General features: G+C 44.0%; 2 protein-coding genes across 2 annotated transcripts in view; both read right to left on the minus strand.

Annotated features, from left to right (window-relative positions):
• Positions 1–22,566: 22,566 nt before the first annotated feature.
• LOC121581431 (carboxyl-terminal PDZ ligand of neuronal nitric oxide synthase protein-like) lies at positions 22,567–54,751 on the minus strand. The gene is made up of 10 exons (XM_041896929.1): positions 54,302–54,751; positions 53,768–53,839; positions 41,082–41,174; positions 38,823–38,896; positions 37,813–37,921; positions 33,814–33,946; positions 33,557–33,681; positions 30,952–31,104; positions 28,392–28,560; positions 22,567–23,179 (listed from the first exon to the last, which is right to left on the minus strand). Exons 1-10 carry the CDS (start codon positions 54,404–54,406, stop codon positions 22,662–22,664), a joined length of 1,551 nt encoding a protein of 516 aa, XP_041752863.1. The 5' UTR covers positions 54,407–54,751; the 3' UTR covers positions 22,567–22,661.
• Positions 54,752–67,255: 12,504 nt separating this feature from the next.
• The window catches only part of LOC121581432 (regulator of G-protein signaling 5), a 5,129-nt gene continuing 295 nt past the window's right edge, over positions 67,256–72,089 (minus strand). The window contains exons 2-5 of the mRNA XM_041896930.1: positions 71,554–71,709; positions 69,332–69,393; positions 69,022–69,188; positions 67,256–68,023 (exon numbers count right to left, since the gene is read on the minus strand). Coding sequence (XP_041752864.1) covers positions 67,862–68,023; positions 69,022–69,188; positions 69,332–69,393; positions 71,554–71,709 — 547 coding nt within the window. The 3' untranslated portion in view covers positions 67,256–67,861. The remainder of the gene's footprint in view (positions 68,024–69,021; positions 69,189–69,331; positions 69,394–71,553; positions 71,710–72,089) is intronic.

Below are 72,089 nucleotides of genomic sequence, written 5' to 3' on the forward strand. Positions count from 1 at the left end.
GTCCTGCCAAAATAGATTCATTAAAGGAAGACGCTAAATAGCGGGAAAAATGAATGTAGACATGCAGAAAGCTCATAGCATGGGGTTTCTTGACCAATCACGTTCACGCTGTCATGCTGTGTCACGCAGTTGCTAAGCCGTTCGTCACGCGCTACCTTCTAGAAAGTCAGGCTATGAGTTGAGAAACTGCTTATTTTTAATGTCATGATAACACAGATAACAAGGTAATAATCTGTGTTTACCTGTTCAGTTGACCTGTTCAGTTGACCTGTTCAGTTTACCTGTTCAGCTTACCTGTTCAGTTTACCTGTTCAGTTTACCTGTTCAGTGAATGTAGCAGATGGGAAGCTGTGAAACTCACTCAGCCTGAATTGAAGGCCTTTGTCAATAGCGCAATGGGTAGGAATGCTTCAGTAGGAGTAGGGCAGTCACTTGTCTTTGCGAGGCAGAGATTCTGAGTTCGAGTCATGGTGTGAGCTGAATCAGGAGGAAGCGATACTCACTAAGCAAGCAGCGTGATGTCTTTTACAATGGTATTTGCTTTCTCTTGGAAATGCAATGTTTTAAATCAAATTTCCCCCACTCCAGTGTGGGCGGACTAATCTACCAGCTCATGTTTGTTGACTATGTTTCAGGCCTAGTGCTTATTTGACTAATTATGAACATTGCTTTAGGCCTATTTGAAAGGATTGGAGGGTTAGTTTAAGAGTTGGGGAGACAGGGCAGCCACAGGGCCATGAGATATGCAGTTTTTGGGAGTGGACACCTTTTTACCCCCAACGCCTGTTTTGAGGAGTGATACAGTTTGGTCATTGAGGTTTTTACCAAAAGCATTATGACACAGCCATTTATGATGCATGTACATGACATCACATGTAATGGCAGCAGATAGAATTATGGGTAACGTAGTCATTCTACAGTTTCCAAATTGTCCTACAAATGGCTACAGCATAAGTATTGTGACATCGTTGTTGCTCTGGGTTACCAAGATTCCAAAAACAAACAAAAAACTGGAAAATTAACAAAAATCCAAAGCACAGCGGAATATAAAATGGACAATGGCATGTTCCTGGACAACGCACTTCTCAACAAGATCACATCACACCCACTCATGGACTTATGCAATAGCCCACACTCTTGTTAATGTAAATGTATCATCTTTACTGTTATCCTTTATCATCAAAATTATAATCATTATTATTATCCTTCATCATGAGGATCCTTACTTCATGTTTATTTTTAATGTAGCTAGTACTTTTAATGTAGCTAGCAAATTCACTACATTAAACTATATTACAAATATATGTATATTTTATGAAAGACATGTATGAAACCGAAATGAAAACGTAATATCTAAAACTGTTTCTTTGCATTGACAAATTGTATAACCTAAAGCAACCTAGCCTTGTCCCAGATCTGTTTGGAATCTTGCGTACTCATATGCTGTCAGTAAAGACAAATGTTTGACATGACAATGAGTGAAGGAGTTGGAATGATAGCACAAACAGACTGGCACCCAGGCTATATGAGATGGCATGCTAGCACAAACAGACTGGCACTCAGGCTATAGGAGATGGCATGATAGCACAAACAGACTGGCACTCAGGCTATATGAGATGGCATGCTAGCACAAACAGACTGGCACCCAGGCTATATGAGATGGCATGCTAGCACAAACAGACTGGCACCCAGGCTATATGAGATGGCATGCTAGCACAAACAGACTGGCACTCAGGCTATATGAGATGGCATGATAGCACAAACAGACTGGCACCCAGGCTATATGAGATGGCATGCTAGCACAAACAGACTGGCACTCAGGCTATAGGAGATGGCATGATAGCACAAACAGACTGGCACTCAGGCTATATGAGATGGCATGATAACACGAACAGACTGGCACTCAGGCTATAGACTAGCACTCAGACTAAAAGCTACCAGCATGATTCACTTTTTTAAGTCAGGTTACTAAAGGTCGTACTCAGGCTGATTGTTGAAACCCTTGGCCTATTAAAAAGAAATAACTTGGCTATTAAAAGGAAAACTTGTGTAATGTTTATATTAAATGGGTAATCAATGAATCATACAATAACAAGGCGACACCCCGCCACTTTTTTGGTAAACAGCTGAGGGCTAGAGCTAGAGAAATGTAACCACTCAAATTCACAGAAAGACCTACGGATGCAAGGACTGAAAATCAATATGATAGTTCAACCATAATTTAAATCTATTCCGCATTTGTTTACAGGAGGAGGTGGGAACATTGATTGCAGTCTGCCAGTTTGGCTTTATACATAGCTTGGGCTTTGTCGAGTAAGGCTTAAACTATGTATTTAGATTGTAGTTAGGTATTATAGGTAGGCATCGTGGGCTGTATATTATTAAGTAGTATAGGTAGGCATCGTGGGCTGTTGTGGGTAGTTGTTGTGTAGTTATTGTAGGTTACTTTTGTATTCGGCGGTGCCGGGTGTAGCACGAAGCTAGCTAGCTAACTCACCTCCTGGATTAGCTGGCGAGTAGCTATTAGCAACGGTAGCAACTAAAAACAATATCCTTTTAGCCAGCTACATTCGTTGCGCAGCGACGCCGTTTTTCAAACAAAGTCAACACAGCAGCCATTGCTAGCTAGCCAACACTACCAGCTGGCTGTACTGTAGTAGCTAAATACAATATCTTTGTGCTAGCTACCCAACGTTTAATCATTGCTGCGTTATGAAAGGTAAGCTTGGCTTCTTATATGGTGTTGAGTAAAGCTTAAACCATGTATTTAGATTGTAGGTAGGTATTGTAGTTTGGTATTATAGGTAGCTTACTCAGGTAGTTATTGTAGGTTATTGTAGGTAAGTATTGTATTCGGCAGACCCAGGCGAAGCACGAGGCTAGCTTACCCACTACTTGGACCAACAAAGCTAGCTAGCTAGCTAGCGGGTAGCTACTGGTAACTTTTAGCAACTGTGGTTAGTTGTTTCCAATGTTATTTCATGCTTAAGAGTACCTGTGATTGAGCCAGCTAGCTGCCACCATTCAGCTGTTTTCCTAACCTCATTATCCGAGGCATTAACGTTAGGTGGTTGGTAGCTGCTGTACTCAATTACAGCTACTGATAACAGTCTGCTGTAGTTTACAACAATTCTAATTTCTAAAGTGGAAGTTGGGAGAGTTTTATTCGGGTGGTTCAGTGAAACAATTATAGTTTCTGAGGTGGAAGTTGGGAGAGTTATATATTTTTTTGGTGAGGGAGGCCTGCTCTCTCCTTTCCCAGATGTTTAGTTCATTTCATTCCGATCTCCTCTGCATTATTGTAGCCATCTGCTGCAGCCTGTCAACTATGCCTCTGCCTATCCCTGTTCTCTCCTCTCCGCACAGGCTACACAAACGCCTCACACCGCGTGGCTGCTGCCTCTCTAACCTGGTGGTCCCTGCACGCACCACACACCTGGAGTTCCAGGTCTCAGGCAGCCTCTGGAACTGCCGTTCTGCCGCCAACAAGGCTGACTTCATCCCAGCCTATGCTACCCTCCAGTCCCTCGACTTCCTGGCGCTGACGGAAACATGGATTACCACTGAAAACACTGCTACTCCTACTGCTCTCTCCTCGTCTGACCATGTGTTCTCGCATACCCCGAGAGCATCTGGTCAGAGGGGTGGTGGCACAGGAATCCTCATCTCTCCCAAGTGGTCATTCTCAATTTTTCCCCTAACCCATCTGTCTATCTCCTCATTTGAATTCCACGCTGTCACAGTCACTAGCCCATTTAAGCTTAATATCCTTGTCATCTATCGCCCTCCAGGTTCCCTTGGAGAGTTCATCAATGAGCTTGACGCCTTGATAAGTTCCTTTCCTGAGGATGGCTCACCCTTCACAGTTTTGGGGGATTTCAACCTCCCTACGTCTACATTTGACTCATTTCTCTCTGCCTCCTTCTTTCCACTCCTCTCCTCTTTTGACCTCACCCTCTCACCATCCCCCTACTCACAAGGCAGGCAATACGCTTGACTTCATCTTTACTAGATGTTGCTCTTCTACTAATCTCACTGCAACTCCCCTCCATGTCTCCGACCACTACTTTGTATCCTTTTCTCTCTCGCTCTCCTCCAACACTACTCACTCTGCCCCTACACAGATGGTAACGCGCCGCCGCAACCTTCGCTCTCTCTCTCCCACTACTCTCTCCTCTTCCATCCTATCATCTCTTCCCTCTGCTCAATCCTTCTCCCTCCAATCTCCTGATTCTGCCTCCTCAACCCTCCTCTCCTCCCTTTCTGCATCCTTTGACTCCCTGTGTCCCCTATCCTCCCGGCCGGCTCGGTCCTCCCCTCCAGCTCCGTGGCTTGATGACTCATTGCGAGCTCACAGAACAGAGCTCCGGGCAGCTGAGCGGAAATGGAAGAAAACTAAACTCCCTGCCGACCTGGCATCTTTTCACTCCCTCCTCTCTACATTTTCTTCATCTGTTTCTGCTGCTAAGGCCACTTTCTACCACTCTAAATTCCAAGCATCTGCCTCTAACCCTAGGAAACTCTTTGCCACATTCTCCTCACTGCTGAATCCCCCCCTCCTCCCTCTCTGTGGATGACTTCGTCAACCACTTTGAAAAGAAGGTTGACGACATCCGATCCTCGTTTGTTAAGTCTAATGACACTGCTGGTCCTGCTCACACTGCCCTACCCTATGCTTTGACTTCTTTCTCCCCTCTCTCTCCAGATAAAATCTTGCGACTAGTGACTGCAGGCCGCCCAACAACCTGCCCGCTTGACCCCATCCCCTCCTCTCTTCTCCAGACCATCTCCGGTGACCTTCTCCCCTACCTCACCTCGCTGATCAACTCATCCTTGACCGCTGGCCATGTCCCTTCCGTCTTCAAGAGAGCGAGAGTTGCACCCCTTCTCAAAAAACCAACACTCGATCCCACTGATGTCAACAACTACAGACCAGTATCCCTTCTTTCTTTTCTTTCCAAAACTATTGAGCGTGCCGTCTTTAGCCAACTCTCTTGCTATCTCTCTCAGAATGACCTTCTTGATCCAAACCAGTCAGGTTTCAGGACTGGTCATTCAACTGAGACTGCTCTTCTCTGTGTCACGGAGGCTCTCCGCACTGCTAAAGCTAACTCTCTCTCCTCTGCTCTTGTCCTTCTAGACCTGTCTGCTGCCTTTGATACTGTGAACCATCAGATCCTCCTCTCCACCCTCTCCGAGCTGGGCATCTCCGGCGCGGCTCACTCCTGGATTGCGTCCTACCTGACCGGTCGCTCCTACCAAGTGGCGTGGCGAGAAGCTGTCTCCGCACCACGTGCTCTCACCACTGGTGTCCCCCAGGGCTCAGTTCTAGGCCCTCTCCTTTTCTCCCTATACACCAAGTCACTTGGCTCTGTCATATCCTCACATGGCCTCTCCTATCATTGCTACGCTGACGATACACAACTAATCTTCTCCTTTCCCCCTTCTGATAACCAGGTGGCGAATCGCATCTCTGCATGTCTGGCCGACATATCAGTATGGATGACGGATCACCACCTCAAGCTGAACCCTGGCAAGACGGAGCTGCTCTTCCTCCCGGGGAAGGACTGCCCGTTCCATGATCTCGCCATCACGGTTGACAACTCCGTTGTGTCCTCCTCCCAGAGTGCGAAGAGCCTTGGCGTGACCCTGGACAACACCCTGTCGTTCTCCGCTAACATCAAGGCGGTGACCCGATCCTGCAGGTTCATGCTCTACAACATTCAGAGAGTACGACCCTGCCTTACACAGGAAGCGGCACAGGTCCTAATCCAGGCACCTGTCATCTCCCGTCTGGATTACTGCAACTCGCTGTTGGCTGGGCTCCCTGCCTGTGCCATTAAACCCCTACAACTCATCCAGAATGCCGCAGCCCGTCTGGTGTTCAACCTTCCCAAGTTCTCTCACGTCACCCCCCTCCTCCGCACACTCCACTGGCTTCCAGTTGAAGCTCGCATCCGTTACAAGACCATGGTGCTTGCCTATGGAGCAGTGAGGGGAACGGCACCTCCGTACCTTCAGGCTCTGATCAGTCCCTACACCCAAACGAGGGCATTGCGTTCATCCACCTCTGGCCTGCTGGCTCCCCTTCCTCTGCGGAAGCATAGTTCCCGCTCAGCCCAGTCAAAACTGTTCGCTGCTCTGGCTCCCCAATGGTGGAACAAGCTCCCTCACGACGCCAGGACAGCGGAGTCACTCACCACCTTCCGGAGACATTTGAAACCCCACCTCTTTAAGGAACACCTGGGATAGGATAAAGTAATCCTTCTACCCCCCAAAAAAAAAAAAAATAATTATAAAAAAAAAAAAAATTATAATAATAATAATAATTGTAAAGTGGTTATCCCACTGGCTATAGGGTGAATGCACCAATTTGTAAGTCGCTCTGTATAAGAGCGTCTGCTAAATGACGTAAATGTGCCCTTGAGCAAGGCACTTAACCCTAATTGCTCCTGTAAGTCGCTCTGGATAAGAGCGTCTGCTAAATGACTAAAATGTAAATGTAAAATGTAGCAAATGAGGTGGCAGATTTGCATGTGAACAACAGGCACAACTCAGATATAACGTTTATTGTATTTTATGTAAGATTGTGCCTTCATTCGTAGCAACAACCTAAGCATTAGGAAACTTTTATTATAGGCCTCCCACAGGCCCGGCTCCAGGATGACATGTCTGGCAGGCCCAACAACGCTACATTGGCAGAACCGGGCATTGTAATTCATATACCATTTTGTTATGTTTATGGGGAAACAAAACTGGGGGGGGGCACAAATTCTATCTGGGAGGTCCATGCCCGGCTTCGCCACCCCTTAGAGCTCTGTAGACCTCACGTAGCAAATTAGCAATACGTTTGTATGCTGACCAAATTCTCCCATTGCCCTCCATAAAAAAAGGCTAAATAAACGTACACTGCTTCACGCTTTAGTCAGACCCCTCTGATTTGACCATGAGAGGGCAGTAAAAGTCCATGATGATCTCATATTGGCTTGTCTTGTGCAGAATGACACCATTATGGGTGTATCTCAATAGTCTTCAGTGGCTCCCTCTCTTGTCGCCACTCATTCAGCTTCACTAATAAAAACAAAGAACAAAAATTATGGACAGGTGAAAGCAATATGGTGGATCCTTTCACATGCCCAATTTCTTTCCCATCAGTGCAGATGAAGGTAATTACAGGAGAGGAAACCACTTTATACTGCTATAAAGAACATACAATATGACTCATTATGCCAACATACCTCACAGGTTCAGTTATGAGGCAGAGGTCAAAAGATTTCAGCTGCAATTTAGAGAAAGACAGCACAATAGATTGTTTAATCACTATGTGCACAGGTCTCCTATCTCAGTATAACACATGTTGCTCTGTATGAAAGATTCCATGTCTCAAACACCATATTATCATTGAAGGAAAATATGTGACGCTTGTATGTACGTCAGGGGTGTCTGTCTGCGAGTTTTTGGTTTTTCCTTTCAATTAAGACCTAGACAACCAGGTGTGGGGAGTTCCTTACTAATTAGTGACCTTAATTCATCAATCAAGTACAAGGGTGGAGCGAAAACCTGCAGACACTCGGCCCTCCGTGGAATGAGTTTGACACGTGATGTATGTGAAGTACAACAAGTTGTAATAAAATTTACATTTTTATCTGATATAAAATTAATGAATACATAATATGGGTAACAATAACAAATCAGACATGGAATATCTCTTTAAGCATGGTCAAGTTAAAACAGCTACAGAGTTCAATGGCTGTGATGGGAGAAAACTGAGGATGGATCAACAACATTGTAGTGACTCCACAATAATTACCTAAATGACAGAGTGAAAAGAAGAATGCAAATATACAGAATAAAAAAGTAATACTGCAAAAAAAAAAAAAAAAAAAAGGAATTTTTTTTGGCCTAAATGCGAAGCCTTTTGTTTGGGGCAAATCCAACACAACACATTGCTGAGTAACTGCCTCCTTATTTTCAAGCATGGTGGTGGCTGCATCATGGTATGGTTATGCTTGACATCGGCAAAGACTGGGGAGTTTTTCAGGATAAAAAGAAACAAGATGGAGCTAAGCACAGGAAAAATCGTAGAGGAAAACCTGCTTCAGTCTGCTTTACACCAGACACCGGGAGAGAAATTCACCTTTCAGCAGGACAATAACCTACAACAGAAGGCCAAGTCTCCTTTGGAGACATTATCCAGAATGAGATTCTGATGTAATATGAGTTGGTTTGGAGTGTTTTGGAGCGTTTTGATAATGCATTGTAGTCTATGGCAAGTGATGACTCAGCAAAATGTGACAGCCAATTTTCTCTGTAACGAAACAAATTATTTTAAAAAATGTTTGGGGGATCAACTACAAGCACAGGAAGACTGAAAATAAGGCCACATGTAAAAACGTCCCCTTAACTTGACCATGCTTAAAGAGATATTCAATGTCTGATTTGTTATTGTTACCCATCTGCCAATCACTGCCCTTCTTTATGAAGCTTTCGAAAAGCTCCCTGGTCTTTGTAGTTGAATCTGTGCTTGAAATTCAATTCTTCACAGAGGGACCTTACAGATGTTGTATGTACAGTACCGGTCAAAAGTGCCTTGATGACAGTTTTGCACACTCTTGGTATTCTCTCAACAAGCTTCATGAGGTAGCCGCCTGGAATGCATTTCAATTAACAGGTGTGCCTTCTTAAAAGTTAATTTGTGGATTTCCTTTCCTTCTTAATGTGTTTGAGTCAATCAGTTGTGTTGTGACAAGGTGTGTGGGGTGGGTGGGGGGGGGGTATACAGAAGATAGCCCTATTTGGTAAAAGACCAAGTCCATATTATGGGAAGAACATCTCAAATAAGCAAAGAGAAACGACAGTCCATCATTACTTTAAGACATGAAGGTCAGTCAATACGGAAAATGTGAAGAACTTTGAACGTTTCTTCAAGTGCAGTCGCAAAAATGGGCGGCAGGTAGCTTAGTGGGTAAGAGCGTTGTGCCAGTAACCGAAAGGTCGCTGGTTCTAATCCCCGAGCCGACTAGGTGAAAAATCTGTCGATGTGCCCTTGAGCAAGGCACTTAACCCTAATTGCTCCTGTAAGTCGCTCTGGATAAGAGCGTCTGCTAAATGACTAAAATGTAATGTAAATGTAAAAATCATGAAGCGCTATGATGAAACTGACTCTCATGAGGACCGCCACAGGAATGGAAGACCCAGAGTTATCTCTGCTGCAGAGGATAAGTTCATTAGAGTTACCAGCCTCAGAAATTGCAGCCCAAATAAATGCTTCACAGAGTTCAAGTAACAGACACATCTCAACATCAATTGTTCAGAGGAGACTGTGTGAATCAGGCCTTCATGGTCGAATTGCTGCAAAGAAACCACTACTAAAGGACACCAATAAGAAGAAGAGACTTGCTTGGGCCAAGAAACACGAGCAATGGACATTAGACCAATGGAAATGTGTTCTTTGGTCTGGAGTCCAAATTGGAGATTTCTGGTTCCAACCGCTGTGTTGATGCGGTGTGGGTGAACGGATGATCTCCACATGTGTATTTCCCACCGTAAAGCATGGAGGAGGAGGTGTTATGGTGTGGGGGTGCTTTGCTGGTGACACTATCGGTGATTTATTTAATATTCAAGGCACACTTAACCAGCATGGTTACCACAGCATTCTGCAGCGATACGCCATCCCATCTGGTTTGGGCTTAGTGGGACTATCATTTGTTTTTCAACAGGACAATGACCCAACACACCTCCAGGCTGTGTAAGGGCTATTTTACCAAGAAGGAGAGGGATGGAGTGGCCTCCTCAATCCCCCGACCTCAACCAAAAAAAGCAGCCAACAAGTGCTCAGCATATGTGGAAACTCCTTCAAGACTGTTGAAAAAGCATTCCAGGTGTAGCTGGTTGAGAGAATGCCAAGAGTGTGCACAGCTGTCATCAAGGGAAAGGGTGGCTACTTTGAAGAATCTCACATTTGTTTAACACTTTTTTGGTTACTACAGTCGTGGTCAAAAGTTTTGAGAATGACACAAGTATTGGTCTTCACAAAGTTTGCTGCTTCAGTGTTTTTAGATATTTTTGTCAGATGTTACTATGGTATACTGAAGTATAATTACAAGCATTCCATAAGTGTCAAAGGCTTTTATTGACAATTACATTAAGTTTATGCAAAGAGTCAATATTTGCAGTGCTGACCCTTCTTTTTCAAGACCTCTGCAATCCGCCCTGGCATGCTGTCAATTAACTTCTGGGCCACATCCTGACCGATGGCAGCCCATTCTTGCATAATCAATGCTTGTAGTTTGTCAGAATTTGTGGGTTTTTGTTTGTCCACCCGCCTCTTGAGGATTGACCACAAGTTCTCAATGGGATTAAGGTCTGGGGAGTTTCCTGGCCATGGACCCAAAATGTTGATGTTTTGTTCCCCGAGCCACTTAGTTATCACTTATGCCTTATGGCAAGGTGCTCCATCATGCTGGAAAAGGCATTGTTCATCACCAAACTGTTCTTGGATGGTTGGGAGAAGTTGCTCTCGGAGGATGTGTTGGTACCATTCTTTACTCATGGCTGTGTTCTTAGGCAACATTGTGAGTGAGCCCACTCCCTTGGCTGAGAAGCAACCGCACACATGAATGGTCTCAGGATGCTTTACTGTTGGCATGACACAGGACTGATGGTAGCGCTCACCTTGTCTTCTCCGGACAAGCTGTCTCCTGCAGAAAGGAACTATGACGTCGGTGATCGGGAGCTCCTGGCGGTGAAGTTGGCATTAAAGGAGTGGAGACACTGGCTGGAGGGCGCCCAGGACCCATTTCTCACCGACCATCGGAACCTGGAGTACATACGGACAGCGAGGCGGTGAACCCGTGCCAAGCAAGGTGGGCCCTTTTCTTTACCAGATTCAACTTCAACCTGTCATACCGCCCAGGTTCAAAGAACATCAAAGCCGACACCCTGTCCCGTCTCCACGATTCGGGAGAGGTTCCGGTCCTGAATGCACCGATCATACCGCCCTCCCGAATCGTTGCCCCAGTGCTTTGGGACATAGACGGTGACATATGCCAGGCTCTGGAGAGGGAACCCGTGCCTGCTACTTGTCCTCCGGAGCTTTCCTACATTCCCACGGAGGTAAGGGATCGGCTATTGACCTGGGCGCACACATCCCTTGCCGCTGGACACCCAGGTATCACCCGCACCACTCAATCCATCTCCGGTAAGTACTGGCGGCCCACCTTGGCGCAGGACATCGCCTGCTACATCAATTCCTGCTCCTTATGTGCCCAAACCAAGTCTCCCTGGCACGCCCCAGCAGGGAAACTCCTTCCCCTCCCCGTACCTCAGCGGCCTTGGTTCCATCTGTCTATACATTTTGTTCCTGATCTTCCCCTGTCTCATGGTTTCACCACTGTTATGGTTGTTATGGACAGATTCTCCAAATCTTGCCATTTCATCCCTGTCTCTGGTCTCCCTACCGCTCTCCAGGTCACTGAGGCATTGTTCCAGCAGGTCTTCCAACACTATGGCCTTCCAGAGGACATCGTCTCCGACCGTGGTCGCAAATTCACGTTGCGAGTATGGAAAGCCTTCATGGAGAAGCTGGGGGTCACGGTCAGCCTCACATCCGGGTACCGGCCTCAGTCCAACGGGCAGGTGGAGAGAACCAACCAGGAGCTGGGGAGGTTCCTGAGGAGTCACTGTCAGGACCAGCAGAGGGAGTGGGCCCAGTTCCTTCCCTGGGCGGAGTACGCCCAGAACTCACTTTGTCACTCCTCCACCGGGCTGTCTCCTTTCCAGTGTGTCCTGGGGTACCAGCCGGCCCTGGCCCCGTGGACCCTGAGCCAGACCGAAGCCCCTGCGGTGGACGAGTGGTTCCAACGAGCCGTCCATCACCAGAAGGAGTAGGCGGATCGCCACTGCAGTGAGGCTCCTGTGTTCCATCCTGGTGATCGCGTATGGCTCTCCACCAGGAACATCCCGCTCCGCCTGCCCTGCCGGAAGCTGAGCCCCTGGTTTGTGGGGCCATTCAAAGTCCTCCGGAGGGTCAATGAGGTAACATGCCGATTCCATCTTCCCACTAACTACCGGATCTCACCCTCTTTTCACGTTTCCCTCCTCAGGCCGGTGGTTCCTGGTCCCCTGGCTGATACCGTCCCCCACGACACCCCTCCCCTGGACATCGAGGGAAGCCCCGCCTATGTTGTCAGATTCCTCCTGGACTCCAGAGGAGCGGTGTTGGATTCCGGTGGACGACATTCTAGATCCCAACATCTTCCGATATTTCCACCTTCGCCGACCGGACCGGCACACTCTTCCCCCTCGGAGCCGTCGCCCTGCGGCTGGAGCCGCGTGTCGGGGGGGTACTGTCACGTCTACTCGACATCGCCGGTCTACTAACCACTGGTCCTGGCAACCCATCACTACTCACATCTGGCAACCATCATTACGCACACCTGCGCCCCATCATGAGGCACACTTGGACTTAATCACTCCCTGATTACTTCCCCTTTATCTAGCACTCCGTTGTATCACCCATTAGGTCATGTTTAGACGCTACTCCTGTTTTTGTATTCACTCCATGTTCGTTCCTATTAAACTCACCGACTGTACCTGCTTCCTGACCACTGCGTCTCCGTTACATGATGAAGTATTTTGTGTCGAACACTGACAAAAAAAAAAATCACATTTAAATCTATTTCAATCCCACTTTGTATTGCAACAAAAAGTGAAAAAATCCAAGGGAGGTGAATACTTATGATACCCAGTGTAAAAGGCAAAACGGATCCTATATACCACAAATACTCTTCTGTTTCAAACTGTAGGAATGGCAAATCAATCACTGGTTAGGAGAGACTTTAATTTCGAAACCCTTTTAAGATTATTTTTTTTATTGACTCAGTCTTAGATGGCTTTCTATGATATTTATTACAAAATGTAATCTCGATTTTGTTATTTACAACATTCCATAACGTCCACCAGATGACAGTGTAGAGGTAAGACAATAGGAGGGTCTGTCAAACTGAAAACAATACAGGAAGACAGACAGTGGAGAGTTCCAATAGAAAGATACTGGACTGAAGATCAATAGTTAGTTATATGCTGATCATATGATGCAAAATGCATCATACGGGATGATTTCTGTATTTTGAAAGTTGCATATCTTAACTTAATTGCTGACAAGCAAAACATTTGGGGAGTATGTCAACAATGGACTAATGAAACAAATACCAGAAGATAGTTTTGGGGTGGAGTTTTCCTTTAAGAACTCATATAGGGTCCTTATTACTGTTGGATTACTAAACAAGACTGTCACACCCTGTGTGTGTGCATGTGTGTAGATTTGACCTTTAGGGATTTCCACACAGAAACCTCTAGAATCTCTGACTGGTTTCTCTCTCTCTGTGTCGTACTTGATCAGGGCGCACGGGCTAAATAACTGCAAACAGACAACAACATACAAAACACCATGAGAAACCCCAGTTGTAACTAACCTGTTTTTTTTTATTTTTGTTTCCTTGCAAGTACAGTGCCCTGACACAGTATATTACATTGATTATATCTTACATCTTGACTCCCGTATTTAGACACCAAGTCTCTCATCGCAATATCTTTGTCTTTAGCTTCCTACTAGTCTCACTTTGCGAAGGAAGAACTCCTTGCCGATTGCTCCGACCTTCCCAATGTAGTTGATGAATCCGACATTTCCCTCCGTAGCTCCGTAACGTTCACAGAGACGAATGTCCCCGAAACGCTGCAGAAACTCTGACCAGGTGTCAGATCTTATCCCGTTCCCTATGGTCAGCTGAACTTTGTGGTCTTTCTAAAGGAGAGAATAGAAAGGATTGGGACATCCTTAAAAAGGATCGTTCATCAAAATGACAAAATGTTGGTTTCCTTACCCTGTAAGTAGTCTATGGGCAAGGAGCAACTGCAATTCATGCTTTGGTTTTCTTTACCTGGCTGCTCTTTACCAAATGCTATCAAAACGTAACATTTCCGTCCCAAAAACCAATCCAGGCCAATACTCCCCCATATTAGCACGTTTTACACTTCCTGCACAAATCATCTTTGTAACGTCACTGAGTGAGCTACACAATCCATTTCAGACACAGGGAGGATTTGGGCATGACGTTTGGGATAAAATGCGAAAGTTGGTCATTTGGGTAAACTATCCCTTGCAATAGGAAAATAGGTAAAGGATAGGACATGAATAATAAACAAACAGGAAGCATGAGTTACCTTGGGTGTGTTGCAGAGGTACCGCATTACCTCTCCTAGGATTTTTCGGCCATTGAAATCCTTGTGTAGGCCAACTAGGTGTTTTTCGGGCCGCCTAATTCCAAACAGTAATTCTATTAAAAAATATATACATTTTCAGGATGGAAAAACGCTTACAATGTAAACTTAAACGACTAAGTTTACACTGAAAAAACTATATAAACTAATAATGGGCCTACATATGTATTTTTTATAATCTTTGAGAACTAACAATCACCCAAAAAAATGAATTTAGCAGTATTGATTTTATTATTATGTTTGAGCAAAAGAACACACCATTAGCCATGGCAAAATGCATAGAATTGCAGGAAATTAGCTTTAAAACTGCACAATTTTCTGTACGCTCCATAGCAGAATACGTAGAATTGCAGGAAATTACCTTTAAAACTGCAAACATTTCTCTCAGCTCTATGGAAGAAATTTGTAGAATTGCAGGAAATTGGCTAAAAAGAATTTAATCCGCCATGATGGGGACCTCTAAAATTCAGCCAAAATGGCTTTGTAAATAAAAGTATACCAGTGACTGAGCCTACGAGTGACTAGAAAATACCAGCCAACCCTGGTATATAAAGTGCAATGGTGCGTTAGGGTTTTGCAGTTTAAAATACATCTCAATGCTCCATGATAAAGGGTGTCAATTGATCTCGAACACTGAGCGGAAGCATTCATATATAAAATATCTCCATAGTCTAGTATAGGCATCAATGTAGATGATACTAGCCTTCTTCTGGCTTCAAAAGAAAAACAGGCCTTATTCCTAAAATAAAATCCCAACTTCAGCTTCAATTTTTTAAATATGTTGTTGAATATGCAATTTAAAAGAGAGGCTGTCATCAATTAAAATTCAAAGATATTTATATGAGGTTACAACCTCAAGCTCATTTCCCTGACAGGTAGTAATAGGTGAAAGGTTCAGTGGTCTAGTCCCTTGTAGAGCATGGCACTTGCAACGCCAGGGTTGTGGGTTCGATTCCCACGGGGGGCCAGAATGAAAATGTATGCACTCACTAACTGTAAGTCGCTCTGGATAAGAGCGTCTGCTTAAATGTCTATTTCTTGCTTTAGAAAACACCATTAGTTTAGTTTTGTCAGCAATGAGGATAAGCTTCAATTGACACAAGGTATGTTGAACAGTATAAAAAGCAGTCTGTTGAAACAAATGAAACAGTATTGAATCCTCTAGGTCTGTTAGTGATCTGTTTGTGCTGTCTTAGAAGTTGGTAAAACAGCACAGACGGATCTGGGACCAGGTTACAACGTCCGGGTGTCCCTGAGGAAGGGAATGGGGAACCCTGAGCGACAACGACAGTCATAGCCGCGGGAAGAAGGGGTGATGCAGCACCCGATGAAAAATCTGAATAAAAAAACTATTTACAGTACCAGTCAATAGTTTGGACACACCTACTCATTTAAGGGTTTTTCTTTATTTTTCCTATTTCTTACATTGTAGAATAATAGTGAAGACATCAAAACTATGAAATAACACATATGGAATCATGTAGTAACCACAAAAGTGTTAAACAAAGCAAAATATATTTTATATTTGAGATTCTTCAAATGGCCACCCTTTGCCTTGATGACAGCTTTGCACACTCTTGGCATTCTCTCAACCAGCTTCATGAGGTAGTCACCTGGAATGCATTTCAATTAACAGGTGTGCCTTCTTAAAAGTTGATTTGTGGAATTTCTTTCCTTCTTAATGCATTTGAGCCAAACAGTTGTGTTGTGACAACGTAGGGGTGGTATACAGAAGATAGGCCTATTTGGTGAAAGACTAAGTCCATATTATGGCAAGAACAGCTCAAATAAGCAAAGAGAAATGACAGTCCATCATTACTTTAAGCCATGAAGGTCAGTCAATACGGAACATTTCAAGAACTTTTAAAGTTTCTTCAAGTGCAGTTGAAAAAACCATCAAGTGCTATGATGAAACTGGCTCTCATGAGGACCGCCACAGGAATGGAAGACCCAGAGTTACCTCTGCTGCAGAGGATAAGTTCACTAGAGTTACCAGCCTCAGATTGCAGCCCAAATAAATGCTTCACAGAGTTCAAGTCACAGACACATCTCAACATCAACTGTTCAGAGAAGACGTGAATCAGGCCTTCATGGTCGAATTGCTGCAAAGAACCCACTACTAAAGGACACCAATAAGAAGAAGAGACCTGCTTGGGCCAAGAAACACGAGCAATTGACATTAGACAGGTGGAAATCTGACCTTTGGTCTGGAGTCAGTCCTTGCATCCATAGCTTGGTCTATGAATTTGAGAGTGGTTACATTTCTCCAGCTTCATCCCTCAGCTGTTTACCAAATGTTTACCAAACTGTTTAATATTTTTTTTTTTTAAACTGCAGGTTAACCCTTTTAAAAAAAGAACACGTATAAGGGTAGGGTCCTTGCTCTCCGGTATCCTTGGGAAGTCCAAACTCTGATGTAACCCCATTGAAGTTGATATTTAAATTGTTAAGATTTGGGTTAGGTTAGGGTTTTGGGTAGGGATGTCCCAAGGATCCCAGATAGCACTAACCATGGCAAGTTTGGTTATAGACGTTCAATGTCTACTATGATAGTAAAGGTTTATCTTGATTTTGTGTAACAGTACGAGAAATGCTGATGCGCTGAACTGCTAATAAGTGATGTGTTTCAAGGCTGCTAGTGGTTAGCTAGAAGGGGTACGCCAGGGGTGTAAAAGGGGCTATGCTAAAAGCCTAAGTGTATAAGTGATACAAATATTTTTTACTGATAGACAATAAAGAAATCACAGGACATGGTCAGATGATAAGTTGGCTTTATTCAGAGTGCCAAAATATGTTTTGGGAAAAAATGAGGACTCGGTATGATGTGGGTCTTTAGCGTCTTATGTGGACAGTGGCTTCACTCCTGCCGTGTGTTCACTTCTGTGTTCTTCTCTTGACATCACTTTTCCAAACACTTTTCCAACATGTTCGGATAAAATATACATTTCTCCCAAAATAAAGATGTAAAGTGATATGTCGTATTGGGACTTTTAGTTGGAAGGATGAAACCAATCAGAATGTTTAACAGCAACCTAATTCTGCAATCTTCCCTTTAAAAGGTACTGTAAGTGTTACTTCAAACTCACAAAAAGTATATGCAGGCTGCTACAATCCTGCAATTTCTATCTCTTTACTCTGTAGTCCCCATACAAGGGCTGTCATTCCTACAGAGTTGTGCTTTTTGACAACAATGCTCTGACAACCTGAAAAAATAGGCGCAGGTGTGACTCTCTCTCTTTGTCAATATCAAATGTTGCTGTATTGTTACATTAACTGGTTAAAGACATGATTCTTTTTTTTTAAATATATTTTTTTGACACGTTTTTAACCTGTTAATGTAGGCTAAATGAAGCCAATAATATAGGATTTGTTGAGCATCACACCTATTTTTCTTAATATTCATGTCACTTTTGGCTGCACTTTTAGCTGAAGTGTTGAAATTGTGATTTAGAAGTGACCGTTTGAATCAGCTGTGTAGTCATGAAGTCAACAATCAGACCGTGACACACACCCTCCACACTCTTTTGTAACTCTGATGATGAGTCAAAACACTAGATTCCATATTCTGCAAATTTATTTTAGCATGTCCAATATGTATGTGCTGTACCGTGTTAGCTACCCAAAGTTAGGAAACAGAGCGGTGTCAGTAGTCTTGTCACGTTGAGCTTAATGAATGCTCCCAAGGGTGCTGACCCCATCGGAAGACCAGCGCTGTTGTGCTGTTGCTCTCCCGGTCAGGCCAGCACCTTTCGAAATGCTCTCAACACAGTCCACTGTGTCCAGATACAGCAAATGGCTATAAATACAGACAGAGAAAGACATTTTGAAAAGGTCAATGTTAGTTGGAGCACAGAAAGTCGTAACCAGAGGAGAGCCGGTGCTGAATATGATAAGAGCAGACCTGGGTTCAAATACTATTTGAAATAATTTCAAATACTTCAGCTGTGCTTGATTGAGCTTGCCTGTTGCAATGGAACTAATAGAACAGTCCTAAAAGTGCACCTGGCACTCCAGGCAGGCTAAAGCGATTGCTCAAAGTATTTAAAAGATTTCAAATAGTTTTTGAACCCAGGTTTGGATAAGAGCTTCACAGGAGGATGAGGCAAACTAAGCATGCATACCAAATGGAACCCTATTCACTATGTAGTGCACTGCTCGTCAAAAGTAGTGCACTGCGTAGTGAATAGGGTGCCATTTGGGACACATACTAAAACAGCAGGCAATTTATAATTCCTTCACATGAGATAAAACAGGAGATACATTGAACATGGCATTTGAGAAAGGCCATTTAATTCAACGAGGAGAGTGTCGGTGACATCACGTCAAACTGAGTGCACTTCCACTTTCATATCAGAAAAGACATGATGGAGAGAGAAGAGAGAGGAGAGAGAAGAGAGGGGGAGAGAGAGGGGAGAGAGAGAGAGGGGGGAGAGAGAGAAGAGAGGGGAGAGAGAGAAGAGAGGGGGGAGAGAGAAGAGAGGGGGAGAGAGAGAAGAGAGGGGAGAGAGAGAAGAGAGGGGGGAGAGATAGGAGAGGGTAGAGAGAGAAGAGAGGGGGGAGAGAGAAGAGAGGGGGGAGAGAGAAGAGAGCGGGGAGAGAGAACAGAGGGGGAGAGAGAAGAGAGGGGAGAGAGAGAAGAGAGGGGGGGAGAAGAAAGTGGAAGAGAGGGGAGAGAGAAGAGAGGGGGTAGAGAGAAGAGAGAGGAGAGAGGGGAGAGAGAGAAGAGAGGGGGGAGAGAGAAGAGAGAAGAGAGGGGAGAGAGAAGAGAGGAGGGGAGAGAGAGAAGAGAAAAGAGGGGGAGAGAAGAGAGAGGGGGAGAGAGAGAAGAGAAAAGAGGGGGAGAGAAGAGAGAGAGGGAGAGAAGAGGGGGGAGGGAGAGAAGAGAGGGAGGGAGAGAAGAGAGGGAGGGAGGGAGAGAGAAGAGAGAGAGAAGAGAGAGGAGAGAGAGAAGAGAGAGGAGAGAGAGAAGAGAGAGGAGGGAGAGAAGAGAGGGAGGGAGGGAGAGAGAAGAGAGAGGGGGGAGAGAGAAGAGAGAGGAGAGAGAGAAGAGAGAGGAGAGAGGGAGAGAGAAGAGAGGGGGGAGAGAGAAGAGAGAAGATGGGGGAGAGAAGAGAGGGGAGAGAAGAGAGGGGGAGAGAGAAGAGGGGGAGAGAGTGAATAGAGGGGAGAGAGAGAAGAGAGGGGGGAGAGAGAGAAGAGAGGGGGGAGAGAGAAGAGGAGAGAGAAGAGAGGGGAGAGAGAGAAGAGATAGAAGAGATGGGAGAGAGAGAAGAGAGGGGTAGAGAGATAAGAGAGGGGGAGAAATAAGAGGGGGGAGAGAGAAGAGAGGGGGAGAGAGAAGAGAGGGGAGAGAGAGAAGAGAGGGGAGAGAGAGAGAAGAGGGGGGAGAGAGAGAAGAGAGTGGGGAGAGAGAAGAGAGAGAAGAGAGGGGAGAGAGAGAAGAGAGGGGAGAGAGGAAAGTGAGAGAAGAGAGAGAAGAGAGGGGAGAGAGAGAAGAGAGGGGGAGAGAGAAGAGAGAAGAGAGGGAGAGAGAGAAGAGAAAAGAGGGGGAGAGAAGAGAGAGGGGGAGAGAAGAGAGAAGAGAGGGGGAGAGAAGAGGGGGGAGAGAGAAGAGGGGGGAGAGAGAAGAGAGAAGATAGAGGAGGGAGAGAAGAGAGGGAGGGAGAGAGAAGAGAGAGAGGGGGAGAGAGAAGAGAGAGAAGAGAGGGGAGAGAGGAAAGTGAGAGAAGAGAGAGAAGAGAGGGGAGAGAGAGAAGAGAGGGGGGAGAGAGAAGAGAGAAGAGAGGGGAGAGAGAGAAGAGAAAAGAGGGAGAGAGAAGAGAGAGGGGGAGAGAAGAGAGAAGAGAGGGGGAGAGAAGAGGGGGGGAGAGAGAAGAGAGAGAAGAGAGAGGGGGAGAGAGGAGAGAGAGAGAAGAGAGGGGAGGGAGAGAGAAGAGAAGAGAGGGGAGAGAGAAGAGAAGAGAGGGGAGAGAGAGAGAGAAGAGAAGGGGAGAGAGTAAAAGACAAAAAGAGAGGTGAGAGAGAAATAGAGAGAGTGTGTTTGATAGGAGAGTGTCTGTGTGAGGGAGTATCTGTGTGTGTGTGTGTGTGTGTGTGTGTGTGTGTGTGTGTGTGTGTGTGTGTGAGGGAGAGCAAGAGAGTCAGAGAGCGAAAGAGAGTAAAACACAGAGAGCGAGACATAGAGATTTATCGATTTGGAGAGTGCTCAAAGACACAGCCCACCAATACAATGAGTCAGAGGATTGGCGCTGAGTCAAAAAGTCCTGCTGTTTGACAGCTGGGCCATTACAATATGAAAGGGCTGCTGTGGTGCAGTACAGCGACACGAGGGAGTAGTTACAGCTAAGCTGCAGAGAGAGCAGCACCTTCTTAATATGCTGCTGTTTTAGCGACACACCCCTCCGCTGCAAACAAAATGTCCCTTCGGGGACAATAGCCAGTAAACGCCTTAAGACTAGTGAAATATTGTTGGCTCCAAATCCTAACTGAATCATAACATGCCTCGCCTTGGGAGAGAGAGAACATAGCTATGTTGAGCTACTGTAGAAATAGGCATAATAACATTTTGGCTGCATGATATTCCATTGGCTCAAAACCTGTCCTCAACAGAGAGTAGTGATAGATTATTGGCTCCAAAGTCAATCTAAATCCTATCATGCCTCGCCATGGGAGAGATGGGAAACAGTGTAGCTATGGTGATCTGAACTGTAGCCATTATGGTTAATAACATTTTGGTTGTGCTGTATGATATTCATTTGGCTCAAAAGTGAATCGTACCATAGTCCAGGTGAAAGGGACATATTGCATGGAGAAATGTGGTGGATGAAAACTTGAATATAAACTGTTTTGAATCACTTGTCCATCGCAAATGAGATCCAGTCAAATGTACTGTAACACAGTATTAGTACAGCAGGCTTTTGCAGTTCACAGTTCAAAACAATATCCAGTCTAATATTTAGTCATTTTTAACCCATTTAACATCTTTCAATAAAACAAACTGATGACTGGTCATGCTGGGCGTGTTTCACTGTTACACAATGGTCCACTAACACAGACCAGAGCCATACAGAACCAGTCAATGGTCCACTAACACAGACCAGAGCCATACAGAACCAGTCAATGGTCCACTAACACAGACCAGAGCCATACAGAACCAGTCAATGGTCCACTAACACAGACCAGAGCCATACAGAACCAGTCAATGGTCCACTAACACAGACCAGAGCCATACAGAACCAGTCAATGGTCCACTAACACAGACCAGAGCCATACAGAACCAGTCAATGGTCCACTAACACAGACCAGAGCCATACAGAACCAGTCAAACGTTTGGACACACCTACTCATTCAAGGGTTTTTCTTTATTTTTTTACTATTTTCTACATTGTAGAATAATAGTGAAGACATCAAAACTATGAAATAACACATATGGAATCATGTAGTAACCAAATAAGTGTTAAACAAATCAAGATATATTTTATATTTGAGATTCTTCAAATAGCCACCCTTGATGACAGCTTTGTACACTCTTGGCATTCTCTCAACCAGCATCACCTGGAATGCTTTTCCAACAGTCTTGAAGGAGTTCCCACATATGCTGAGCACTTGTTGGCTGATTTTCCTTCACTCTGCGGTCCTACTCATCCCAAACTAACTCAATTGGGTTGAGGTGGGGTGATTGTGGAGGCCAGGTCATCTGATGCAGCACTCCATCACTCTCCTTCTTGGTCAAATAGCCCTTAGACAGCCTGGAGGTGTGTTTTGTTTTTGTAGAAAATAGTATAAAGAAAGAAAAACCCTGGATTGAGTAGGTGTGTCCAAACTTTTGACTGGTACTGTATATTTAGATATATGACACAGACCAGAGCCATATATTTAGATATATGACACAGACCAGAGCCATATATTTAGATGGCTCTGGCACAGACTACAGCTACACTGCATTAAGCCCAGGGGAGCAGGAATGGCAGCAGCAAGTCAAGTGCTGAGACAACATATATGAACAAATATAAACAAATGCAACAAACACATTTAAACAACAGCAACAAATATAAACAAATGTAAACAAATGCAACAAGTATAAACAAACAGAACCAATGTCACCAAATATAAACAAAAACTGCAAAAATAAACAAATAATAAAATATCCAACAAATATAAACAATGCAACACACATAAACATATTTAAACAAGCATAACAAATATAAACAAATATCTAACAAATATAAACAAATTTCAAATAAATATAAACAAATATCAAATAAATAGAAACAAATATCAAACAAAAGGACTGCGAGCAGAGTTTGGAGGGAGGAGAACTGTCGACAACACTATAACACTACTGTATATGATATGACTGAGTGAAGCAGAGCTGCGGAGGGTTACACAGCCATCTCATCACCCAGACAGTCCGCGGGGCTCTCTGCGTTCAGCACGTTGAAGAGGCGTGCCGCGCCCTCAGGCCCCGCCCCCTCGCCCTGCCCCCAGCTGTCCCTGTCACTGCTCTCGTCCGTGTTGGACTCGTACTCGGAACCGATCCCCGACTCTCGGAACCGAAGGAGCTCCAGGGCTCCAAGGACCTCCTCTCCCTCCAGAGGGGAGTCCCCGGCTGGGCCGCCTGAGCTCGGACTCTCCCCCTCCTGGTCTTGGTTCTGGTGGGGCTCCTCTCCCCCGTGGGGGAAGCGGAAGCACTCCAGCCTCACGGCACTGCTGCCTGGCCCCAGAGAGAGGCTCGCCCTGGTCCCTGGTGGAGAGGAACCTGGTAGGGTGGAGGCCCATAGGCCGTTGCTGATCTGGGGCTGACCCTGCTGGGGGCCCATGGAGGTGGGGGTGGTGGGGGCGTCACGCAGGGAGGGCTTGGCACGGAAGGTGATCCCCAGCAGACTGTCCTGGGAGCCCACTGTGGAGAATACAGAGAAGAGAGAGAGGGAGATTGAAATAGAGGGAGAAATAAAGAAAGATAAAAAATATAAAAAAGAAATTAAGACTATTAGTGGGAATGGAGGAAAGAAGATGAGTGGAGGGAATAGAGAGAGGAGAGAGGTGAGAGAGAGGAGGTGATTTGAGGAGAAAATTGAGAGCGGAGATTATGATAAATTAGAAAGGGCAAGATGACAGACAAGATGACAGGCAAGATGACAGGAAAGATGACAGGAAAGATGATGGCATGGATGACAGGTAAGATGACAGCATTGCTGATGAGCTGTGATGTCAATCTTGATAATTATTAAATACATGACAGTACAGAAGGAGGAGAAGAAAGGGATGCATGAAGAGAGAGGGAGAGATGAGAAGAGAGAGGGATGAGGGGGGAGAGATGAGAAGAGAGAGGGATGAGGGGGGGTAGAAGAGAAGTGAGAGATGAGAAGAGAGAGGGATGAGGGGGAGAGATGAGAAGAGAGGGGGGTGAGGGGGGAGAGATGAGAAGAGAGAGGGATGAGGGGGGGAGAGATGAGAAGAGAGAGGGATGAGGGGGGAGAGATGAGAAGAGAGAGGGAGAGAGGGGGAGAGGGGAGAAGAGAGAGGGATGAGGGGGAGAGATGAGAAGAGAGAGGGATGAGGGGGGAGAGATGAGAAGAGAGAGGAATGAGGGGGGAGAGATGAGAAGAGAGAGGGATGAGGGGGGAGAGATGAGAAGAGAGGGGGTGAGGGGGGAGAGATGAGAAGAGAGAGGGATGAGGGGGGAGAGATGAGAAGAGAGAGGGATGAGGGGGGAGAGATGAGAAGAGAGAGGGATGAGGGGGGAGAGATGAGAAGAGAGGGGGGTGAGGGGGGAGAGATGAGAAGAGAGAGGGATGAGGGGGGAGAGATGAGAAGAGAGAGGGATGAGGGGGGAGAGATGAGAAGAGAGAGGGGAGAGGGGGGAGAGGGGAGAAGAGAGAGGGATGAGGGGGGAGAGATGAGAAGAGAGAGGGATGAGGGGGGAGATGAGAAGAGAGAGGGATGAGATGAGAAGAGAGAGGGATGAGGGGGTAGAGATGAGAAGAGAGAGGGATGAGGGGGGAGAGATGAGAAGAGAGGGGGATGAGGGGGAGAGATGAGAAGAGAGAGGGATGAGGGGGGAGAGATGAGAAGAGAGAGGGATGAGGGGGAGAGATGAGAAGAGAGAGGGATGAGGGGGAGAGATGAGAAGAGAGGGGGGTGAGGGGGGAGAGATGAGAAGAGAGGGGGTGAGGGGGGGAGAGATGAGAAGAGAGAGGGATGAGGGGGGAGAGATGAGAAGAGAGGGGGGTGAGGGGGGAGAGATGAGAAGAGAGAGGGATGAGGGGGGAGAGATGAGAAGAGAGGGGGGTGAGGGGGGAGAGATGAGAAGAGAGAGGGATGAGGGGGGAGAGATGAGAAGAGAGGGGGGTGAGGGGGGAGAGATGAGAAGAGAGAGGGATGAGGGGGAGAGATGAGAAGAGAGGGGGTGAGGGGGGAGAGATGAGAAGAGAGAGGGATTAGGGGGGAGAGATGAGAAGAGAGAGGGATGAGGGGGGAGAGATGAGAAGAGAGAGGGATTAGGGGGAGAGATGAGAAGAGAGAGGGATGGGGGGGAGAGATGAGAAGAGAGAGGGATGAGGGGGAGAGATGAGAAGAGAGAGGGATGAGGGGGGAGAGATAAGAAGAGAGAGGGATGAGGGGGAGAGATGAGAAGAGAGAGGGATGAGGGGGGAGAGATGAGAAGAGAGAGGGATGAGGGGGAGAGATGAGAAGAGAGAGGGATGAGGGGGGAGAGATGAGAAGAGAGAGGGATGAGGGGGAGAGATGAGAAGAGAGAGGGATGAGGGGGGAGAGATGAGAAGAGAGAGGGATGAGGGGGGAGAGATGAGAAGAGAGAGGGATGAGGGGGGAGAGATGAGAAGAGAGAGGGATGAGGGGGGAGAGATGGGGAAGAGAGAGGGGTGAGGGGGAGAGATGAGAAGAGAGAGGGATGAGGGGGGAGAGATGGGGAAGAGAGAGGGGTGAGGGGAGAGAGATGAGAAGAGAGAGGGATGAGGGGGGAGAGATGAGAAGAGAGAGGGATGAGGGGGGAGAGATGAGAAGAGAGAGGGATGAGGGGGAGAGATGAGAAGAGAGAGGGATGAGGGGGGAGAGATGAGAAGAGAGAGAGGGATGAGGGGGGAGAGATGAGAAGAGAGAGGGATGAGGGGGGAGAGATGAGAAGAGAGAGGGATGAGGGGGAGGGATGAGAAGAGAGAGGGATGAGGGGGGGAGAGATGAGAAGAGAGAGGGATGAGGGGGGAGAGATGAGAAGAGAGAGGGATGAGGGGGTAGAGATGGGGAAGAGAGAGGGGTGAGGGGGGAGATGAGAAGAGAGAGGGATGAGGGGGGAGAGATGGGGGAAGAGAGAGGGATGAGGGGGGAGAGATGAGAAGAGAGAGGGATTAGGGGGTAGAGATGAGAAGAGAGAGGGATGAGGGGGAGAGATGAGAAGAGAGAGGGATGAGGGGGAGAGATGAGAAGAGAGAGGGATGAGGGGGGAGAGATGAGAAAAGAGAGGGATGAGGGGGGAGAGATGAGAAGAGAGAGGGATGAGGGGGGAGAGATGAGAAGAGAGAGGGATGAGGGGGGAGAGATGGGGAAGAGAGAGGGGTGAGGGGAGAGATGAGAAGAGAGAGGGATGAGGGGGGAGAGATGGGGAAGAGAGAGGGGTGAGGGGAGAGAGATGAGAAGAGAGAGGGATGAGGGGGGAGAGATGAGGAGAGAGAGGGATGAGGGGGAGAGATGAGAAGAGAGAGGGATGAGGGGGAGAGATGAGAAGAGAGAGGGATGAGGGGGAGAGATGAGAAGAGAGAGGGATGAGGGGGGAGAGATGAGAAGAGAGAGGGATGAGGGGGGAGAGATGAGAAGAGAGAGGGATGAGGGGGAGAGATGAGAAGAGAGAGGGGATGAGGGGGGAGAGATGAGAAGAGAGAGGGATGAGGGGGGAGAGATGGGGAAGAGAGAGGGGGTGAGGGGAGAGATGAGAAGAGAGAGGGATGAGGGGGAGAGATGGGGAAGAGAGAGGGGTGAGGGGAGAGAGATGAGAAGAGAGAGGGATGAGGGGGAGAGATGAGAAGAGAGAGGGATGAGGGGGAGAGATGAGAAGAGAGAGGGATGAGGGGGGAGAGATGAGAAGAGAGAGGGATGAGGGGGGAGAGATGAGAAGAGAGAGGGATGAGGGGGGAGAGATGAGAAGAGAGAGGGATGAGGGGGGAGAGATGAGAAGAGAGAGGGATGAGGGGGAGAGATGAGAAGAGAGAGGGATGAGGGGGGAGAGATGAGAAGAGAGAGGGATGAGGGGGAGAGATGAGAAGAGAGAGGGATGAGGGGGGAGAGATGAGAAGAGAGAGGGATGAAGGGGGGGAGAGATGAGAAGAGAGAGGGATGAAGGGGGGAGAGATGGGGAAGAGAAACAAAGATGAAGAGAGAGGTAGAGATGAGAAGAGAGAGGGATGAGGGGGGTAGAGATGAGAAGAGAGAGGGATGAGGGGGGAGAGATGAGAAGAGAGAGGGATGAGGGGAGAGATGGGGAAGAGAGAGGGATGAGGGGGGAGAGATGAGAAGAGAGAGGGATTAGGGGGTAGAGATGAGAAGAGAGAGGGATGAGGGGGGAGAGATGAGAAGAGAGAGGGATGAAGGGGGAGAGATGGGGAAGAGAAACAGGGATGAGGGAGAGATGAGAAGAGAGAGGGATGAGGGGGGAGAGATGAGAAGAGAGAGGGATTAGGGGGGAGAGATGGGGAAGAGAAACAGGGATGAGGGGAGAGATGAGAAGAGAGAGGGATGAGGGGGGTGAGATGAGAAGAGAGAGGGATTAGGGGGGAGAGATGGGGAAGAGAAACAGGGATGAGGGAGAGATGAGAAGAGAGAGGGATGAGGGGGGAGAGATGAGAAGAGAGAGGGATGAGGGGGGAGAGATGGGGAAGAGAAACAGGGATGAGGGGAGAGATGAGAAGAGAGAGGGATTAGGGGGTAGAGATGAGAAGAGAGAAGGATGAGGGGGAGAGATGAGAAGAGAGAGGGATGAGGGGGGAGAGATGAGAAGAGAGAGGGATGAGGGGAGAGAGATGGGGAAGAGAAACAAAGATGAGGGAGAGATGAGAAGAGAGAGGGATGAGGGGGGAGAGATGAGAAGAGAGAGGGATGAGGGGGGAGAGATGAGAAGAGAGAGGGATGAGGGGGAGAGATGAGAAGAGAGAGGGATGAGGGGGAGAGATGAGAAGAGAGAGGGATGAAGGGGGGAGAGATGAGAAGAGAGAGGGATGAAGGGGGGGGAGAGATGGGGAAGAGAAACAAAGATGAAGAGAGAGGTAGAGATGAGAAGAGAGAGGGATGAGGGGGTAGAGATGAGAAGAGAGATGGATGAGGGGGGAGAGATGAGAAGAGAGAGGGATGAGGGGAGAGATGGGGAAGAGAGAGGGATGAGGGGGGAGAGATGAGAAGAGAGAGGGATTAGGGGGTAGAGATGAGAAGAGAGAGGGATGAGGGGGGAGAGATGAGAAGAGAGAGGGATGAGGGGGAGAGATGGGGAAGAGAAACAGGGATGAGGGAGAGATGAGAAGAGAGAGGGATGAGGGGGAGAGATGAGAAGAGAGAGGGATTAGGGGGAGAGATGAGAAGAGAGAGGGATGAGGGGAGAGAGATGGGGAAGAGAAACAAAGATGAGGGAGAGATGAGAAGAGAGAGGGATGAGGGGGGAGAGATGAGAAGAGAGAGGGGTGAGGGGAGAGATGAGAAGAGAGAGGGATGAGGGGGGAGAGATGAGAAGAGAGAGGATGAAGGGGGAGAGATGGGGAAGAGAAACAGGGATGAGGGAGAGATGAGAAGAGAGAGGGATGAGGGGGAGAGATGAGAAGAGAGAGGGATTAGGGGGGAGAGATGGGGAAGAGAAACAGGGATGAGGGAGAGATGAGAAGAGAGAGGGATGAGGGGGGAGAGATGAGAAGAGAGAGGGATTAGGGGGGAGAGATGGGGAAGAGAAACAGGGATGAGGGAGAGATGAGAAGAGAGAGGGATGAGGGGGGAGAGATGAGAAGAGAGAGGGATGAGGGGGGAGAGATGGGGAAGAGAAACAGGGATGAAGAGAGAGAAGAAGGAAAGTGAGGGATGAGAGAAGAATGAAGGGATAAAGAAGTAGAGCCAGTTACTGGAGCGGAGTCCTCCAGCAGCTCTGAGCTCCAGCTCCTGGATCTGTTGGACCAGTAGGGAGATGTGCTGCAGCAGGTCAGTGTTCTGCAGCAGGAGTCTCTGGACCCGGGCCTGGGCATCTGTCCTCGCACACACCTCCACTGACAGCTGGTCCTGGAGCACACACGTCTAGGTAGACACACACCACACAGGGGGGGGGTGAGAGTGTATACACACAGGTATACAGGTATGTAGGTAGGTACTGTAGGTAGGTACTGTATGCAGGTACTGTATTGTAGGTACTGTATGCAGGTATGTAGGTACTGTATGTAGGTACTGTATGTAGGTACTGTAGGTAGGTACTGTATGCAGGTACTGTATTGTAGGTACTGTATGCAGGTATGTAGGTACTGTATGTAGGTACTGTATGTAAGTACTGTATGCAGGTATGTAGGTTATGTATGTAGGTACTGTATGTAGGTACTGTATGTAGGTATGTAGGTACTGTATGTAGGTATGTAGGTACTGTATGTAGGTACTGTATGTAGGTATGTAGGTACTGTATGTAGGTACTGTATGCAGGTATGTAGGTACTGTTTGTAGGTACTGTATGTAGGTATGTAGGTACTGTATGTAGGTACTGTATGTAGGTATGTAGGTACTGTATGTAGGTATGTAGGTACTGTATGTAGGTACTGTATGTAGGTATGTAGGTACTGTATGTAGGTACTGTATGTAGGTACTGTATGTAGGTATGTAGGTACTGTTTGTAGGTACTGTATGCAGGTATGTAGGTACTGTTTGTAGGTACTGTAGGTACTGTATGTAGGTATGTAGGTACTGTATGTAGGTACAGTTTGTAGGTACTGTATGTAGGTATGTAGGTACTGTATGTAGGTACTGTATGTAGGTATGTAGGTACTGTATGTAGGTATGTAGGTACTGTATGTAGGTACTGTATGTAGGTACTGTATGCAGGTATGTAGGTACTGTTTGTAGGTACTGTATGCAGGTATGTAGGTACTGTTTGTAGGTACTGTATGTAGGTATGTAGGTACTGTATGTAGGTACTGTATGTAGGTATGTAGGTACTGTATGTAGGTACTGTATGTAGGTATGTAGGTACTGTATGTAGGTATGTAGGTACTGTATGTAGGTACTGTATGCAGGTATGTAGGTACTGTTTGTAGGTACTGTATGTAGGTATGTAGGTACTGTATGTAGGTACTGTATGTAGGTATGTAGGTACTGTATGTCGGTATGTAGGTACTGTATGTAGGTACTGTATGTAGGTATGTAGGTACTGTATGTAGGTATGTAGGTACTGTATGTAGGTACTGTATGTAGGTACTGTATGCAGGTATGTAGGTACTGTATGTAGGTACTGTATGTAGGTACTGTATGCAGGTATGTAGGTACTGTATGTAGGTATGTAGGTACTGTATGTAGGTATGTAGGTACTGTATGTAGGTACTGTATGTAGGTACTGTATGCAGGTATGTAGGTACTGTATGTAGGTACTGTATGTATGTCGGTACTGTATGTAGGTATGTAGGTACTGTATGTAGGTATGTAGGTACTGTATGTAGGTACTGTATATTTGTGTGCATACTTACACACCAGGCGCTTGCATGCACAAATGCGAACACACACACACACACACACACACACACACACACACACACACACACACACACACACACACACACACACACACACACTTTGTGTATTACTATACTTGTGAGGACACACACAAATACACACGTAAATATTATAAATGAATATGCACACATGGGTTATTAAACACACACACAGAAACACAAAAAATATCAAACTAAAATTCACAGACTGAACGTTTTTTCCCTCCTGTGATTCTGCCTCTGTTCACTCAGCATTAGAAAGAATCTGTCGTTATAACCAAAAACCAGCCCATACGTCATTAGAACAAGCCACGTGATTACAAGAGAGAATGGGAAACAGAAAAGAGAGCGTAGAGTGACACCGTGGAGCCAGCTTGCTCATTAGTCATGAGGAATGTCTTATATTACACCCGCAGAGCAGAGAGCTACCTTTGATGAAAAACACTGTCTTGTCTTCCCTTGCAGCCACAGCAGCAAAAGGCAATACCTCTCCCTTGTTGAACTGTCAATCATTAGAGGGGTACCTCGGGGTAGTAAGAACCAATTAAACTAAATAAACACTAATTAAAACTACTTAAAAAGTTTTCCAGAGGTGTGTGGTGCGTTCAATAACGTAAACACATTCGGAAATATGAACAAAAACCTAAATATATAAAATGCAGTATTTATAATACACATGTTACTGTTTATAATGACGGTTTAGACACAATATGAAATAGCCACTTGTGCCCACCACAGCAACTGCTGTAAGAGGTTTCTAGCTAACTAATAATCTGCCAAGGAACTGTAGCTCAAGTCTAAGTGTCTCTTTTTGATCTAAACTACCATAACAAACAGTGAAATGTACAGTATTTTGGCAAATCAAACTTAGCCAATGTTACTCATCAGCTGCGTTCAACAAGGCAAACCGTAATTTGGGAAGGTTTGAAAACGTGTCTACCTGTGCTACAGCAGCCTGGGCCTGCTGCTCCTGCTGCTGGAGCTGTCTCTGGAGCAGCTGCAGCTGGTGCTCCACGGAGCGGGGGGAGTCCACGGCCAACAGGCCCGACACGGGTGGCCCCGGCCTGGGGGAGGTCAGCTGCAGGGCTGGGTCCTTGGATGGGGAATAAAGAGGACCAGGTCAGTTATTAGTGATCTATAATTAATGATGATAGGAGGGTACACATTTAGGATACACATAACATTACATATTGTTAGGGTGCAAGATTCCAGTAACTTTCCCAAAATCTCCTGGTTTTCCAGAAATCCTGGTAGAAGGATTCCCAGATTTCCTGTTAATTCCCTCCTGATTCTGGGAATCTTCAAACCGGGATTTCTAAAAAAACAGGACATTTTGGGGAAGTTACTGACATTTAACAAGCCCATTCTGTACATTGCTGTATGTGCATGCAAGTAGGAATTAGTTACTAATACTATTATCTTTATGTTGAGCAAAACTGTCATGGTTTCTATTCCATCTGACAGTATTAGCCTTGATTTTCCCCATTGGTGAATGGTGTCATTATGTTACTGCGTGCTATAATTGCGTACACCACAATAGTGAAAGCTCTTTTTGGAAACCTATTGGACTTCATTCAGCACTTCACTTATAGGCCTACCATCATAAAGCAATATGACACAGCACCAAGGACAGCTCCATACTAGCAGTAGTTATCTCTGTGCTATGAATACACCGGGCTGGGATTCAACACAATACGGTTCAATACAATACAATAGGCTACAAAAGAGTGTCTTACAATCAGCCAGGCAAGATAAAGCTATTAACAAACAGAGATAGATAGAGAGAGCGAGAGAGAGAGAGAGAGAGAGAGAGAGAGAGAATAGATAGAGAGCGGGTGGTATGACACACTGGTTAGTAGAGCACTGGATAGATAGCATCATGCTGTGTTTTCATCAATAAACCATAGGAACACATTAATATTACAACACCACCCTATGAAATATTTCTCGACAAACACAAGATAACATCTCAGTTCCACACTAGATCCTTCAGTAGCATCTGTTGATCTGCAAAATGCTTCCTTTAAGGGTGACGTTTTGTCATATGCAAGAATTATGTAAATGAGGCTGAAGACTCATTTACAATATTTATGAGGTTTGAAAATCGGTTGATGAGATGGTGCTCTCAAAGCCTTATATTAGTTAAGAGTTTTTGGGATGGAGGGCTTTGAATATTTTGTGTAACAATACACTTTACACTGCAAAAATATGGTGCTTTGCAGATTTGACCAGGGTCATGTTCAGTAGGTGGAAATGTTTTGAAACTGAGTGAAACGGGGAGGTACTACCTGAAGTATGTGGACACCCCTTCAAATGAGTGGATTCAGCTATTTCAGCCACACCTGTTGCTGACAGGTGTATAAAATCGAGCAAACAGCCAAGCAATCTCCATAGACAAACATTGGCAGTAGAATGGCCCGTACTGAAGAGCTCAGTGACTTTCAACGTGGCACCGTCATAGGATGCCACCTTTCCAACAAGTCAGTTCGTCAAATTTCTGCCCTGCTAGAGCTGCCCCGGTCAACTGTAAGTGCTGTTATTGTGAAGTGGAAACGTCTAGGAGCATCAACGGCTCAGCCGTGAAGTGGTAGGCCACACAAGCTCACAGAACGGGACTGGCGAGTGCTGAAGCGCGTAGCGTGTAAAAATCGTCTGTCCTCGGTTGCAACACCGAGTTCCAAACTGCTTCTGGAAGCAATGTCAGCACAAGAACTGTTCGTCGGGACTTCATGAAATGGGTTTCCATGGCCGAGCAGCCGCACACAAGCCTAAGATCACCATGCGCAATGCTAAGCGTCGGCTGGAGTGGTGTAAAGCTCACCGCCATTGGACTCTGGAGCAGTGGAAACGCATTCTCAGGAGTGATGAATCACACTTCACTATCTGGCAGTCCGACGGACGAATCTGGTTTTGGCGGATGCCAGGAGAACACTACCTGCCACAATGCATAGTGCCAACTGTAAAGTTTGGCGGAGGAGGAATAATGGTCTGGGGCTGTTTTCATAGTTCGGGCTAGGCCCCTTAGTTCCAGTGAAGGGAAATCTTAACGCTACAGAATACAATTACTTTCTAGATTCTGTGCTGCCAACTTTGAGGCAACAGTTTGGGGAAGGCCCTTTCCTGTTTCAGGATGACAATGTCCACCTGCACAAAGCGAGGTCCATAGAGAAATGGTTTGTCAAGATTGGTGTGCAGGAACTTGACTGGCCTGCACAGAGCCCTGACCTCAACTCCATCGAACACCTTTGGGATGAATTGGAACGTCGACTGCGAGCCAGGTCTAATCGCCCAACATCAGTGCCTGACCTCACTAATGCTCTTGTGGCTGAATGGAAGCAAGTCCCTGCAGCAATGTTCCAACATCTAGTGGAACGCCTTCCCAGAAGAGTGGAGGCTGTTACAGCAGCAAAGGGGGGACCAACTCGATATTAATGCCCATGATTTTGGACGGAGATGTTCGACGAGCAGGTGTCCACATACATTTTCTGTTGCAAAACGTTTCGCTACAGTGTGATGTAATGAATAAGACCCAGGTCATACAGTACCTTCACATCTTTACTAAGAAGGTCCTGGCTTTTGGTCTTGTCCAGGTCAGATGACAAACAGTCTATGCTCTCCTCCGTGGTTGCTTCAAGGTCGGTCGAATCAGACAATGCCAACCTCGTCTTGGCTGAATGAGAGAGATGGATGGAGAGTAAGATGGTTCTAGGTAATAAGATGGTTCTAGGTAATAAGATGATTCTAGGTAATAAGATGGTACTAGGTAATAAGACAGTATGGTGCGTGAGCGAGTGAGTCACACCTGGCACGACGTCTGCCCCATCTGCGTCGGCAGCATTGGTCTCCACTCCCTCCTCGGAGCTCTGCTGCAGGGTCAGCTGGTGGCACACGTCAAAGGCCTGGCCCACTGTCCGCACAATGTGCATGGCCTGGGACTAGAGGGGGGAGAAAGGAGAGAGAGGGAAAGAGAGAGAGAGAGGGAAGGAGAGAGAGAGGGAAGGAGAGAGAGAGGAAGGAGGAGAAGAGAGAGGGGGAGGAAGGAGGAGAAGAGAGAGGAGGAGGAAGGAGGAGAAGAGAGGGGGAGGAAGGAGGAGAAGAGAGAGGAGGAGGAAGGAGGAGGAGAGAGGGGTAGTGAGATAAAAGATGGAAGAAGATATATTAGAAGGAGAGGGAGAGAGAAAGAGAAGGGGAGGGAGGGAGGGAGGGGGAGAGATAGGGGGAGGGAGGGAGGGAGGGAGGGAGGGAGGGAGGGAGGGAGGGGAACAAAAGAAGGGGGAGGAGATGTTTTGACTGAGCAGTAATTCAGCAGTTGGCCTCTTGCTCATCTACAGTAGGTGCATGCTGTCGTTGTGATGGATTGGTTCATTCCAGAGCCGTAAGGTCTCAAGGTTTTCCTTTAGACCCTACTAGGCACAACACACTCATAAATCCATTGGTTATATAGCCAAAATAATTAAATAGTTCCTACTTTATACAACCTTGTCCTTAGAGCAATAATGCCGCAAGGTACGAAGGTGGGTAGTCTTGTGCACTCAGTGGCACATTGACATGGTGCTTTTAAAATGCCTCACATTCACACAGTAGCTTAGGAATGCTACCACAAGGCTTTCATTCACTACTCTATGTCAGTAAGCACAGGGCAAGTGTTGTGTGTGAGATGGTGTGCTTCTATGGTGCAACAATAATAGTCATAGTTATATGTATCGTATTCTATGTTACCTATGTATAGTAAGTACCATACTGTACCGTATAATGATAGTTTGGGCCATTTCCAGTAGATGCCTCAATCCAAAGAAATCACCACCAATTTTCATTTTACACGGCCCCAACAGGAAGTGAACGATGACCTTTGAGATACTAGCACTGCGATTCAAACTAACAATCTGGACCACAAGGCCAATTAGAAATTTCAGGCTTATATAAACCCAACAGTGATCAATGGGAGCCAGGCCGCATGAAGCCCAGAGTTATCAAGCAGAATCAGCAGTTCAGCCTCCACTCCTCTGGACAAAGTTTGATCTGGAAGCCCGAGATAATAAATAATAATATGCCGTTTAGCAGACGCTTTTATCTAAAGCGACTTACAGTCATGCGTGCATACATTTTTACGTATGGGTGGTCCCTGGTATCGAACCCACTGTAACTGACGTTACAAGCGCCGTGCTCTACCAGCTGAGCTACAGAGGACCGTAGAGGCTGGAGGCATCTGAGAGGCACGACTACACTAGATACAGGATTACGCCCTGTGTCTTTACTCTCTGGTAAAGATGGTAGGTGGTACTGGTTGCAAAATGTCACCAAGTACAGAATTAAAAGCCTCTTTCATCTCGACCTCGCTCTCTAACTGCATCCCGTTCCCTATGTATTGCACTACTTTTGACCAGGGCCCACATTCCCCAATAGGGAATAGGGTGCCATTTGTGACGAATTAGTATGCTGCTTCACTCAGTCACTGTCAACAGTACATGTCTGGTATCCATTTTTATTTTTTATTAATTTACTAGGCAAGTCAGTTAAGAACAAATTCTTATTTACAATGACGACCTACACCGGCCAAACCCGGACAACGCCGGGCCAATTGTGCGCCGCCCTATGGGACTCCCAATCACGGCCGGTTGTGATACAGCCTGGTTTCGAACCAGGGGGTCTGTAGTGACACCTCAAGCACTGAGATGCAGTGCCTTAGACCACTTTTGTTATGAATCAAATTGGCGCCGTTTGATATGCAGCTATGGGGTAGTCACATGCCATTATTTTCTACAAGCATTTCTCTATCATGCAGAGTTGAAAGTCTTCAGGTGTGTGTACTGTGTGCAACTGTGATCTTGTAGATGAGACAATGTGTGTGTGTGTGTGTGTGTGTGTTTGTGTATAGACAAAGCTCTCTATTGAGATTATTTACCACGGATCATATACCACGGATTTTATACCACGGACCATATACCACAGATTATATACAACGGATCATATACCACGGATTATATACCACGGATTATATACCACGGATCATATACCACGGACCATATACCACGGACCATATACCACGGATTATATACCACGGACCATATACCACGGATTATATAACACGGATTATATACCACAGATTGTATATAACTGATTATATGCCACTGATCTGGATCCTGTGGATAATTTACATCTCATACCCAGCCCACTCCCACAGAGATGCACACTGTCTTAACCATAGAATTACATAGAACATATATAGAAAGTATTCACACCCCTTCACTCTTTCCACATTTTGTGTTATAGCCTGAATTTAAAATGGATTAAATGTAGATGTTTTAGTCACTGGGCTACACACAAAGTGGAATTATGTTTTTATAAATGAAAACAAATTCATTAAAAATGAAAAGCTGAAATGTCTTGAGTAAATAAGTATTCAACCCCTTTGCTACGGCAAGCCTAAATAAGTTCAGGAGTACAAATGTGCTTAACAAGTCACATAATAAATTGCATGGACTCACTCTGTGTGCAATAATAGTGTTTAACATTATTTTTTAAACGATTACGTCATCTCTGTACCCCCAGTCGAGCAGTGAATTTCAAACACAGATTCAACCACAAAGACCAGGGAGGTTTTCCAATGCCTCACAAAGAAGGGCAGATATTGGTAGATCGGTAAAAATAAAAAAGCAGACATTGAATATCCCTTTGAGCATGGTGAAGTTATTAATTACACTTTGGATGGTGTATCAATACACCCAGTCACTACAAAGATACAGGTGTCCTTCCTAACTCAGTTGCCAGAGTGGAAGGAAATAACTCAGGGATTTCACCATGAGGCCAATGGTGACTTTAAAACAGTTACAGAGTTTAATGACTGTGATAGAAGAAAACTGAGGATGGATCAACATCATTGTAGTTACTCCACAATACTAACTTAATTTACAGAGTGAAAAGAAGGAAGCCTGTACAGAATGCAAATATTCCAAGACATGCATCCTATTTGCAATAAGGCACTAAAGTAAAACTTCCAAAAAATGTGGCAAAGAAATTAACTTTATGTCCTGAATACAAAGCGTTATGTTTGGAGCAAATCTAACACGACACATCTTTAAGTACCACTCTTCATAATTTCAAGCATGGTGGTGGCTGCATCATGTTATGGGTATGCTTATCATCGGCAAGGACTAGGGAGATTTTTATAATAAAAAGAAACGGAATAGAGCTAAGCACAGGCAAAATCCTAGAGGAAAACCTGATTCAGTCTGCTTTCCAACAGACACTGGGAGACAAATTCACCTTTCAGCAGGACAATAACCTAAAACAAAATGCCAAATATACACTGGAGTTGCTTACCAAGACGACATTGAATGTTCCTGAGTGGCCTAGTTACAGTGTTGACTTAAATCGGCTTGAAAATCTATGGCAATATTTGAAAATGGCGGTCTAGCAATGATCAACAACCAACTTGACAGAGCTTGAATATTTTTTTAAAGAATAATGTTCAAATATTGTACAATCTAGGTGTACAAAGCTCTTAGACATTTACACAGAATGACTCACAGCTGTAATCGCTGCCAAAGGTGATTCTAACATGTATTGACTCAGGGGATTGAATACTTATCTAATCATGATAAAGTATATTAGTGTTTTATTTTTCATAAATGTTTTACAAATGTTAGAATTTGTCTTCCACTTTGACATTACAGAGTATTTTATGTAGATTGTTAAAACAATTTTAATCCCACTTTGTAACACAACAAAATGTGGAAAAAGTAAAGGCAGTGTGAATACTCTCTGAAGGCACTGTAGAATTTCAGGATCTCTAAGGTCTTACCTTCCTCTTGGATTTGAATACATTACAAAGGAACATGTTGCTCTGTCCATCTCTCGCAATGTAACTGAAGATCTTCAAGTCCTGGGCGTCATGTGACACATAGAAAATCCTAAATGAGACAGGGAATATGTCTTGATCATGAGAATTTGATTGATTTCAATGCAACGGTTTTTATATCAATATCAAATAATTTCTCTGTAACAATTAAGTAACTTACTGTAATAGTTTTCCATTAAAATGGTCAAAAATATATTTTTAGTAAAAACGATTTCTCAACAAATAATTGTGCTAGGACTCTCTGGGAGTGTTCTGAGTGGGGAGGGGGAAAACTGAAAACTATCTGTTATTGGCAGAGAGGTCTGGAACTCTCTTTGTAATTGGTCTATTAACCAATTTACCGCCTGGTGATGTCACCAGGCAAGCCAACATTGTCCGTCCATGCAACCTGCTGATTAGAATGTCCTATGTAGATTGTATTTTCAGGGGCCTCCCGAGTGTCACAGCAGTCTAAGGCACTGCGTCACAGTGCTAGAGGCGTCACTACAGATCAGGGTTCGATCCTGGGCTGTGTTGCAGCCGGCCGTGACCGGGAGACCCATGAGGCGACGCACAATTGTCCCAGCGTCATCCGGGTAAGGGGAGAGTTTGGCCAGCCGGGATGTCCTTGTCCCATTGCGCTCTAGTGACTCCTTGTGGTGGGCGTGCACGCTGACTTCGGTCACCACACTTTTACAGTGTTGGTTTCATCAGCTGTTGTACAATATGATATAAAACACAGGAAAAACTGAATTTTGACTTTACTGGGCCTTTAACGACTCAACCAATAGTCATCAATGGGCCAAAGTGTAAATATACGGCCCAAAATGCTGTGCAGTCAAAAACATGATTTTCCTGTGTCTCAGTAAGGTACTTAATTTTTACCCAGAAATGATTTGATATTGAGATAAAATGCCTGCATTGGACTTTTAAAAAGGGTGTTATGTTTGAGGACACTTTGACCATGTCCTTACCTATAGATGGGGTCTTGTGTTATCATGACTGTGTTGTCATCCCATGACCACTCTTTCCTCTGGAAGACAACCAGAGAACAACCACTTACAAAATGCAGAAATTCACTTCTATGATTTATGACTTAGGGATAGATTTATGAAGTGTTTCACCTAAAATAAATATGGACTTAAACTTTTTCCATCTGCAGAGACACTCAAGATGGAGGACCTTGTAGCTTCCATGAAGGACAGAGAGCTATGGCATTCCAACTTTCGGCAAATCAACACATTCCGCATCCATAAGCCATTCCGCCACCATATGCAAAGAATGTTGATCATAAAACTGTCTTTTTACAAAAAAACATTTGTCTCTGGAAAATAACAGTTACACACTTCACACTGGTGAAAACGTTTACTAAATCTAGCCCTTCAGTATAATGGGCTGAGAAATTTTTTCTTAACGCAGAAACTGTAGATGTACAATGCATTCGGAAAGTATTCAGACCCCTTCACTTACAGCCTTATTCTAAAATGGATTAAATTGTTTTTTTCCCCCCCTCATCAATCTACACACAATACCCCATAATGACAAAGCAAAAACACATTTTTAGAAATGTTTGCAAATTTATAAAACAATTATAGAAATATCACATTTACATACGTTTCCAGACCCTTTACTCAGTACTTTGTTGAAGCACCCTTGGCAGGGATTACAGCCTTGAGTCTTCTTGGGTATGACGCTACAAGCTTGGCACACTTGTATTTGGGGAGTTTCTCCCATTCTTCTCTGCAGATCCTCTCAAGCTCTGTTAGGTTGGATGGGGAGCGTCACTGCACAGCTGTTTTCAGGTCTCTCCAGAGATGTTCGATCAGGTTCAAGTCCGGGCTCTGGCGGCCCACTTAAGGACATTCAGAGACTTGTCCCGAAGCCACTCCTGCATTGTCTTGGCTGTGTGCTTAGGGTCGTTGTCCTGTTGGAAGGTGAACTTTTGTCCCAGTCTGAGGTCCTGAATACTCTGGAGCAGGTATTCATCAAGGATCTCACTGTATTTTGCTCCATTCATCTTTGCCTCGATCCTGACTAGTCTCCCAGTCCCTGCCGCTCAAAAACATCCCCACAGCATGATGTTGCCAGCACCATGCTTCACCATAGGGATGGTGCCAGGTTTCCTCCAGACGTGACACTTGGCATTCAGGCCAAAGAGTTCAATCTTGATTTCATCAAACCAGAGAATCTTGTTTCTCATGGTCTGAGAGTCCTTTAGGTGCCTTTTGGCATACTCCAAGCGGGCTGTCATGTGCCTTTTACTGAGGAGTGGCTTCCGTCTGGCCACTCTACCATAAAGGCCTGTTTGGTGGAGTGCTGCAGAGATGGTTGTCCTTCTGGAAGGTTCTCCCATCTCCACAGAGGAACTCTGGAGCTCTGTCAGAGTAACCATCGGGTTATTGGTCACCTCCCTGACCAAGGCCCTTCTCCCCCGATTGCTCGGGTTGGCCGGGCGGCCAGCTCTAGGAAGAGTCTTGGTGGTTCCAAACTTCTTCCATTTTAGAATGATGGACGCCACTGTGTTCTTGGGAACCTTCAATGCTGAAGAACGTTTTTGGTACCCTTCCCCAGATCTGTGCCTCGACACAAACCTGTCTCGGAGCTCTACGGACAATTCCTTTGACCTCATGGCTTGGTTTTTGCTCTGACATGCACTGTCAACTGTGGGACCTTATATAGACAGGTGTGTGCCTTTCCTAATCATGACCAATCAATTGAATTGACCAAAGGTGGACTCCAATCGAGTTGTAGAAACATCTCAAGGATGATCAATGGAAACAGAATGCACCTGAGCTCAATTTTGAGTCTCATAGCAAAGGGTCTGAATAGTTATGTAAATCAAGTATTTCTGTTTTAAATTTTTAATAAATGTGCAAACAATTCTAAAAACCTGTTTTCACTTTGTCATTATGGGGTATTGTGTGTAGATTGATGAGGATTTTTATTTTTAATTTAATCCATTTTAGAATAAGGCTGTAACTTAACGAAATGTGAAAAAGTCAAGGGGTCTGAATACTTTACGAATGCACTGTATGTATAATTGACTTCAGTGTAATACAATAATTGATGTTGGTGTGCACTATGGACACTACACAAGACAGTCAAGCTCATACAATGTAAGTTGAAGGGGACTAAGAAAAGGTCTGCAATACAATGATACAATAATTCATAATAAAGAACAACGTTCTGACACTCTGTCTTCATCAGGGTTTTATCTGTCAAAGGGGACTTACCTTTTTTTTTTTTCTCAAAACCACCCTTACACCATCTGCAGACACGATGATGTTGACTTTCTTCTTCTTAATGTTCTTCAATTTGAATTCATACTGCGGGGAAAATGTCAATTAGATACACTACCGGTCAAAAGTTTGGACACACCTACTCATTCAAGGGTTTTTCTTTATTTTTTATTATTTTTTACATTGTAGAATAATAGTGAAGACATCAAAACTATGAAATAACACATATGGAATCATGTAGTAACCAAAAAAGTGTTAAACAAATCAAAATATATGTTATATTTGAGATTCTTCAAATAGCCACCCTTTGCCTTAATGACAGCTTTGCACACTCTTTGAGGGTTCACCGACCACCACACACTACGATCAGAGACGGCTGCAGACAATGATCAGATTTTCATGCCATATTTATACAGTTGAAGTCGGATGTTTACATACACCTTATTTATTTTTTATTTTTTATGTCATTTAGCAGATGCTATAATTAAGAGCAACTTACAGGAGCAATTAGGGTTAAGTGCCTTGCTCAAGGGCACATCAACAGACTTTTCACCTAATCGGCTCGGGGATTAGAACCAGTGACCTTTCGGTTACTGGCACAACGCGCTTAACCACTAAGCTACCTTAGCCAAATACATTTAAACTCAGTTTTTCACAATTCCTGACATTTAATCCTAGTAATCATTCCCTGTTTTAGGTCAGTTAGGATCCCCACTTTATTTTAAGAATGTGAAATGTCAGAATAATAGTAGAGGGAATTATTTATTTCAGCTATTATTTCTTTCATCACATTCCCAGTGGTTCAGAAGTTTACATACACTCAATTAGTATTTGGTAGCATTGTCTTTAAATTGTTTAACTTGGGTCAAACGTTTCGGGTAACCTTCCACAAGCTTCCCACAATAAGTTGGGTGAATTTTGGCCCATTCCTCTTGACAGAGCTGGTGTAACTGAGTCAGGTTTGTAGGCCTCCTTACTCGCACACACTTTTCAGTTCTGCCCACAAATGTTCTATAGGATTGAGGTCAGGGCTTTGTGATGGCCACTCCAATACCTTGACTTTGTTGTCCTTAAGCCATTTTTCCACAACTTAGGAAGTATGCTTGGGGTCATTGTCCATTTGGAAGATCAATTTGCGACCAAGCTTTAACTTCCTGACTGATGTCTTGAGATGTTGCTTCAATATATCCACATAATTTTCCTTCCTCATGATACCATCTATTTTGTGAAGTGCACCAGTACCTCCTGCAGCAAAGCACCCCCACAGCATGATGCTGCCACCCCCGTGCTTCACGGTTGGGATGGCGTTCTTCGGCTTGCAAGCAACCCCCTTTTTCCTCCAAACATAACGATGGTCATAATGGCCAAACGGTTCTATTTTTGTTTCACCAGACCAGAGGACATTTCTCCAAAAAGTACGATCTTTGTTCCCATGTGCAGTTACAAACCGTAGTCTGGCTTTTTTATGGCCATTTTGGAGCAGTGGCTTCTTCCTTGCTGAGCGGCCTTTCAGGTATGTCGATATAGGACTCGTTTTACTATGGATATAGATACTTTTGTACCTGTTTCCTCCAGCATCTTCACAAGGTCCTTTGCTGTTGTTCTGGGATTGATTTGCACTTTTCGCACCAAAGTACGTTAATTTCTAAGAGACAGAACGCGTCTCCTTCCTGAGCGGTATGATGGCTGCGTGGTCCCATGGTGTTTATACTTGCATACTATTGTTTGTACAGATGAACGTGGTACCTTCAGGCATTTGGAAATTGCTCCCAAGGATGAACCAGACTTGTGGAGGTTTACAAAAACAATTCTGAGGTCTTGGCTGATTTCTTTAGATTTTCCCATGATGTCAAGCAAAGAGGCACTGAGTTTGAAGGTAGGCCTTGAAATACATCCACAGGTACACCTCCAATTCACTCAAATGATGTCAATTAGCCTATCAGAAGCTTCTAAAGACATAACATCATTTTCTGGAATTTTCCAAGCTGTTTAAAGGCACAGTCAACTTAGTGTATGTAAACTTCTGACCCACTGGAATTGTGATACAGTAAATAATAAGTGAAATAATCTGTCTGTAAACAATTGTTGAAAAAAGTACTTGTGTCATGCACAAAGTAGATGTCCTAACCGACTTGCCAAAACTATAGTTTGTTAACAAGAAATTTGTGGAGTGGTTGAAAAACAAGTTTTAATGACTCCAACCTAAGTGTATGTAATCTTCCGACTTCAACTGTATCATTCTTAGTACATATTGTGTAAATTCATCTGGTGTAGATACGTATAGATTGCATCTGGATTACTGTTACAGTGCTATTTGGGTTGTTAATTAGATTTGTTCCGATTTATTTATTTTTTCATTATTATTTGTGTACTTTCATTATTATTTGTGTATTATTTGTGTACATTTTACTGCATTGTTAGGAGCCAGTAACATAAGGATTTTGCGGCACCCGCTATAACATCTGCTAAACTGTGTTTGCAACCAATAAAGTTTGATTTGATTTGATTTGATAATACAGCTTTGTTGTACACAGGAGATCCGGTTAGGAACCTGGTCAGCACAGTACAGCCTGGCTCAGCTCAGCTCGGTTCGGTTCAGTGATGTGAAAAGGATATTATACCAGAGCCAGAGGTGAGGGACGGGATGGACAACCAGATACACGCCACCATCCACCCCCACACAGCCCTACAGACCCAGGGGCTACATGCCACCATCCACCCCCACACAGCCCTACAGACCCCGGGGCTACACGCCCCCACACAGCCCTACAGACCCCGGGGCTACACGCCACCATCCACCCCCACACAGCCCTACAGACCCAGGGGCTACACGCCACCATCCACCCCCACACAGCCCTACAGACCCAGGGGCTACACACCACCATCCACCCCCACACAGCCCTACAGACCCTGGGGCTACACGCCCCCACACAGCCCTACAGACCCCGGGGCTACACGCCACCATCCACCCCCACACAGCCCTACAGACCCAGGGGCTACACGCCACCATCCACCCCCACACAGCCCTACAGACCCAGGGGCTACACACCACCCTCCACCCCCACACAGCCCTACAGACCCCGGGGCTACACACCACCCTCCACCCCCACACAGCCCTACAGACCCTGGGGCTACACGCCACCATCCACCCCCACACAGCCATCTACTTCCTGTATCCTGACAGTGGGAAATGAGCTGGAACATAGAGAGGATGGTTCTCATTATTTTCATGGGCATCAACAAAGCTCTGCCTCCTGAAACCTAGAAATAGAGAACATATCCTGGCATTCTGGTATTCCCCCTCTTTATGCTATTGTATGGGATTTGGAAGGCAGCAATGCCTGAAGAATGGATGTGGTGTTTTTTGTCCCAGCCGATGCAATCTTTCCTAGCCCGGTTTCAGATACGTATGTGCTGGCAGCACAAAGAGATCTGGGACCAGGCTAACTTTTCCACCATAAAGTAGAGTAGGCCATGTCCTCTACTGTACACCAACAAGGGGACTTGGCCCAGGAAGGATGACTTTGATAAACACTAAACGCTCGTTGAGCCCAATGGCATTATGTTCACAGAGGACAATTTACTTTCCCCCTTTTCTTCCTTTTATTGAATGCCAACAAGGGAAGTGGAATCTGATCCAATAAGAATGACTGTAATAAACACTTGTTGGGCCCCAAAGTTCACAAAGGATATGTTCCACTTCACTTTCTTCAGAAGTTGTCTCTCGGATGACCTCAATCAACGCTTCCTGGGCCTAATTTCATTATTTTCCTACAGGATACTCAATTTGACTTTCCTCCTAAGAAGTTGTCACGACTTCCTCCGAAGCTGCCACCTCTCCTTGTTCGGGCAGGCTTCGGCGTTCGTCGTCACCGGCCTTCTAGCCACTGCCGCTCCTCATCTCATCATTCCATTTGTTTTGTCTTGTTGACTACACACACCTGGTTCATATCCCCTCATCATTACCTGTATAAGTGTTCCCTATGCCCCCTTGTCTTTGTGTGTGATTGTTTACTGTGGAGGAGAGAGAAGCTTGGTGGAGCTCCGTGTATTTTGTATCGCCGGGAATATTCCCTCTGTGCCTTGTATTTTCCAGTGCGCCTGTTTTGCCCACTGGAGTGTTTTTACGCATTACTGCGTAACTCTGTGTTTCAGAATAAATCCTGTTATTCTGTGATTTACCCTCCTGCGCCTGAGTCCTTCGAAATCACCTCATCACAGAAGTTGTCTCTCAATGTACGCCAACAAGGGAACCTAGTCCAAGAAGGATGACTTTGATAAACACTTACTTTATTCTATCACGGATGTGGGGGGGTAGATCAGCTTTAATATTGCAAATAGATTGTGGCTTCTATCAATGTAATTGTCTGCATCATTTCCAATCCCCCGTATATATTTTTTTTGCTAAAATATATATTATTCTAAATATATATTCTTTAATATATTTTCCTTCTTTATTATTTTCCCCTAACCCTACCAGCCCTTCCCTAATTGGAGTAAACTAATGGACAACAATACTTAGGCTTCCACCTCCAGTTTATACATACTACATACATTCCACGGACAGTATATTTTACATTAGTTATCTTTTCTTTGTTTTTAGGCCCAGCCTTCAGCTACCCTCAACCCCTCCCATCTATCTCTGAACACCATCCAGTTTAGATTTCTAGCTGCCATACATTTTTCCACTGTGCTGTGATGTTTCACAAAGGTTCTGAACCTTTCTATTCTCATAGTTTCTACAGATTGTAAATTAAAGATAAACCCCTTAGCTAAGAGTATTATTATATTATTGATCGATTGACTATGACTTATCAAATCACCCAGCAGCGCTATTTGCAGAGTTAGCTCCAAGTTAAATGTTGCAATTTTTCTGCCATTGCTGAACCTGCAACCGAAAACAAGCTACATATGGGCAGTACCAAAACAAGTGATCTAATGATTCTGTATCTTCGCAGAAAAATCTGCAGAGCTGTGATGGTTGTATTGTCCATATACATAACATTCTATTGGTTGCAAGAATTTTGTATAATCATTTAAATTGAAAAACTTGAATCTGGCGTCGTTTTGTGTATCAGTTCCCAACTATTTTGCCTGTATGGTGCAGCTGTCCATTTTTTGGTCCTTAAATTAAACTGGTATACTTTTCATTTCTCACAATTTTCTTGAGCCAATTTCGGTCTTTAATGCAGGGCTGACAGACAACTTCCTTACCTTCTCCCCTTTCCACTTGCCTCCTCCATTTTTTCGGTAATGCTGCAATCCGGTGGTTGTAATTTTGGATAGAGCAGACATTTCCATATATTTTCGTGAACTGCATGTGTGACATAACTACACCAGTCCTATTTATAATACCATTTACAAAGATTATACCGTTTTTGAAACACCTTTTATAAATTAGTATATTTGAGTTTAACCATAATATTTGTTCTAATGTTTGTTCTGTCTTCTCTGGAGCTTTTCTATGGCTTGTTTTTAAAAAAGTGATATTTTGGAGACTATTTCATTTTCAAATAACCTAAAGTGAGAGGTTGTAATCTGAATGAAGAGAAAAAGGCCATTCTAGAACACGGGGTGAGCCATTCTTACTAATCTGCTAGAGAACCAGTTCTGATTTAAGTATAGATTTTGTATGACTGAAGCCTTTAGTGAGAGGTCCAATGCTTTAATATTTAATAATTTCTGCCCTCCGAATTCATATTCATTTTATAAATAGGCCCCTTTTGTCTGGCTTTTTGTTCCAAATAAAGTGGAATAATTTTTGCTCATATAATTAAAAAAAACAAGTTGTTAGGTGTAGGCAGGGCCATAAGTAGATAGGTAAACTGGGATATTTTTTTATTGTTGGTATTTTACCCCCAATTTTGTGGTATCCAATTGGTAGTTACCATTTCTGCAACTCCCGTACAGACACGGGAGAGGCGAAGGTCGTGCGTCCACCGAAACACAACCCAACCGAGCTGCACTGCTTCTTGACACAGTGCCCGCTTAACCCAGAAGCCAGCCGCACCAATGTGTCGGAGGAAAGACTGTACACCTGGTGACCGAGTCAGCGTGCACTGTGCCCGGCCCGCCACAGGAGTCGCTAGTGCGCGATGGGACAAGAACATCCCTGCCGGCCAAACCCTCCCCTACCCTGGACGACGCTGGGCCAATTGTGCGCCGCCCAATGGGTCTCCCGGTCGCGGCCGGCTGCGACAGAGCCTGGACTCGAACCAGGACCACAGCGCCACTCGGGAGGCCCCCAGGTAAACTGGGATATGACTAAATAATTAATCAGGGTGATTTTTCCACAATAGACAGGTGTTGTCCTTTCCATGGTAGCAAAACCTTATCTAATTTGGCTAACTTTCTATTAAAATGTATTGTAGTGAGATTATTTATTTATTTGAATACCGAGTACACTTCACCGTCGAACCATTTTATTGGTAAACTACACGGTAATGTAAAAGTTGTAATTTTAGCCCATTGATGTTATTGTTGGATCTGGTTTTAATAGATAACATTTCGATGGCCATAATAAATAGATATGCCGATAGTGGACAACCTTGTTTTACTCCTCTTGACAATTTTATACATTCTGAGAAGTAGCCATTATTTACTATTTTACACCTGAGGTTACTATACATAACTTGAACCCATTGTACTATTCATAACTTTAACCCATTGTATAAGAGATTCTCCAAAATTGAACTAGTCCAGGCATTTATATATAAATTCCAGTTGTACTTTATCAAAGGCCTTTTCAAAGTCAGCTATGAATTCAAGGCCTGGATTCCCAGATTTGTCATAGTGTTCTATTGTTTCCAGTACTTGTCTTATATTATCTCCAATGTGTCGTCCATGTAAAAAACATGTCTGATTAGGATGAATAATATCCAACAATATCTTTTTAATTCTATGGGCTATGCATTTTGCAAGGATTTTGGCATCACAACACTGAAGTGTAAGGGGTCTCCAGTTTTTTAGGTGGACTGGATCTTTATATTTATCATCTGGGTCCTGTTTCAGTAATAGTGAAATCAGACCTTCTTGCTGAGTATCTGATAGTCTACAATTTTTATAGGAGTTGTTAAAACATGTTAATAACGGACCTTTGAGTACGTCGACAAATATTTGATATACCTTAACTGGTATGCCATCCAGCCCTGGAGTTTTCCTGGACTTGAAGGCTTTAATTGCATCTAGAAATTCCTCCTCTGTAATTAGGCCTTCACATGAGTCTTTCTGTGTGGCTGTTCATTTTACACGATAATATAAAAAAATCCTTACAATTAACTTCAGTTAGTGGAAATGGAGGAGACTGAAATTAAAACATATGCTTAAAGTACTTTGTTTCCTCTTTCAGAATATTGTAGCATTTCTATGTTGTAGATTAAAAACTAATTTGGTGCATTTTTTACTATATTCCATCTAGTTCGCTTTATTTTTATAATATACAGTGGGGAAAAAAAGTATTTAGTCAGCCACCAATTGTGCAAGTTCTCCCACTTAAAAAGATGAGCGAGGCCTGTAATTTTCATCATAGGTACACATCAACTATGACAGACAAAATGAGAAAAGAAAATCCAGAAAATCACATTGTAGGATTTTTTATGAATTTATTGGCAAATGATGGTGGAAAATAAGTATTTGGTCAATAACAAAAGTTTCTCAATACTTTGTTATATACCCTTTGTTGGCAATGACACAGGTCAACGTTTTCTGTAAGTCTTCACAAGGTTTTCACACACTGTTGCTGGTATTTTGACCCATTCCTCCATGCAGCTCTCCTCTAGAGCAGTGATGTTTTGGGGCTGTCGCTGGGCAACACAGACTTTCAACTCCCTCCAAATATTTTCTATGGGGTTGAGATCTGGAGGCCACTCCAGGACCTTGAAATGCTTCTTACGAAGCCACTCCTTCGTTGCCCGGGCGGTGTGTTTGGGATCATTGTCATGCTGAAAGACCGAACCACGTTTCATCTTCAATGCCCTTGCTGATGGAAGGAGGTTTTCACTCAAAATCTCACGATATATGGCCCCATTCATTCTTTCCTTTACACGGATCAGTCGTCCTGGTCCCTTTGCAGAAAAACAGCCCCAAAGCATGATGTTTCCACCACCATGCTTCACAGTAGGTATGGTGTTCTTTGGATGCAACTCAGCATTCTTTGTCCTCCAAACATGACGAGTTGAGTTTTTACCAAAAAGTTATATTTTGGTTTCATCTGACCATATGACATTCTCCCAATCCTCTTCTGGATCATCCAAATGCACTTCAGACGGGCCTGGACATGTACTGGCTTAAGCAGGGGACACGTCTGGCACTGCAGGATTTGAGTCCCTGGCGCGTAGTGTGTTACTGATGGTAGGCTTTGTTACTTTGGTCCCAGCTCTCTGTAGGTCATTCACTAGGTCCCCCCGTGTGGTTCTGGGATTTTTTGCTCACCGTTCTTGTGATCATTTTGACCCCACGGGGTGAGATCTTGCGTGGAGCCCCAGATTGAGGGAGATTATCAGTGGTCTTGTATGTCTTCCATTTCCTAATAATTGCTCCCACAGTTGATTTCTTCAAACCAAGCTGCTTACCTATTGCAGATTCAGTCTTCCCAGCCTGGTGCAGGTCTACAATTTTGTTTCTGGTGTCCTTTGACAGCTCTTGGTCTTGGCCATAGTGGAGTTTGGAGTGTGACTGTTTGAGGTTGTGGACAGGTGTCTTTTATACTGATAACAAGTTCAAACAGGTGCCATTAATACAGGTAACGAGTGGAGGACAGAGGAGCTTCTTAAAGAAGTTGTTACAGGTCTGTGAGAGCCAGAAATCTTGCTTGTTTGTAGGTGACCAAATACTTATTTTCCACCATAATTTGCAAATAAATTCATAAAAAATCCTACAATGGGATTTTCTGGAATTTTTTTTCTCAATTTGTCTGTCATAGTTGACGTGTACCTATGATGAAAATTACAGGCCTCTCTCATCTTTTTAAGTGGGAGAACTTGCACAATTGGTGGCTGACTAAATACTTTTTTGCCCCACTGTATTACACTTTATCGTTCTTGAATGAGTTCATACATTTATTTGAGTTTTTCCTCTAACTTATTCTGTGCCTCTATGTTACAGTTTTTATTGGTATCTATCTCTACTGTTAGTTCCTCTATTTCCTCTTTTAAGATGAACTCTTTTGACCTAAATTGTTTTTGTTTTAATAAAGATGAGTATTGAATTGCACGGCCTCTAAAGGCACATTTAAAAGTGTCCCATACAATAAGGGGATCTGCTGTACCTATGTTATGTAGGAAAAAATCAGTTATCAATTATTCTGTCTTGGTTAATAACAATTTGTCATCCAGTAGGCTTTGATTAAATGTCCAATATCCTCGCGGAATTTCTGTAAGAGTAATGTTTATACCAATTATTTTATGGTCCAACCACATTCTGTCCTCTATCAACACTTTTTTAAAACTTTTGGTGCCAGCAAGAATGACATAAGAAAGTAGTCAAGACGACTAGCTTGATTGAGCCTCTGCCATGTATATCTCACTAGGTCAGGATATTTAAGCCTCCAAATATCCACTAGTTCCAATACAGTCGTATGAAAAAGTTTGGGCACCCCTGACAATTTCCATTTATAAATAATTGGGTGTTTGGATCAGCCATTTCATTTTGATCTATCAAATAACTGATGGACAGTAATATTTCAGTAGTGAAATTAGGTTTATTGGATTAACAGAAAATGTGCAATATGCATCAAAACGAAATTAGACGGGTGCATACATTTGGGCACCCCAACAGAAAAATCACATCAATATTTAGTAGAGCCTCCTTTTGCTAAAATAACAGCCTCTAGATGCTTCCTATAGCCTCTAATGAGTGTCTGGATGAAGGTATTTTGGACCATTCCTCCTTACAAAACATCTCCACTTCAGTTAGGTTTGATGGTTGCCGAGCATGGACAGGCTTTTTTCAAATCATCCCACAGATTCTCAATGATATTCAGGTCTGGGGACTGGGATGGCCATTCCAGAACATTGTACTTGTTCCTCTGCATAAATGCCCGGGTAGATTTTGAACAGTGTTTTGGGTTGTTGTCTTGTTTAAATATCCAGCCCCGGCGTAACTTCAACTTTGTGACTGATTCTTCAACATTATTCCCAAGAATCTGCTGATATTGAGTGGAATCCATGCGACCCTCAACTTTAACAAGATTCCCAGTACCGGCACTGGCCACACAGCCCCACAGCATGATGGAACCCCCACCAAATTTTACTGTGGGTAGCAAGTGTTTTTCTTGGAACGCTGTGTTCTTTTGCCGCCATGCATAACGCCCCTTGTTATGACCAAATAACTCAATCTTTGTTTCATCAGTCCACAGCACCTTATTCCAAAATGAAGCTGGCTTGTCCAAATGTGCGTTTGCATACCTCAAGCGACTCTGTTTGTGGCGTGTGTGCAGAAAAGGCTTCTTCCGCATCACTCTCCCATACAGCTTCTTCTTGTGCAAAGTGCGCTGAATTGTTGAACGATGCACAGTGACACCATCTGCAGCAAGATTATGTTGTAGGTCGTTGGAGGTTGTCTGTGGGCTGTTTTTGACCGTTCTCACCATCCTTCACCTTTGCCTCTCAGATATTTTACTTGGCCTGCCACTTCTGGCCTTAACAAGAACTGTGCCGGTGGTCTTCCATTTCCTCACTATGTTCCTCACAGTGGACACTGACAGCTTACATCTCTGCGATAGCTTTTTGTAGCCTTCCCCTAAACCATAATGTTGAACAATCTTTGTTTTCAGGTCATTTGAGAGTTGTTTTGAGGCCCCCATGTTGCCACTCTTCAGAGGAGAGTCAAAGAGAACAACAACTTGCAATTGGCCACCTTAAATACCTTTTCTCATGATCGGATGCACTTGTCTATGAAGTTCAAGGCTTAATGAGCTCACCAAACCAATTGTGTGTTCCAATTAATCAGTGCTAAGTAGTTACAGGTATTCAGATCAACAGAATGACAAGGGTGCCCACATTTTTGCATAGCCTATTTTTCACATCTGATTTAATTTCATACAAATTAATATTGCTATACTAAAAATCTTTGTCTGGACAATACCCCAGTACTCAGCTTTTATTAGAAAATGAATGGCATGCCACTGTGATCATTTTCTGTGACGACAGAGTAAATTATTATGCAGCCTCAGAGGGGTGCCCAAACTTTTTCATACGACTGTATATCCATAATATTCGTAATTTCCTTAAGTGCATGAGGGTGATAGTTTGTAGTGTGATTTCCTTTACCGTCCATTGAGGTACTTACAACCGTATTATAATCTCCCACCATAATGTAGGATCTTAAATTGAGCCAGTTTGCTACAGCAGGAAAATAATCCTGCAGCAACAGGAAATGTGAATTATTATGTGGATTATAATTAATGGACATTTTGTAGGGGTTGATACATTTTTCATAAGAGCAAATCAAGTCTGAAATGTAAAAGTGGAAATTAAAAACTTTAGAAGCCTTTTTAAACCTCAAATACACTACAAGTTTGCATTGCCTTTTGTTCAGGAAAATTCTCAGCAACAAAAAAGTGATCAAATTTCAATCCTACACCTGTATGTTCACAAACAATATTCCCCTTCACTTTCCTCCTTATACAGTGAGGGAAAAAAGTATTTGATCCCCTGCTGATTTTGTAAGTTTGCCCACTGACAAAGAAATGATCAGTCTATAATTTTAATGGTAGGTTTATTTGAACAGTGAGAGACAGAATAACAACAAAAAAATCCAGAAAAACGTTTATAACATTTTTGACATGCGTTTTTCTGGATTTTTTTGTTGTTATTCTGTCTCTCACTGTTCAAATAAACCTACCATTAAAATTATAGACTGATCATGTCTTTGTCAGTGGGCAAACGTACAAAATCAGCAGGGGATCAAATACTTTTTTCCCTCACTGTAAGAGTTGTCTCTCTCCGGGTGTCATTGAGGAACTGGCCAACATCTGTGTCACACAGACACTGACCTCTGTGTCACACAGACGCGGCGGCATGGCTAGATTAAATGGAGCATTTGGCTCTCCCAGCGGACTCTGCAGCAGTTAAATCCTCTCCGTAACACTGTAATACTCTGGCCCACTGCAGTATCCGTTAATGCCAGACACCATCGCCATCTCTGTCTCATCTCTCCAGCGGGGAGGACGTCTCTTAAAGAGATGTTTAAGGATTTTGGTTTTAAGATTAAGAAAGAGAACTCCTTATATCAGTATGAAAATGTATGCACTCACTAACTGTAAGTCGCTCTGGATAAGAGCGTCTGCTAAAAGACTAAAATGTAAATGTAATAGCGAGATGGTTAGGATTGGTTTTATAGGATTAGAAGACATGGTTGGTTTAGACTGAGATTATAGTCTTATACCCTTAGAATACTATGATTGATTGATTTGCAATATTTGATAGGAAGCCATGTAGTTCTGTTTGATATGCAGATACCATTCCAATGTGAGCGAGTAGAATATTAATATCTTAAAAATATATTGGGCATGCATGCCACACACACACACACACACACAGTCCAAGTTCTTGACATCCGAAAGGCATTGATATATTCCTAATATGGAGAAAGCATCATTACTGGAAGGGAGAGAAAAACATGTAATATTATGGCCCACAGATAACTAGATAATTGATAAAGTGATTATTTAAGTGTCTTACCCGTATCCTTCTCATTGCAGCCACTATCTCCATTCGGCTATTCGGACGACCCACTTCCAGACTGCCAATGTACTATAATATTTACACAGTTATGAGATTTGTCATTAGTGACTGGAGTAGTCTTGAACTCTTACTCTGATCTCATCTGCTTCTTGTCCAACGGAGTTCACTATACATCCTGAATGAATTGTAAAGGGTAGGCTACTGTAGGTCTATATGGATTTGATAAATTGGTATAGGATAATACATTCATGAATACATTTCAACAAGCACACTGTAACATATAATACAGTGCAATCAGAATTCAATCAACACGCACTGTTGAGTGTAATATTAGGGCACAATTCAAATGAAATAAAAATGTAAATCTAGCTATCATCATTATATTGTCCTAACATTTTGGGAGAATATCATTTTGGAAGAATATCATTTTGGATATCAATTCATTATAAACTCAGCTCAGTCATATCATCCTTACACTATAGACCCTTTTTGATGAGCAGCTACTGTAGTTCATAGCCTATGTAATATTACCTTTGCCTCGAAGCAGACCCCATGGTGAAATGCCGCCTCGTTGTGCATGGGGATCCTCAAGTCCTGTGCATCATCCACTAAATTATACTTGGTTATCCCTGGCATCGCCCTTCTGATAAACGACTTGTCCAACACTAGTTTTATGCCAACGCTTTTAGAAGACTGTAAATACGCGCATCTCGCTCAACACTCATGAAGGTCTTTGATTGGTTAGTCGCATAGAACCCAGCGGTCATTCGGGTTGAACCACTGTGCGCGACAGATTGATTGGCTAATGAATTCTATTAACGCCATAATCGTCTAGCAGTTCAATTTGATACAGTCCGAGCTAGAATATCTGCCAGTCTAGTGGCGTTTCAGATGACGCACAATTCTTAAGGCAAGGTTGTCACTTATTTTTCTGTCTTATCCATAAATAAAAACTGATGTTTAAGCGCGTGCCAAATGACGAATGACAGCATCCAAATCCGCTTGAAGACCAGCTGTGTGATTTTTTAAATCGGGGGATTCTACTGTTTTCATTGGAACAGAGCATAGCAGCATCATCATCATAGACTTGCAGAAGTAGCATATAACTCTCTCCAATTCAGGTAAAACCTGTAATAAGGGTTGCATGACATCTAGTGGCATAATCTGGAAACAGTGCAGCTACTGTTTTCAAATGTCCCTACTGTATTCTCTATTGGTCTCCAGATTAACTAAGTAAGCCTATGCAGATGGTTGCCTACTATTTGGGAACAACTAATCACAGAATCCATTTGATGCATGAGAGTTTCGTCACAAGGACCAGGCCATTGTCCCCAGGATGGATTTGCTACACAATGCCAACGGTGCAAAGACCATACCATGTGTAGTGTACCTGGAGGACAGATGTGTGGTTGGTGTAGTGCTGTCCGTCGTGCTGGTCAAAGATGGTGGATAAATGACGATTGAAATACATTTCACAGTTCCGGCTCTCCCATAGGCACCAATGCATTAGCAGCTAGGTTTGGTCTGCTTAGTTCATTGAAAGTATATTAAAGTATATTAAAAAACGTATCGCTTCCACTTCCGTCTCTGGCGCTGGTTAAATAGGTGCTGTAAAAAAAGGCCCTGCGCCTTTAAGGGAATGGCTGACAAGCCTTATGTTGGCCAATCACCTCCCTGATTGTGAGTTTCCAAAAAAGAGAGGGAAAAAAGGTTTACGGTAAAGATGGCCTAGTCAAGTTGTTGAGTCATGTGTGAGTCAATTTAACCGTGAGTAGAGTTGGTATAATGTTATAATTATTATCATTTATCCAACAATGTGTTTGTCACCATCTTGTCTATTTCAAATCTTCTCATTGATCAAGACAGGTATGTCATTCAACGCAAATGCGGCACTTTGGGGTGGACACCCACCTGTCTTAATCAATGAAAGAAGATTTGAAATAGACAAGATGGCGGCGTACACTGTTGGATAACTTCATGGAGCAAAACAATTATTTTAATTTAATAATGGAGCATTTTCTAAATTCTAACAAATCACCTGCAACTAGCCATGGAAGTTTAGAAGATATGCAATGTCTTTCAAGTCAGAAATTGAGGAAGTATTGCAGAGTAAAGGTTGGTCAGAAATTCTCCTGCGATACTTTACACTACCTAAGTAACAATGGCTGACAGCTAGTAATCGTCTGACTAGCCTATGATTTACCAGCTACGCGCTTCCCTGATTTAGGCAGCCAAGAGTTCCGACCTGTAGGGAAAGCTGTACTTACTGCGACCCCCAGGTAAGAACTATTCTGACTACTATAGGCCCCTATAGCTTATGTTTAGGTCTATGGTTCTGACTGGTTAACTTTTACACATGGTCAGGGCCGATCAACTGGAGCGGAATAGAAAATTGGGCTCTGGTGTTGACAATGAAAACTGCACAATGAAAACAACCTACCAGCCTGAATGCTTTTGTTTGTAAATGTTTTGTCAATTGTGATACCCCTTCCCTCTTGGCTAAATGTGTTTGTGGTACCTTGAGTTGTGGATGTCAGTTTTGCAGTGTTTTACCGTTTTGGCTTTGGTGTTTCTGATACTATTTAGTCTGCTTTGTGTATTCAACCGGGGTTATTTACAGATCTCATTTTTGATATTTTTGTAGTTTTGGCAACTGTGTGTGTGTTTTCTATACCTGTTCACTCCTCTCCCTGTAGGCTTTACAGACAATCCCCACCCCTTGGCTGCAACCCTTCTAATTTAGTGTACCCTGCGCTCACAACCCATATGGAATTCCGGTTCCCTGGCAGCATTTGGAACTGCCGGTCTGTGGTCAAGAACGGCGAGTTCATTTCAGCCTATGCTGCCCTTTCTATTTCCTCCCTCTCTCACCTGTCCATCTCCTCATTTGAATTCTGTCACTTGTCCACTCAAGCTTAACATTATTGTCATCTATCGCCCACCAGGTGCCCTTGGAGAGTTCCTCAATGAGCTTGACACCTTGATAAACTCATTTCCTGACAATGGCTCACCGCTCTTCGTACTTGGCAACTTCAACCTCCCGACTTCTGCCTTCGATTAATTTATTTCCAACTCTCTTTCCCCTCGCCTCTTTTGACCCCTTTCCCAATCCCCTCCAACTCACAAGGCAGGCAATACGCTTGACCTCATCTTTACTAGAGGCTGCTCGCCTACTAATCTCACTGCAACCCCCCGCCATGTCTCAGATCATTACTTTGTTCCCTTTTCTGTCTCCCTTTCCTCCAACCCTACCCACTCAGCCCCTACCCAGATGGTCAAAAACGATAGACCTGTATCCCTTCTTTATTTTCTTTCCAGAACACTTGAGCGTGCTGTCTCTGATCAACTTTCTCGTCATCTCTCTCAGAATGATCTTCTTGACCCTAACCAGTCAGGCTTCAAGACGGGTCACTCAACCGAGACTGCTCTTCTCTGTGTCACAGAGGCTCTCCGCACTGCCAAAGCTGACTCTCTCTCCTCTGTTCTCAGCCTCCTAGATCTATCCGCTGCCTTCGACAACGTCAACCATCAGATCGTCTCAGGCTCTGCACACTTTTGGATTGCATCCTACCTGGCAGGCCGCTCCTACCAGGTGACGTGGAGAGGATCTGTGTCTGCACCACGTACTCTCACTACTAGTGTCCACCAGGGCTCGGTTCTAGGCCCTCTTCTCTCTGTACACCAAGTCACTCGGCTCTGTCATATTCTCACATAGTCTCTCCTATCATTGCTATGTGAATGACACTCAACTACTTTTCTCCTTCCCCCTTCTGACACCCAGGTGGCGACAAGATGGCGTAGTAGTGCAGTCCTGTTTTTGTCGTGTGACTGTAAATAGCCTGTAAATACCCTGTTTTTTTGTATTTTTCATATTTTTCTATCAGACTTCATCCTTCTACAAAATATACTTTCCTGCAACCCGCCTCACTCAATGTGGAACGGATTCTATTATTGACTTACCTTTTATCTAGAATCTCCAGTTGAAACTAGCTAGCCAGCTAACTAGCTACTTGCTATTAGCCACAGTTAGCGGTATTTCACCCAGAACATTGGATTTTTCTGCCGGAATAATTTAATCACTGGACATTAATCACCGGATCGCAACTAGCTATCCGCAACCGAATGGATGTTGCTGTTTGGCTAATCACCACTGCCCCCGATGCAAGCACCAGTTAGCCTCGAGCTAGCCTAGAGCCAGGCTCATATCCCGGCTATCTACCTCTAGGTCTACCGGACGGGAGTGGCCAGCTAACTAGCTACTTGCTATCAGCTACCGTTAGCGGTTTTTCACCATTGTCCGTGGCCTGCACCACCTACCAGCCAGCTCTAGTCTGGACTATTATTCGGCCAGTCTGCACTGTCTGCACAGCGCGTTATCGACCCAGAACATATCCGTTTTTCTGCCGGAATCACTGAATCACTGGACCTTTAACTCCGGATTCATCGTTACCAGCTAGCTGCAACAAAATGGACGTTGTGGTCTGGCTAATCATCCTGAGCTAGGCCCATCTCCCGGCTATCTACCTCTCTGTCAACCGGACGGGACCACCTAGTGTTGACACGGAGCCCCGCCGATCCTACACGACTGGTCTGCCGACGAAATCGTCTGATGTGGTTACAACAGGCTTCCCGTTACGACGTCGACCACGAAGATTCCATCTGCTAGCCCCGGCCCGCTAGCACACGCTAGCCGTGGCCTCTTGCTCGCTAGTGCTTTAGCAGCCCCCGAACTACCTCCGAACTATCCTATTGCTGTTCACCGGACCTTATGAAAACTCAGCTATACAGCTGATGTCTGCTGGACTGTTCCTTTTTACGGTACTGCATCCTGTTTTATGTTTAGCCTCAGCCCAAACTGTGTCGTCATTACCAGCTGTTGTCTTAGCTCTCTCAAATTACACCTGTGATTGCTTTATGCGCCTCTCCCTTGTCAATATGGTTAGCTTATTGTTGTTTCGGTTATTTCTTATTGTACTATTTCACTGTAGATCCCCCAGCCCAGCTAAACCTGCCTTAGATAGCTCCTTTGTCCCACCCCCCATACACGCGGAGACCGACTCAATTGGTGCCTCCAGTGATGCTATCTCTTTCTTTGTTACCCAACGCTTAGGTTTACCTCCACTTTACTCATATCCTTCCATATCCTTGTCTGTACATAATGCCCTGAATCTTTTCTACAACGCCCGGAAATCTGCCCCCTTTATTCGATGTACCCGACGCACTAGAAGACCAGTTCTTAAAGCCTTTAGCCGTATCCTTATTCTAGTCCTCCTCTGTTCCTCCGGTGATGTAGAGGCTAACCCAGGCCCTGCAGCCCTCAGTATCACTCCTACTCCCCAGGCGCTATCATTTGCTGACTTCTGTAATCGCAAAAGCCTTGGTTTCTTGCATGTAAATATCAGAAGTCTACTTCCTAAGTTTGAGTTATTCACTGCGTTAGCACACTCCGCCAACCCTGATGTTCTAGCAGTGTCTGAATCCTGGCTTAGGAAGGCCACCAAAAATTCTGAAATTTCCATCCCCAACTATAACATTTTCCGTCTAGATAGAACTGCCAAAGGGGGTGGAGTTGCAATCTACTGTAGAGATAGCCTGCAGAGCTCTATCATACTATCCAGGTCTGTGCCCAAACAGTTTGAGCTTCTACTTCTAAAAATCCACCTTTCCAGAAATAAGTCTCTCACTGTTGCCGCTTGCTACAGACCCCCCTCAGCCCCCAGCTGTGCCCTGGACACCATATGTGAATTGATTGCCCCCATCTATCCTCAGAGTTCGTACTGCTTGGTGACCTAAACTGGGATATGCTTAACACCCCGGCCATCCTACAATCCAAACTAGATGCCCTCAATCTCACACAAATTATCAACGAACCTACCAGGTACAACCCTAAATCCGTAAACATGGGTACCCTCATAGATATCATCCTGACTAACTTACCCTCTAAATACACCTCCGCTGTCTTCAACCAGGATCTCAGCGATCACTGCCTTATTGCCTGCGTCCGTAACGGGTCCGCGGTCAAACGACCACCCCTCATCACTGTCAAACGCTCCCTAAAACACGTTAGCGAGCAGGCCTTCCTAATTGACCTGGCCCAGGTATCCTGGATGGATATAGATCTCATTCTGTCAGTAGATGATGCCTGGTTGTTCTTTAAAAGTAATTTCCTCTCAATCTTAAATAAACATGCCCCATTCAAAAAATACAGAACTAAGAACAGATATAGCCCCTGGTTCTCCTCAGACTTGACTGCCCTTGACCAGCACAAAAACATCCTGTGGCGTACTGCATTAGCATCAAATAGCCCCCGCGATATGCAACTTTTCAGGGAAGTTAGGAACCAATATACACAAGCAGTCAGGAAAGCAAAGGCTAACTTTCAAACAGAAATGTGCACCCTGTAGCACTAACTCCAAAAAGTTTTGGGACACTGTAAAGTCCATGGAGAATAGAGCACTTCCTCCCAGCTGCCCACTGCACTGAGGATAGGAAACACTATCACCACCGATAAATCTACAATAATCGAGAATTTCAACAAGCATTTTGCTACGGCTGGCCATGCTTTCCACCTGGCTACCACTACCCCGGCCACCAACTCTGCACCCTCCGCTGCAACTTGCCCATGCCCCCCCCCCCCGCTTCTCCTTCACACAAATTCAGACAGCTGATGTTCTGAAAGAGCTGCAAAATCTGGACCCCTACAAATCAGCTGGGCTAGACAATCTGGACTCTTTCTTTCTAAAACTAGCCGCCGAAATTGTCGCAACCCCTATTACTAGCCTGTTCAACCTCTCTTTCGTAACGTCTGAGATCCCCAGAGATTGGAAAGGTGCCGTGGTCATCCCCCTCTTCAAAGGGGGTGACACTCTAGATCCAAACTGTTACAGACCTATATCCATCCTGCCCTGCCTTTGGAAAGTTAACAAACAGATCACCAATCATTTCGAATCCCACCGTACCTTCTCCGCTATGCAATCTGGTTTCCGAGCTGGTCATTACATTTACGTCATTTAGCAGACGCTCTTATCCAGAGCGACTCACAAGTTGGTGCATTCACCCTACAGCCAGTGGGATAACCACTTTACAATTTTTATTTTTATTTTTTTAAGGGGGGGTAGAAGGATTACTTTATCCTATCCCAGGTATTCCTTGGGTGCACTTCAGCCACGCTCAAGGTCCTAAACGATATTATAACCGCGATCGATAATACACAGTACTGTGCAGCCGTCTTCATCGACCTGGCCAAGGCTTTCGACTCTGTCAACCACCGCATTCTTATTGGCAGACTAAATAGCCTTGGTTTCTCAAATGACTGCCTCGCCTGGTTCACCAACTACTTCTCAGATAGAGTTCAATGTGTCAAATCGGAGGGCCTGTTGTCTGGACCTATGGCAGTCTCTATGGGGGTGCCACAGGGTTCAATTCTTGGGCAGACTCTTTTCTCCGTGTATATCAATGATGTCGCTCTTGCTGCTGGTGACTCTCAGATCCACCTCTACGCAGACGACACCATTTTGTATACACCTGGCCCTTCATTGGACACTGTGTTAACAAACCTCCAAATGAGCTTCAATGCCATACAACACTCCAGTAGCCTCCAACTGCTCTTAAACACTAGTAAAACTAAATGCATGCTCTTCAATCGAACGCTGCTGGCACCCGCCCACCCGACTAGAATCACCACTCTCGACGGGTCTGACCTAGAGTATGTGGACAACTACAAATACCTAGGTGTCTGGTTAGACTGTAAACTCTCCTTCCAGACTCACATTAAGAATCTCCAATCCAAAGTTAAATCTAGAATCGGCTTCCTATTTCACAACAAAGCCTCCTTCACTCATGCTGCCAAACATGCCCTCGTAAAACTGACTATCCTACCGATCCTTGACTTTGGCGATGTCATTTACAAAATAGCCTCCAACACTCTACTCAGCAAATTGGATGTAGTCTATCATAGTGCCATCCGTTTTGTCTCCAAAGCCCCATACACTACCCACCACTGTGACCTGTACGCTCTTGTTGGCTGGTCCTCACTACATGTTCGTCGTCAAACCCACTGGCTCAAGGCCATCTATAAATCACTGCTAGGCAAATCCCCGCCTTATCTTAGCTCATTGGTCACCATAGCAGCACCCACCCGTAGTCTGCGCTCCAGCAGGTATATCTCACTGGTCATTCCCAAAGCCAACACCTCCTTTGGCCGCCATTCCTTCCAGTTCTCTGCTGCCAATGACTGGAACGAATTGCAAAAATCTCTGAAGCTGGAGACTCTTATCTCCCTCACTAACTTTAAGCATCAGTTGTCAGAGCACCTTACCGATCACTGCACCTGTACACAGCCCATCTGAAATTAGCCCACCCAACTACCTCATCCCTATATTGTTATTTATTTTGCTCTTTTGCACCCCAGTATCTCTATTTGCACATAATCTCTTGCACATCTAGCATTCCAGTGTTAATACTAATTGTAATTATTTTGCACTATAGCCTATTTATTGCCTTACCTCCATAACTTGCTACATTTGCACACACTGTATATATATTTTTTGACTTTGTTTTTTTACCCCATATGTAACTCTGTTTTTATCGCACTGCTTTGCTTTATCTTGGCCAGGTCGCAGTTGTAAATGAGAACTTGTTCTCAACTGGCTTACCTGGTTAAATAAAGGTGAAAAAAATATATTATATATATATATATATATATATATCTCAACTTGGATGAACTGCCCTTCACTACCTTCGGGCAATGCTCAAACCCTACACCCCAACTCGAGCACTCCATTCTGCCACCTCATGTCTCTTGGCCCTCCCACCCCTGCGGGCGGCTCAGCCTAGTCCAAGCTCTTCTCTCTCCTGGCACGCCAATGGTGGAACCAGCTCCCCCGTTAGGACAGCAGAGTCCCTGCCCATCTTCCGAAAACATCTGAAACCCTACCTCTTTAAACAGTATCTTAAATAATCCTCCTCCTCTCCCTGTAGGTCTTAAGGTTAATGCACTAACTTTAAGTTGCTCTGGATAAGAGCGTCTGCTAAATGACTAAAATGTAAAATGTAGGAATCCCATTGGACAATGAATGGAGAAACGTATAACGGCCCCACCCAGCAGACTGTCGACCAATCGCGTTCAGGTTGTCATCCTGTGTCACGAGGTTGCTAAGCTAATCATCACGCAATCCTTTTTCAAAGTCAGGTTATGAGTCGATAAACCTGCCTATTTTCCTTGAAAGTACGTTGTCACGATTCCAAAGCTATACGATATTACAGACACAAAGTTAATTATCTGTAATGTTGTAGTTCTTGTTCACAAAATTCATGCTAATGTTGAGTTTTCGAGCTAGCGCCCAATTGACTCCCATTCACTCCTTGAAGGAGTGCCCTACTTGTCCCAGAATCGCCCAGAATGCACCATTGACGACGCAAGGCAACGTACACAATAGGCGTTAATACGATTCCAATGGAGTTTTCCATCTCCTCAAAAGTATCTCCGATATCGAAGTAACAACAAGGAGAAAAGTCCATCACAAGAGACAAACCTGGGAGAAAACTATCATATTATAAATACTTTGAGATGCAAAACATTATTGTCTGTGACTGACAATCCGTCCCTTCATTTGAGTGTCATTTTCATGGCACAAACCTTATTGGTACAGTAGGCCCTACTCTAGTTATGACTGCTCCATAATTGTTTGATGTTATTGTCTTTTAATGCTTCATTAGTCGTGCCGCATATCTTTTTGCAAAACCTTCAGACTGCTGCTCATCAGTTGATACCAGCCTGTTCTCTCAGTGTCCAGAGGATGGCACTAGATCTCTTTATTAGACATGCTGACAAATCTCAACAACATTATAACAAATGCCGGATTAATCTCAATAGGGGGAATTCCATGGTAACGGAATTACGCTGAGACTCAGTTTTCACTTTAAAATATATAGCAAACAAAAACCATTGATTTCAAAGTTGAACAAACCATACACCTCAATTCACAATGATTACTGTTAACAATTTCCACAGAAAATTGTACAAAAACACATTTACAGGAAGAATTTACAGGGAGAGTGGGGTCAATTGAGCCAAAGGGGTAAATTGTTTCTAGGAAACATGCATAAAATTTATCATTTTACCAAATATTTAGGAAGAGGTCATCATTTCATTGAGCCTGAGAAGGAGTTAAAGTTGACCATTTTAATATTGTTCTATACATCAGTTGGGGTCTCTATAAGCTTCAATATGAGGTCCTAAACCTAGCATGAAAGTGCTTCCTTGTAGCTGTGTGGGCTAATATAGTAAAATGTTTGCCTTGGGGTAAGTTGAGCAAATTGAAGTGTTTCTTCCCAGGCACAATGCAAGGCATTATCGCTGGGAAATGAGGTAACAGACCTGCTCCAGAGCGCTCAGGACCTCAGACTGGGGTGAAGGTTCACCTTCCAACAGGACAACGACCCTAGGCACATAGCCAACACAACGCAGAAGTAGCTTCGGGACAAGTTTCTGAATGTCCTTGAGTGGCCCAGCCAGAGCCCAGACTTGAACCCAATCGAACATCTTTGGAGAGACCTGAAAATAGCTGTGCAGCGACGCTCCCCATCCAACCTGACAGAGCTTGAGAGGATCTGCAGAGAAGAATGGGAGAAACTCCACAAATACAGGTGTGCCAAGCTTGTAGCTTCATACCCAAGAAGAATCGAGGCTGTAATCGCTTCCAAAGGTGCTTCAACAAAGTGCTGAGTAAAGGGTCTGAATACTTATGTAAATGTCATATTTAAGTTTTTTTAATTTGCAATCTTTTCTGATTTGTCATTATGGGATATTTTGTGTAGATTGATGAGGGGAAAAAATTATTTAATCAATTTTAGAATAAGGCTGTAACATAACAGAATTTTGAAAAAGTCAAGGGGTCTGAATACTTTCCGAATGCACTGTACATATAGGTAGGGGTAAAGTGACTAGGTAAAAGTCAGAGTGAGTGTGTGTAGAAATTCCGGGTAGCCATTTGATTAGCTATTTAGCAGTCTTGTTTAGAAGTCTTATGGCTTGGGGGTAGAAGCTGTTCAGGGTCCTGTTGGTTCCAGACGTGGCGCACTGGTACTGCTTGCTGTGCAGTAGCAGAGAGAACAGTCTATGGCTAGGGTGGCTGGAATCTTTGAGAACGTTTGGGGCATTCCTCTGACACTAGCATGGGTCATCAAAATTGTTAAAAGGTTTGAAAAACCATTCTAATGAATGCAACAGTTGGACAATGGAGAAGATCATCCAAACGTTTAGATTTTTTTTGTCCTTGACTGAATTATAGCACATTAAACATTTTACTGGCACTGACAATTAATGGAGTTCAGGGATTTTGGTGGAAATTCCAGCATTCAATTTATTGTTAAAGAAAAATCAGGTATTTTGTAAATATTTTGTGTTAAAATAAAGACAATTATGTGCCTACTATAAATACATACTGTACCAGTCAAAAGCTTGGAGACACCTACTCATTCAATGGTTTTTCTTTATTTTATTGTGTAAGGGCTATTTGACCAAGAAGGAGAGTGATGGAGTGGTGCATCAGATGACCTGGCCTCCACAATCACCCGACCTCAACCCAATTGAGATGGTTTGGGATGAGTTGGATCGCAGAGTGAAGGAAAAGCATCCAACAAGTGCTCAACTCCTTCAGGTGTGGAAACTCCTTCAAGACTGTTGGAAAAGCATTCCAGGTGTTGCTGTTTGAGAGAATGCCAAGAGTGTGCAAAGCTGTCATCAAGGCAAAGGGTGGCTACTTTGAAGAATCAGAAATGTAAAATATATTTTGATTTGTTTAACACTTTTTTGGTTACTACATGATTCCAAATGTGTTCTTTCATAGTTTTGATGTCTTCACTATTATTCTACAACGTAGAAAATAGTAAAAATAAAGAGAAACCATTGAATGAGTAGGTGTGTCCAAACTTTTGACTGGTACTGTACTTATTTGCATATATTAATAAATAAAGGTGTGGAACAGGGCTGCAACCACCAAAGACTTGCTCTGTCATGACCTACCTGCAGTCACCTGCACTGTCTAGACTGTCTCATTAATTACTGTGGTTGTCACGTTCTTCATAATTCAACAAGTGTGTCAATAGCAGGATAGTCTCGGACTAAAAATCAACAGGCTTGGTTCTAGATTACACCTCTATACATACTTTACATTGTTTGTGAGATCAGACATATCCCTATAGTTACTTATAGATGGCTGCAAAAAAGACAGATCCTCAGGTGAGCGGGGCATGCACGTTGCTACTGACACCGCCTGGTATTGAGGTCCTGGATGGCAGGGATCTTGGCCCCGTACTCACCACCCTCTGTAGCACCTTGCAGTCGGGTGCCTTGCAGTCGCCGTACCCAGCGGTAATGCAGCTAGTCAAGATGCTCTCGATGGTGCAGCTGAATAACTTTTTGAGGAACTTTAAAATTGAATTTGATCTGGGGTAAATTCTGCCAAGGGACCACTTTTTTTGGACAAGCTATGTTTTCAAAACTTTAATATTTACATGAATTCTGATTATTTCCAGAGATACAAAACATCCTGCAATATATGCAGATATCTTTGTTAGAAAGAATACTATGTTTCTGTTGACCGAGTGATGCTGAATGTAAAAAATTGCTCAACTTACCACACTCTTCCCTGTAATGTTTTTAAATACTGTGTACATTTTTCAAAGTATTCATTGTCCATTAGAATTGTATGATTTGTTAAACTTTGAAATCAATGTTTTTTGTTTGGCATACATTTGAAAGTGAAAAATCGGAGTCTCTGTCACCGTGGAATTGCCACACAGCGCACCCGTAATGCACCATTTCAAATTGACCTGACGACAATAGTTCCACTTTTTTCTTTCACTTAGAGTTTGACACAATAAGTGAGTGAGAAATTGTCCATGTCTTGATGGAAATGAGGTTAGACTATTTTGAGTCGGGATGACGTCTGAAATAAATCATTGTACCAAGGCACAGAGAGTAGCCAGAAACATCAAAACACCTCACTGAACAGAGTGCAGCGTCAGATCCCCCCCCAAAAAAGACTTTCTTATGTGACATGAGCAAGTGCTCAAGAGCATAACATTCGTACAACACCTTCAAATCCCTAATCTGACACAAAGGTTGTTCCTCGGTAATTCTCCAGTCTGGGTACTGACTGTACTCATTGATTATTTATTATTACAGGCAAGAGCAGCTGAAAAGGTGCAATTTTCTCAGGACTCTTTTTTTAGCTGACCTAAATTCAACCAAAGTATAAAAGTTTTGCTTCAGCTTGAAAGTCCCTTCTCGAGACATGAGGCCTATTTTCAAAGCCATGACGATGAGAGGTATGAACACGAGGTATAAGAGAAGCCACGGTTGTTAGGGGAGCAACAATACTGATGTCCAACAGTGAAATACAATTAAGAACTGAACTGGTCAAATGTTCTACTTGAGATTTAGTTTACATAGCATGTCAAAAAAACAACAAGTGATACAGATTGGAAAAATGTACATAGCTTGACATGGTTTTATTGCAGATTGAATTAATTAATAAACGAAAATGCTTTCTATTTTCAGAGGTGTGTCGTGCATGTCAGGTAAAGCTCTGATGTGCTAACTATATCATCCATTGGCGGTGTGCATAGCTAGTGATGTGAATATAGGTTAACTTGTGTTGTCAGTGCATAGTTTCTCCGTTCTCCTTCAAACCTTGTGAGGAGACTATCAAGTAGCATAGCACATGCTACACACACACACACACACACACTCTTTGTCATACCTCTGAAGTATTCATTTATTCATTGCAGTGCTAAAATTAAGACTTAAAAAAAAAGATGTGCGTGCAATATTTATTTCCTTTAGATACTGTATCAGTTGTATAATGGTTCAGGTAAATAGGTGCTAGTGTGTTATGTAAATATCAGATTCCAAAAATTACCAACAGACCATTCAATAAATCAATAATTTACCCAACGAACCATCCAATCAGTCCGATGACATGATGGATCAGTCGATCAAGTCAATCAACCAACCAACCAACCAACCAACCAACCAACCAACCAACCAATCAGTCCGATGACACTAGCCAACCAGCGTTTGAGTTTCTACTTTATAATCTCCTGGTATTGGTTGGATTTGAGGAACCTCCTGTATGAATCTTTCTCCATGAGGGCAAAGACCTGTCTCTGGGCCAGGTCAAAGGTCATAGGAGTCAGTCGGCCCAAGTTCCTTACTGTTACGTCCTTGGTGATGTGGTCAATGTTCACCTGTTGGAGGCAGAGAGTCAGCTGAGCATTAGAATCAAATTACTCATAATGCCTTATAAAGATGTGGTCCATGTTTCAGTGTATCCTATGTTAGAGGGTTTGGGTGTATTTGACGTGTATTAGGTATGTTAGTTATGTGACAAACTGTAGGTAAGTTGACCCCAGAGTACAGTAAAGATATTTACCTTTTCTAGATGCAGTATATAGCATGAATTGTTTTAGAATAAGACATTGCACAGTAATGAATTTCCATGAAATTGTATACTAAACTATTGTATCGTATTGATCATCATATCGTAACTCTTCTACGATAAGACTACCTAATCTTACCATTGGACTACCATTGACTGATTACTATGGTAATACCTCTCAAAAACAAACACAGTATTTGTGTAATGTTTGTACAGTCTAGGACCACTGTACTTTGTATAACCTCACGCAGTGGGCCAGGTGTGTAGTACTATAGGGACTGTGTGTAAATACTAATTCCCTGGTCTGGCACATGAATAGATGCTTTGAAGCATTCGTCTCTGTTCTTTACTCAACAAACACACATCCTATTCATATCACGACCCAGTAAAAGCCAATTCTCCCTCAAACACATCCTATTCAGAACACGACCCAGTAAAAGCCAATTCTCCCCCAAACACAATGGTCTTGTGACACTTGAGACTGGCACGTATCCAGTGACCAATATTGACCAGACCAATATTGACAAAGAGTTTCAAAAATAAAGTCCTCTCATCTAATTTGGTGAATTGCGCTCGAGGATTGACATCATGCTCATTGTCATATCATCCCAATGACAAAGTATCAGAAACAGGGTTGTGTTCATTAGGGCACACAACAGAAAAACTTGTAAAAACGTTTTGTAACAGAGAAACAAAATTAGCGCTTCTTATTGGACAAGTCCAGATAGTCCCTCCCTATTTCAGTCTATTTTCTTCAGTTTGGTGCCTAACGAACACGACCCTGGAAAAAGGAGAATGAGGACAGACCTCCCACTGGGCTCCGGTCTGTATAAACTCCTTATAAATCCTCCCGGCCTTGGCAGCCATTTTGCCTGCTTCTCTGGTCCTCTTGTAGTCCTCACAGGCTACCCAGAACTCAATGTTCTCCTCGCTGAACTCTGACCTCAGGAAGCCCCTGAAAGTAGCCAGGCCATCTGTTAGGGAGAGGAAGAGGAATACAGTAAAAGTTATCTGATTGAAGTTTACCAAAGTAGAGTCAATGATTGACTGCAACATGGTCTCATTAGAATATGTCAAAATACTGATATTTAACCATTGTATGACTACTGAAACTTACAGCTGTTGGTCAGTACATTGTCCAGGGCCTTCCCCCACTGCGATGCTTCCGCTCGTGATGGTCTTGAAAGAGACATATTTTATTATAATGTTTTGTATAAAGGACATCCACAAAATAGAGATGTGTTTTTATCACTGTGTGTGTACATGTTTGCATGTGTTGTTTTACCAGGTAAGTTGACTGAGAACACGTTCTCATTTACAGCAATGGTCTGGGGAATAGTTACAGGGGGATGAATGAGCCAATTGGACGCTGGGGATGACTAAGTGGCCATGATTGTCAGATTGGGAATTTAGCCAGGACACCGGGTTAACACCCCTACTCTTACGGTAAGTGCCATGGGATCTTTAGTGCGCACAGAGAGTCAGGACATCCATTTCAGAAAAACAGCACCCTACACAGGGCAATGTCCCCAATCACTGCCCTGGGAACTTTTTTTTTAACCAGAGGAAAGAGTGCCTCTTACTGGCACTCCAACACCACTTCCAGCAGCATCTGGTCTCCCATCCAGGGACCAACCCTGCTTAGCTTCAGAGGCGAGTCAGCAGTGGGATGCAGGGTGGTATGCTGCTGGTGTGTGTGAGTGTGTACATGTGCGTATTTACTCTTAGGCTCATCAAGAAACACAAATAGCAGGTCCCATACCGGGAATAAATTACCTGTACTTTCACCCCTGACTGCGACATTTAATGTTGATTGAAAAACCTTTCTTTGTAACATTTAATGTTGATTGAAAAACCTTTCATTGTAACATTTAATGTTGATTGAAAAACCTTTCATTGTATGAACATGGTCATGTGCTGGAGCATTATATTTCTACATTGTCAAAAAGCACTATTTTTCTATATGCGTAGAAAGTACATGGATGTGCGTGTCGCAGTCAGGGGTGAAAGTAGATTTTAATATTTTGAGCTTTTACAATAACAAATTATTCTCTAGGGCAGAGGAGTCGCCCCTGAAAAAAATATATATAAACCCCCAAAATATAAGAGAACAGATTTTTGTATGGGACAATAGTTAAACGTTTTTGAGAAAGATAATTTGAAAAATAAAATGTTATTAAGAAAATGTATTTATTGTTTTCTGTTCATTTGGAAAATGTAATGAATTTAAGGATATTTGTTGATGTAAAAATCGAAATGTACAGATGTTAAGGTTGTCTCATAAGATTTGGGGTGGGGTGGGGTCGTGAGAAATTCTTGTGAAATAAATGGGTTCCTCCCCAAAAAGTTTGAATACCACTGTTCCATGGAAACATATTTTTATAGGGCACAACACCTTGCATGCTTTGTCTGTGCTGAAGAGTACACTTCAGCATAAAGGTGTGTCTGGCCGTGTCTGAATACCCTTATTTGAGTTCTAATTAGTAGGCATTTTGGGAATGTGAAAAGTTGTATATTATGTGAAATTACAAAAATGTAGTATGCTTTAAATGCCAGGATGTCATACTCATGTTGTTTTTTCATCTAGTAGAACTCGCTGCACACTATTAAGGGAGAAGAGAATCTCCTTTCAAGACCCATGTGTGTTTGACAACAGCTGAAAATCACATAAGGTGCCGCGCCGTACCAAAATGAACGAATGCCTGGAATAAACGCAATTGCGCATTAGATTATGCATTCTCAGCATGGATGAGCCTAGTATGTTGATCTTTTTTGCTTACTGCATTAATTTTTATTAAACAGTGTGTTATTGTCACGACTTCCTCCGAAGCTGCCTCCTCTCCTTGTTCGGGCAGGCTTCGGCATTCGTCGTCACCGGCCTTCTAGCCACTGCCGCTCCTCATCTCATCAACAACAACAAAAAATAATAATAATAATTCAATTTGTTTTGTCTTGTTTATTACACACACCTGGTTCGTCTTTATATACTCTTCAGTACCTGTATAAGTGTTCCCTCTGCCCCCTTGTCTTTGTGTGTGATTGTTTATTGTGGAGGTTAGTTTAGCTCGGTGGAGCTCCTTGTATTTTGTATCACCGGGATATTTCACCCATGTGCCTTGTTGTTTCCCAGTGCGCCTGATTTACGCACTGGAGTGTTTGACGCGTTGCTGCGTACCGCTGTGTTTTTCTGTGATTTACCCTCCTGTGCCTCACTCCTTCAAAATCACTCACCACAGTTATAAAGAGTATGTAGTACAAAAAGGACACAGTATATTAGAAATCTAGGCAAGATAGATTTCAGACATGGCCAATTACTTTCTCTGAAAGTTTTTCCATTACCTGTCATGCTTTGGAGGCATCTCCAGACATCTCTCAGGTGTCTTCTGAAAGGGGAGGACATTCTCAGGTTTCTTCTGAAAGGGGAGGACATTCTCAGTGTGTTCATGGTCTGGCCTCTGGAGCAGGGTACCAAACTTCACCTTGATATGTTTAGCCCTAGAAGAAGAAGGAGAATGTGACAATCTGGCATACCATCCACTCAAAGACTTATCTGACATTTGAATCAGAATCACATCAGTCTTAGTAAGAAGTTTCTCAACATTTGAAAATTCTAAAAAGTGAATGGGGAACATTTGAAAAGCACACATATACTGTACATTTCCAGGCAAACATTAGGAGTCAGGAGAACAAGTGTTAAAGCTTTAAACAAGTGTTGAAACAACAAGTGTTAAACAACAAGTGTTTAAACAACAAGTGTTAAACAAGTGTTAAAGAACAGTTGAACAAGTAAAAAGGGTTTAAGTGTTAAACTGTTGACATGATTTTAACAACACTGATAAAGCACCATGTAATGGCACTGCAGAGGTAAAAACCTA

This window comes from Coregonus clupeaformis, chromosome 14 (assembly GCF_020615455.1).
Source record: "Coregonus clupeaformis isolate EN_2021a chromosome 14, ASM2061545v1, whole genome shotgun sequence".
Classification (NCBI taxonomy): Eukaryota; Metazoa; Chordata; class Actinopteri; order Salmoniformes; family Salmonidae; genus Coregonus; species Coregonus clupeaformis.

Excerpts from the sequence above, each read along its gene's own strand:
- LOC121581431 (XM_041896929.1), bottom strand. The coding sequence starts at position 54,406 with ATGCCAGGGATAACCAAGTATAATTTAGTGGATGATGCACAGGACTTG. Across the intron at positions 37,922-38,822 it reads ACACAAGACCCCATCTATAG|GATTTTCTATGTGTCACATG; the intron begins GTAAGGACATGG and ends TGTCTCATTTAG. Across the intron at positions 31,105-33,556 it reads TTCTTAGTAAAGATGTGAAG|GACCCAGCCCTGCAGCTGAC; the intron begins GTACTGTATGAC and ends TCCCCATCCAAG.